The 72089-nt window shown below is 33.4% G+C and overlaps 1 protein-coding gene and 1 long non-coding RNA gene across 2 annotated transcripts; one reads left to right on the forward strand and one right to left on the reverse strand.

The window, feature by feature from the left end:
- Window positions 1-20032: 20032 nt before the first annotated feature.
- Window positions 20033-24643, forward strand: LOC123689494. The gene is made up of 2 exons (XR_006750458.1): window positions 20033-20391; window positions 24493-24643. It is a non-coding gene; the product is annotated as an uncharacterized LOC123689494 (long non-coding RNA).
- Window positions 24644-47034: 22391 nt separating this feature from the next.
- LOC110996807 lies at window positions 47035-54905 on the reverse strand. Its single transcript, XM_022264657.2, has 6 exons — window positions 54536-54905; window positions 51711-51877; window positions 50721-50904; window positions 50400-50539; window positions 48857-49076; window positions 47035-48101 (listed from the first exon to the last, which is right to left on the reverse strand). Exons 1-6 carry the CDS (start codon window positions 54564-54566, stop codon window positions 48034-48036), a joined length of 810 nt encoding a protein of 269 aa, XP_022120349.2. The 5' UTR covers window positions 54567-54905; the 3' UTR covers window positions 47035-48033.
- Window positions 54906-72089: the final 17184 nt, after the last annotated feature.

Raw genomic sequence — 72089 nt, forward strand, 5'->3', positions numbered from 1 at the left:
AAAATGCATACTACTGAACTGTAGAACAAGACAAACCCAACATTTTCATAACGCTTTCTTTTATAACCAAATACCAAATCACGTGACTTCCACGCGAACGTACCTTTGTTATGAATAAAATTGAAAATGGACTTGAAGATATTGGAAATATTTCAATTCAGACAGAAACAATATTAGACGTATGAATAAAATCCTCATGCAAATGAGACAAAGGATCTTCTCTTCAGGCCATCAGTTTTTCAATTTGATTTTATGATTAAAAAAACATTTTATAACGAATACAATATGCAGTTCCTGTGCGCCCAACACATACTTAAAACCCTATAAAACTTGCAGCTACTTTCTATATGAATGTGAATTGATGAGTAATCACTACATAGTATAAAACAAAGTCGCTTTTTCTGTCCCTGTCCCTTTGTATGTATCTTTGAAACTACGCAACGGATTTTGATGCTGTTTATTTTAATAGAAATAAATATATTTAATAGAGTGATTCAAGAGAAAGGTTTATTATGTATAATAATATCCATTAAATAGTGCAGAAGTACTGTTATTTTTGATGTTTCTAATGTGATGTCGTAAATAATTACATTTTTTCCGCTTACATCAAAATAATGTACTAAGTATTGTACACATTGAAAAGGTCTACAGAAAAGTCAATGATGGTATATGTCTATCTCTTATGGATAACCCACATTTTTAAATACAACGTTCACTGATTTTCTATAGTGTATTGAGTATCAGCATTGCATCCGTGCGAAGCCGGGACGGGTCGCTAGTTGAAAATAAAAGGTAGAGATGTCAAAAGCAATGTTGTCGATCTTTAATATCAAAAAAGCTCTCCGCATCTTCTTTGTGGAACCGCGAGAATTTATCAGACGGCCCAATTTAAAGTTATGCCTTCGCACTTCTCTCCGTATCCTAACAAATATATATAAATATTCACAAAGCATGTGATTGACATAGTAGAAACGCACACACAGCTTATTCACCGCCGGAACACACAGCCGCTGCGATCCGTTTTCAAACCGTGAACATTGGACACTCTGTAATCTGTTTTCTAAAGCCGTCTGCCGCATAAACGAGCGGAAGTTAAAAGCACCCTTTTAATGGAAAGGCTAAATGAATGGGCAACGTCGGCCGACAGTTACGCTTTACGAAAATGCCTAGTGCCTAGTGAAATTGTGTGTTTGAAGTAAACTGACCTTCTATATAGGTATAACACAATGGTCAAATTATCAATAAATATATGATAGTAGACGTAGAAATGAAATAAAAAAATCTTATGTACTTTCTGTTTGAAATTTTGTATGCACTTTATGTGTGTTTCCTTCGGCCAAAAACGTGTACGCTTATTCATATCACTGCACAGTCTGTCTATAACCTTTATATGTCTGTAGGAGGCACACGCTAACGCCTTTTATTCCATTATTCCTTGTTTTCGTACATTTTATCTTACTGAAATGTGTTTACATAACCTGTTTGAAGAGCCTTCCAAATAATGACGAGAGAACTTCACCTAAATTCGCCAAGGGCCTCTGATCTCACCCAGGGATTTGAAGAAGCGATCTACCTCATACGTTATTCATCATCTATTTATTGAGACTCGAAACCAATCTCACCACACTATATTCTAGTCAATCAGAGTAATCAGTTTGAGCTCTCAAAATACTGCGTCACAAGTAGTTCTCGACACTTAAAAGGCTTTTTCTAATCGCTCTGTGTTTTAATAATTTTTATTCTTCTTCAAATATTACAAGGTTGTAATGTAGGTAAAGCGTAGACGGCAGACCATAGTGTAGTTGTTTCTATCCAGTACAATGTAACATATAATACACGTGTTATATAGTAACATTTAGTTTAAAATGATATAAAGCAGCACTTCTGTTAGTTATAAAAAAAGTGTTTTATCGTGGGCGTGATGAAATTCTGCTTTTTCATTTCACTTCTGTGGTATATTGTCTGATTTATAAATTCATTAACGTAAACTTTTGCATACAATACTTTTCTATTACATCTTGTAAAGTTATGGAGCGAAATTGAAACAGCGACTTCAAAATATGTAATGAAATTGTCGTTACATTTAAAAACTTATGTAGTTTTTACACCACAATTCACTTAGAATACTTTGTTTTAATATAACTAGGTATTTTGGGTCGCCGCGATAGAATTAAGACATCATTCGTGTCACTATAGAGATAATAAAATTATCGGAGAGGCGGGATATTACTTCCTCTTCGGGGACCCGTCTTTGTAACTCCAACAAATACCTTTTAGTTGATTAGGAGTGACAAGCCTCCTAGAGGGCTTACGGCGTAGACACGCGATGAATGCAGTCACCAAATAATAGCGAATGAACTGCTTAAAATAACTAAAGATCTTATCTCAATAAAAAATATCAATGTTTTTTTACTCATTTAATACTTTATCGCACAAACTAATCTCTTGGATATAGTACGCTAAATAAAAAAAAAATGAATTATTCATAACATTGATTTTTATTTTTGATAAGTGTACGAGGTATTCTGAAATGGCAACTCCAACACAAGAGACTACAGTACAAGGCAATATTTGTTCTGGGGCCTCACTGATTTGGAAGCTTTAATTATATCGGTTCGTCCAGAATCTCTAGAAGATAAATTACATTTGAATACACAACTAAATTACACCTTCATGCGAGAAGGCGTAACTTATAACTTAAAGGGGAAACCATTTCAGAATTCCCCCCTAGCACAAGCAAATTATCATTTAGAGATTGAGATGCTTTTAAGGCATTATTTCCCTGTATAAGTTATATGTAAAAATCAATTGAAGGCTGGTACAGTCGAAAGATTCAGGTGCAAAGAAAAGATAACTTAATAATTGGAACTGGTTTACTGGGAGTTTACAAGTTTAGCCCGCATATTAGAGACGCGACAAACACAAAGTGTATCGACAATAGTCATGTGCGTGGTTTGTTCATTCGAAACTTGGATCTTTGAGGATCTTATGTACTTTCTGTTTGATAAATATCAGGTACTTAAAGCCACTTTTTCGAACAATATTTTTTTAGAGCTTTAATATTTTTAACATGTAAATATATCATATTAGTAATGCTATGAAATTGCTTCATTAGTTGCCTTTTAATTTATAGCAACATTTAATTTAACTACTACAGTACTAACGCGTATAAGCGACGCACCTTGTGTACGGTTAAAAGAGTACAGCTGGGTGGAATGTTGCAGGCTTATAATATTAGGTCCTTATATATGAAATTAGCCACTTTGACCTCTTTGGTTAGGTTGATTATTTGACCATTTGTTTTTTGAAAACATGATTAATTCCATGTTACCGGTTTATTTTTTTTCTTTGCAATGCAAAAAGTTCAACTCTGTTGGGGCAGTCGCAACCGCCTTCAAAGATTTTAGTGATTCCCGTCCGAATGGTATTTTTATTAAAGGGATCAATAAACCATCTATAAGATGGCGTAAATAGCAAAACGATGGCGTAAACAAAAATCAACTTTCTGTTATTCCCATACCTAGTATTACATGTAAATAAACAATAAATATGCATGTTACTTTGACGGATCCTTAGTTAGATGTAAATAAAAGGAATTTAAACCTCTTTAACACACAATTCAAAAATCCATCTTGATTATGCAATTAAAAACTTATTTATGAAATGGTTTTATTTATAAAATAGCTTAGAGTCCCAATCTTACACCACCAAAATAAGGGAATTTTAGGCCAGCCTGCTCCATATCAGTTCTGGAACTACAATTATAATCCTTAAATCAATTAAAAATATACCACAGAGCGCCTTCATTCAGTTAAAACTGTTTAATTTACTGTTCTATTGCCCAATCTGAGGCCCAATTACATTTCATTGTAATTGGGCCTCAGATTTCTGTATCTGTTTCATCAACACTTGTCAATCTAATAGGCAAGTGAGTGTCCTTCTGTGCTTGTCGACTTTTTAGATCTTAATTCCTTTACCGATGGAGCGAATGTTAACTGCAAACAGAAAATTGCAGCACTTTTTAATACAGCCGGGTCTCGAACCTATGACCTCAAGGTTAAGAGTCGTACGCTGAAGTCTCTTGGCACTGTTCACGGTAGAGATGTTTTTCTTTACATATTTGATTAAGAATGAGAAATTTATGTCTGTATTTTGTAAAATAATTAATTATTAATTATCTTCGAGCATATATCGAATATTACATGAATATATTTTTACAGCAATGTACTAATTTAAACTGAACCCTCTATTTACTTATAAGTGCCTGTATCCCGCCCTGTCCCCGTAGTGCAAGTGACATTACGTGTATGGCATTACCGATGGGATTAACGTACCGCTGTGTGTAATCGACCTTAATTCGTTTTTGCGGTGACCTAATTACACTGACCAAACCATGTATAGCCGAAAGTTCTTTCGTATCGTTTGTTTAAACATGTTAATGTGATTGATATTATAACGTCAGTTTTTATTAGCTAAGATGATAATTAATGAATTAAATTTATCTTCTCTTGCACTTGGTGCACTTCATCTAGATGTTCTATCAAATAGCTTAAATGACAATAATCAATTACTTAATTAGATAATATTTATTGTATTTTACAGAAGTATAAAGGAACGCATTAACTCAAAAATTTAAACGTATTTAGTTTGAACGGAATATAGGTATTAATTTTTTTATCCTACTCTAACTTCCACCAACATACTTTTAATTGACACTACACGAACATTAAGCAGGTGCCCAAATACTCAAACATTATTCAAATAATGAATATTATTTTAATAACTAAAATCCTTAAATTTAAATTTGAATGTTACATGAAACCGGCATAACACTATTTACATACATCTGTCTAAAAGCAGAACCGAAAGCGACCGCATATACATGGCAGATATATGTATTTTGTTTTATTAGAATGGAAACTCCATGCAATATCATGCCCATCTTACATGTTGTTTATTGTCAATATGTCAGAGTAAATTTGTAAGTTGTCTGTAGTTGGATTGATCGTTCGGTCGCTCTCTCTGGAGACTGCTCTGGCAACTGAGCGTGGCACTGACATATTCTTTAAGGTTTTAAATTCAAATGTTGGATGACGATATCTTTATCTGGCTAACAATAGTCGCTTCGAACTGCGACTTACATAAATTATATCGGAGCGAGACGTGACAACACCTTGCTTCCTGCGCCACGGGAACCTGTGAAGGTTTTTGGTAGATGGACTTGATGAGTATAAGCGATATCACTTAAAACAATTTACAAAATTATTGCGGTGGCACACTCGTAATATGAAAATAGTCGCCTTCAAATGTTATCTGAGAAAGCAAAAAGTGTAATTGTCGCCGAAGCTGGCTTTCGGCCAATTTCCCAAACAACTTTAGCTTAACTTAGACGTTCGTTCAGGCTGTTATGCCTGACTCAGGGAAGCACCCATAACGTATTCTTTTCGGATACTCAGTGAAGTAATAAATATTCGGTCCTTGAAATGATCTTTTATGGGATCAACTAATGATTTGTTAAATCGTATATATTTATTTATAATAGTCAATATATTATTGCAGTCTATGCACTTTGGCCATGTTATTGATCCCTTTACAAAAAACCATACGGACGGGAATCAATAAAATCTTTGAAACATCAATATCATAATGAGAATTGAAGACCTAATATTTAATTTCTCATTCCCTGAAACGACTATAATATTTTTAAATAACACAGAAAATATTGGAGGACGAGGTAGTCATCGTCATCATTGCGAGATGAAAATTTTCTCACCGAATGTACAGTCGTGTGTTAGTTTTTCCTAAATACTATCTAAATAATTTGTCGAGGATGAAGATTGCATAGGTTCACTTGGAACCTGAAAGGTTATTAGCCGTAGCATCATGAAACGGGTTAATTTCGGAACTGAAATTAATGTAACCTTGTTTCGGCAAAATCATCGTCACAGGTTTATCTTGCTAGGTTAACGAAGTCTTTGTTTTATAAAAATATTAATAAAATTTCATCCATAGATGAAATATTATAAAGCGTGGTTTTTACCGTTTTATATGATGCAGGATGTGTATTAAATGTTAACCTATACCTACATTTAGTAAACTTTATTATATATTATATTTAGACGAAGTTTGATCCAATGCTTCTGTAGCACTGAGGCTTTTAGTTTGACTTCCCGCAAGGGAACAATTGCTTCGGGATGGCATGTATCTTTTTGGACAGACCCCATAGATGATTTAAAGTACTGTAACAAAGTATATGACGGAGTGAGAAGAACAAAAGGAATGACAAAGACAACATGGGCATTTCCCACAATTTGCACAAGGCTGTCCCCTGCAAGAATCGAACCTTAGCTAGAGTCGAGGCGAGGCGAGGTAGTCAACCGCCTGAACAGCGGGATGGAAGTAGTTAACCCTAAACTGAATTTGCATTCAATTGTCAAATGATTGCTTTATCAATCAATCAAAATCAATCAATCAAAATTTATTTATTCAGTTTAGATGCGACTTAAGGCATGCTTATGAATGTCAAAAACGTTTACAAAATTCGCGAAAGAGCAAAACTACGCCATCCGTTCGCAAGACTACCAGGAGGTCTTGTTCTGAGAAGAACGGGCAAGAAACTCAGCAAGTTTTATCCTAATTCTTTTGCTACTTTAATATTGCTTGTCTTGAGGATTCGAAGGTTTAAGTGCTTATAATTTACTGTTAAAATTAAAAATAATGACTATGGACTATGGTATTACTATTACGAACATCAAATCGACATAAAGTTCAACTAATATTGGCAAATAAATTAAAAGCAAGTGTTTACTATTAAGAATCGAATCAAATCATTTATTCCAATTAGACCACCTAAAATTGACACTTTTGAACGTTAAATAAAATTTATTTATTTCCTATTTTTACAGTAACTTAATACTAATACAACAGAAACCTTATCTAAAAAACATAATATAAATATAACAAGTAAAAACTTAAAACCTAAACGATTTTATAACTAATTATAAATAATGCAATTCTTGTCTTGTCTCACACGCAATAATATTTAGGGTGCGTAAGACACGTTACATGTAAATGGTGCTTCTTTGAGAAGGTGTTTACGCGCCCGAGGCACTGCCAGCAATTGAGATCGCTTACCACGCCGAGTTTGGTTTTTTGGCACACGCAGCCTCAGTCTCTCCAACATTTCTGCATTATCAAATTTACCTATAAGGACCTTAAACAAATATAATGAGATAGTAAGGGCCCTCCTCACTTCTAGCTTATTATATCCTACCATACCCAAGACAAACTAAGTTGGATACATTATTGGATAAAATGGGTACACTCAATCAAAACACGACCTCATGTGAATGTATCTCATAAATTTATTTTGAATACGCTAAATAAATAATAAAAATATAAAGATTCTAGTTGCCTTTTTTTATATAGAGCAGGGGGCCAACGGGCAGGAGGCTCACCTGATGTTAAGTGATACCGCCACCCATGGACACTCTCAATGCCAGAGGGCTCGCGAGTGCGTTGCCGGCCTTTTAAGAATTGGTACGCTCTTTTCTTGAAAGACCCTAAGTCGAACTAACTTAAAGGTAGTTTCGTGTGGAGAAGAATTGTATTGTTACATACGTACTTTCAAATATCCAAGCCGTAGAATATTATACATTTAAGAGGAATAAAAAAAATAAAGTAAATAAGGAATTTAAAACTGATTAGACTTTGTCGTTGTTAATTTATAAGCTCTGTGACATATTATAATGACAATGACAGCTGATAGTGCTTTGCATGTTCAATTTATGCATTAATACACATAATATAAATGCATTAATAGAACTTGTCGTGAATTTGATTTTCTAAACCGTACCGCATCTCACGACACAGTGTTTGTGAATACGTTTTTAAAAATACATAAAACTGGCCAACGGTGGTAGTGCTTAATTGCTACATGCATTTTTACATTTTACAAATATCTGATGACTTTATTGATATTTTCTACATAAAAATATTTGATCGCTCTTTGTCTAACTCGCCCTCGGCCGAAAACTGAAGCACTGACTTCTAAGATTTAGGTTACTAGAGGACCGAGTTTGCTGGTTAAATATTAACGTTTCTGTAATGAAACTTGCTGCCAGTCTAAAAGCTCGAGCATCAATATAGCAATTTTATATGAAGCTTATGCGGTCGAAGTTTAACAAAAATATGGTTAAACACAGAGTCGTTAGGCTAAAATACCTAATAATTAGGTGCTTAAGTAATTTTTAAGCGGCCTTATTTTTTTCCTCTCAATGATACCTCTGATGGTTTGTTTTCTTAGAGTTACTTAAATAAATTTCTTTTTTAGGAAACAAAATAGTGAAATTCTAAGTTTTACAAACCATACCATTCCATGCTTAAATAAAATGCGGAATTTCAGAAATCAGAATAAAATAAAATAACATTATTTAGACGACAAGGAATACTATGAAAAATTGTGTTCACTTAATACCAGAAGTCTGATTATGTTTATATTCCGTTTTAGTAAAAACTTCACACAGCATGAAATTAATATATGCCATATTTTAAATTACACAATTGATACATTTATATTGTATAATAAAAAATTTAAATTAATTGATACCAATGAGTACAAATAATAATGACTTTTTCACAAAGGATAGATTTATCTACCTACATATTTTAAATGCCAGGTAGCTGATTCGCTATCATATTTATTGTGTATACATCATACATCAAATAATTTGGCTAGACAACCTTCTTCTATTGAGCAGGTTTTAAATAGTGAGATCTTGGAAGATATTCCAGGAACTAGTATTTCTAATTCAAATTATATACTAAGACAACAGAGGGTCTCACTGGCCTAAAATTAGTAATTAAGAAGAGTAAATTTAGGAACAATACTACCTATCTGGTTTACCAAAATATATAAGAAATGAAGAGTAAACTACTAGATATTCAGTTGTTTTTGAGCTGTGAAAATGTTGACATATTGTTTATTACAGAACATTGGTTTAAAAATATAATTTTGCTTAGAAAAGGAAGGACATAGTGAGACTCTCTGTGGAATGTGTGTTAATGCCTGCTTGACAACTGCTGTTTAAATAAACGTATGCTTAATCTCTTTCAATCATTAATAACTAATTTCATTAATAATTGTAGTGTACCGACTAGGGTACCACGTCAACATATTGTATTGACAATATCTAAAGCGATATCCCCTCAACACCTGTTTTGAACTATCAATCTTACATCTGACCACTCTAGTCCATAATTATTTATTATTATAATTATTATTATTTTCTTATGTCGCCAAGTTCATATTTCTAGGATCGTCACGCTCGCTTAAACGTCATTGCTTGTGGCGACGTCTCTGCGTCGGGTTGTCTATCTCCATAAAATATGGCGAGGGGGCTGATGGGAAGCCATGCGTCATACTCCTGAACTGGTGCTACTTGTGGAGACTGGTCGTACCTGAATTCATGTATGTGGTGTTATTAGTTATTTCAACTATGTATTTGCGTGTTGCTCCACCATGCTGCTGATAGAGGACAAATCTTTGTTTTTAATTTATTTTATTATTATTAATTACTTGCCGCCCGTTCCCTAATAACATGTGAAACCTACTTACTTTTTGTTTTTTTTTATATGTATAAAAACAAAAAAAAATGTGAGCCGTCACGGCACGCCTGGCAGATGTGAAACATCGACATTATTTTGTAAAAGTAATATGTAGAAAATAACAGATTGTGATAGGAACTAAATAATGATTACTATTTATTGAATAAAATATTATATTTTCATTATATATTTTTAATGTGAAATTTACTACTGCATATAGACTGTATATAGGTATATAATATGTAACTACTTTTGCATGCATTTGTCGCGCTCCTAAACAAGACTGCTATGGTTACAATTAATACAAACCACAGCGGTTTTATAATGTAACATATTGTGATATATTATTATATTATTTTGTAATAATAATATCATCAAATAGCGCGGCGACGCGTCGCCACGTTAGAAATCGGTTTTACGTGCGGCTATAGATGTTTCACATCAAAAGTAATAAATAAATACTTAGATGTCATGTGGAACATGGTTAGGTGTTATAGCTGCAGCTCCTTACAAACGTTTTGTAAAACAATGTTTGGCGAATTAAAAGAGTGTTGAAGAGTTTATTGCCCGTTCTTCTCTTCCGTTCTACGCCCTTGATTTGAGAACTGGCAGTAAATGTAAAATTATAAGCATTTCATATATATTTATTTTTGGACGTTCATATTATTCATTATTTTATTACTTATAATAAAATGTACACAACATTGTGTTACCTGTATGACTAATTGATTTTGAATTTTGAAATTCATCATCATAAATTCATTAATTTATACTATATTATAATATACAATACAATTCTAAAAAAAAGCATTGATTGTTAAAGTAAAACTATATTATAATTATGATGATCTCTTGTTTTTGGAACACGTGTGAGTTCAAAACAAACTTTGACATTCTCGCACAATACGACTGTGCAAACTTCATTTAAGACTCTAACATACGCCGATGACTTTGAGGATTTGACCTCTACTACAAACAATAATTTACTAACGCCATCTAGTCTAACAAAATAGTGAATAGTCTAACAAAACTACGTGAATACGAAACCAATTATTAGCTAAATATAAAAATTTATAAATAAATATTGGTCTAGAAAAAATGGTGGCTGCCAATTATTTAACTAGTACATACATGATTTTTTTACATGTTTAATTCGTTCTGAGGTTAAAACTTTTTAATGTCAGTATTGCCAAAATACCGAAACCGAGTCATCATCATCAGCTGACGATGGACTCTGATGGTTGGTACTGGATCTCGAGGATGGTAAGCAGCAGACATACCGTCATTGAGCTCGTTGTAATCAGCTCAGCGAGACGATACAAGAAATGTGACTATATGAACCTGATGATGGACTCCGAAGGTGGGTACTAGGTCTCGAGGATGGTAAGCAGTAGACATACCGTCATTGAGCTCGTTGTAATCAGCTCAGCGAGACGATACTAGAAATGTGACTATATGAACCTGATGATGGACTCCGAAGGTGGATACTGAGTCTCGAGGATGATAAGCATTAGACATACCATCATTGAGCTCGTTGTAATCAGCTTAGCGAAACGATACTAGAAATGTGACTATATGAACCTGATGATGGACTCCGAAGGTGGATACTGAGTCTCGAGGATGGTAAACAGTAGACATACCGTCATTGAGCTCGTTGTAATCAGCTCAGCGAGACGATACAAGAAATTTGACTATATGAACCTGATAATGGACTCCGAAGGTGGATACTGAGTCTCGAGGATGGTAAACAGTAGACATACCGTCATTGAGCTCGTTGTAATCAGCTCAGCGAGACGATACAAGAAATTTGACTATATGAACCTGATAATGGTCTCCGAAGGTGGGGACCGGATCTCGAGGATGGTAAGCAGTAGACATGCCGTCATTGAGCTCGTTGTAATCAGCTCAGCAAGACGATACTAGAAATGTGACTATATGAACCTGATGATGAACTCCGAAGGTGGGTACTGGATCTCGAGGATGGTAAGCAGTAGACATACCGTCATTGAGCTTGTTGTAATCAGCTTAGCGAAACGATACTAGAAATGTGACTATATGAACCTGATGATGGACTCCGAAGGTGGATACTGAGTCTCGAGGATGGTAAACAGTAGACATACCGTCATTGAGCTCGTTGTAATCAGCTCAGCGAGACGATACAAGAAATTTTACTATATGAACCTGATAATGGTCTCCGAAGGTGGGGACCGGATCTCGAGGATGGTAAACAGTAGACATACCGTCATTGAGCTCGTTGTAATCAGCTCAGCGAGACGATACAAGAAATTTGACTATATGAACCTGATAATGGTCTCCGAAGGTGGGGACCGGATCTCGAGGATGGTAAGCAGTAGACATACCATCATTGAGCTCGTTGTAATCAGCTCAGCGAGACGATACTAGAAATGTGACTATATGAACTTATTAATATTTAATATTAAATAAATATTAGGTAATATTTACTATAATACCACTATATTTCTTTGAGTTTATTGAAAAAATAATCAATTTCAACGATTCGTCTTCCAGTTGAAATTTTAAATATTTTTCTTGGTTCTGAAACCTACGAGTGCAGCATGTTATATCTAAGCCCGAAAATGAAATCAGAGTCAATCAGACCCAGTACCCACCTTCGGAGTACACCATCAGGTTCATATAACACATTTCTAGTATCGTCTCGCTGAGCTGATTACAACGAGCTCAATGACGGCATGTCTACTGCTTACCATCCTCGAGATCCGGTCCCCACCTTCGGAGACCATTATCAGGTTCATATAGTCAAATTTCTTGTATCGTCTCGCTGAGCTGATTACAACGAGCTCAATGACGGTATGTCTACTGTTTACCATCCTCGAGATCCGGTCCCCACCTTCGGAGACCATTATCAGGTTCATATAGTAAAATTTCTTGTATCGTCTCGCTGAGCTGATTACAACGAGCTCAATGACGGTATGTCTACTGTTTACCATCCTCGAGACTCAGTATCCACCTTCGGAGTCCATCATCAGGTTCATATAGTCACATTTCTAGTATCGTCTCGCTGAGCTGATTACAACGAGCTCAATGACGGTATGTTTACTGCTTGCCATCCTCGAGAACCAGTACCCACCTTCGGAGTCCATCATCAGGTTCATTTAGTCACATTTCTAGTATCGTCTCGCTGAGCTGATTACAACGAGCTCAATGACGGTATGTCTACTGCTTACCATCCTCGAGATCCAGTACCCACTTTCAGATTCCATCAGGTATCAGGTTCAGCAACTTATTTTACTTGGTTGTACAAGTTGCACTTGAAACTTGACAACTCTAAATTTGAGTTTTGTTTGGGTAGGTACTTATATACATATACTTATAACATACAATAATTTCCGAAGTTCATGTCCTCGCCTCACTTGATATTTCTTTTTATATTTTGGCATTTCTAAAAAAATCCGCGGGTAAAAACTAAAATACGCAAATATTTAATTATTATTGGCTTCGACACACAAGCGTAGTCCTCCCGTCGCAAAGCGTTGAGGTGGACTGAAGACAAGCCGCATGCAGGGCTCGCGGGTGTGAAATTGCGGAGGGAAGCCCATTGCGCTTGAGTTTATTTACCTTTTATTACTTTCCATGCCCAGGAAACGAATTAATACAAATTTTTTTTTATCAAAATAATAATATATGCTATATCTAATAATACGTGTAAGATTAAAATAAATCGCATAAACCGTTTTGGAGCGAATTTGTAATTTATGTCTAATCTACGGTTCGATGGTAAATTTTTTTTGGGAAATTGGTATTGCTTTTATCTTTTTTGATTTTATCAATCGATACAGTAGGCTTCAACCCACAATATATATATTTTTCAAATGCATATGAGCGACAGTTCTTCCAACAATTTAATTTAAACTAGGGCTAGTTGACCGATTTGAGCACTGTTCAAGCCTTAATTAGTTGAAAATAGGTTGAGTGTAGGTTAAACTTTTTGATGGGTTTATTGTTTTATTTTAAAAATATAGTACTCCCAATTATAAAAATAAAATGAAAAAAACTTTAATGGGTAGTTGTTATGATCGATCAAAAAAAATTGTATTCGTAATAATATAATTAGTCTGGCTAAAAATACAGATACATAAAAACTTTTCTTTTTCTTAATTTTTTAAATATTATTAATTTAGAACACGTATATTATTTTAAAAACATCTTTGGAATTTGCGTCATATTATATAGTTTTCGTGTTAATTATCAAATTATAATATGAGTGTTATAGAAAATAGGATTGCAATGATCGCCTTGCACAAAGTGAATAGGTATATAAAAAATGCATCTTCATTTGTAATGGCTGCACTAAGATATTAATACAGGCATAATATGTTAAGTCCATAATAATCAAATACATCAAAAACGTTAAAGTTTTACTTGTTTACGATATGGATGTCGGATACCTACCTTAAAAATTAAGAAAGGTATTAACAGTAGAATCCACAAAATAACTGGTAAAACATATATTTAAAATAAGTTAACACATTAACCATTTTATACTTAGTAGATTATATAAATGATGGGTTCATAATATATAATATTGCAAATATATTATGTTGAATTGTACATAAGTAGTTTCCACGAGCAAACATCGCGAAGTATTTGTTCTCTTTGTTGTCTCAAATTACGGCTTTCAGGAGTAAAAACATTTCGTCTTTTAAGTTCATTTAAAGTTCTGTGCTGCTATCTTATATTTTCTCGAAAGTGTTGATCGAATGTAGAAATTTAATGTAACTAAACTTTTAGTAAAAACAACATTTTCAATACTTTTTTCTGATCTATTCGCAAGACATCACGATTGAATTATCCTTTATAGTTTGGTATTTCACTACCACGAGTTATAAATGTGATCATAAATAAATATCTTTTAAAAATAGCCGCTTCTTAATCTGTGAAAGTGATTCTTTTAGAAATGAGTATTATTTACGAAAAGCCTCATAGTAATTGAAGTGTCCTCGTATCATCACAGATAGAAATTATATGCTACCTTAATGAAAACAATTATAAGTACAGTTATATTAAAAGGGAAGGAAGTTTCCCTCTCGGGATTTTTAGAATCAACTCGAAACTAAGATAGTGGGAATTCGCTTTTTGATACCGAATAATTTTATATTTGTAATGTATTTGATTAGTGAAGTTTGTAAACGAAATAAGCCACGTATTAAATAATAAGAACATTTATCTTAATCAAATTTATGAAATAAATTTCTAAAATGCTTTTTGGAAATTTATGCGATGCTATTAAAATTTAATAAAAGAGAAATAGGCGCATTTTAGGCTTCGGGGAATACCCAGAGTGACCTAATTTATCGACATCCCCACTTCCTCACGCAAATGAAAGCACGTGGTATCGATCGACCGCTTGTCAAGCTAATGTGCTTGCGGAAACCGTAATTAAAACAAAAGGCAAACGTGAAGACGACATGTTAATTAAGCACTGTAATGTATTTAGGTCTAATTAGAAGCTCATCACCGCAAGCGAAATTAGCTTTATAATTGATTTATTTTCCCGGTTCTACCTTATTTAGAAATTAGGGTTTCATGAGAATTGCTAGGTGCGTGATTAGTATTTTTTGTATCAAACAAGAGGACAAAAAAAAGGGAAAGGAGACTCGCGAGTGTGTAGCCCGTAGAGTTGATGAGTGTAAACTTAATCTGAAAACTTTCTCAATTATTAATTGATACTGCATTGAGTAATTATCATCAGCGCGGTTAATGTATGTGTGTGTAAAAGACGCTTAGATAAGACCACCTTTTGATATGTTTCAATGGCTATTAGTTTTAATTTAAATAATAAATATTATTTGTATAAGTAATTAAAGCGTTCTTGTTTTGGGTTTTTATTACCAATATAAATTTTCATATCTTACAGATAGAGATTTTAGATACAATTTTAGAATGGAACTTTCTAAATTATCTATATAAATAAAGCAGTATTTTTTAACGTATTTAAACTAACATTACAAGCATGTACAAATATGTATATACTACACTGTTTTCCAAGTTATAAAAGCGACCACAGTTGCAAAATAATTATTAAACTGAACGTTGAATAACATTTAAACAAGTTTCGTTTGAAATAGTTTGCGGTTGCACTCATGTTTTTGACATTGCGAGAGCGAATGCTACACACATGCATACATGCATCATACTGCGGTCGGCCATACCACACACTGTAGTTTATTCTGTTTTGTTGAGACAGTAGATTACAAAGTTTTGTTCGTAAGCGACCTTCATTCAATATTATCTATATCTATATATATCGGACGTTGGTTATTCTTATCCTCGTTTAGTAAAAATTACTGCGATTGAATAAGATTTAATAAAATACATGACAAGCAATTATTCCCACACCTTGATAGAAAAAGCTTTAATCGAAGCTTACAGATTCTATATATGATTTTTTTTAAATGTTTGTAGTTAATTCGAAGTGGAGTTACATATATTTTATGTTTATACGTAGAGGTAACTTAATTTTGCTTTAAAACTTGATTCGTTGGGTAAATGGTGTCAGTAATTTTTCTCCTACTCAGTATCAAAATTGAAATTTGTAATTCTTTATAATATATGTGAGAATATTTTAATTAAACTTTTACGTGACTTGTCAAAAGTTGGAATAATTAGGATTTATTCAAAATACGTATAAAACAACCTAATTAAGTCTAGACAACTGAGTTGTCTCGTTCAGGTTCATAACTTTAAACTTATTTGCTAGAGTTAAATAAATGAGAAAAAATACATTGAGGTTTTCAATGTTTTATTCTAGACTAAAACTAAAAGATTATTTATTTTATATATCTCCGGTGGAAAAATATGTAAGGAAAACAATGTTAAAAATACATTTTCCAGGCACATTTTACGTAAAAACTCTCCTTGTACGCGATGGCGTGTGTGCACACCAATTTTATAACCACAGTGAATTATTATTATGATATAAAATATTTATCCGGTTTTGGGAAGGAACGCGTATATTCCATTTTATATGATAATACATACCATCTCGCTCACAGTAAATCGCTTTTTATTATAGAATGAAGTTTCGGATGCCGGCGTAACACGCCTAAACTATATTTATTATTTTCTCTCACCTATTACTAAATCAATGCTATCCTATTTTAATTATAATGTTAAACCCTGATACAAATATCAGTAAATTGAAAACAAAGAGATTTAGCTTCAAACTTTTCAGCAAGGGATAATCTGGATCAGCGTAACGTAAAATTAACGAATGAAACCAATTCGATTCAACTTGAATTTCTCTATTTACTGGTTCCTTTGGCTTTATAATTATATTATATATGTTTCATTGACTACTAAGCTATATCCCACAATCAGAATTTACTGGAAAACTGTCTTCCATTCCAACTCTCAGTTATTCTTTATCTTAAGTATCCTCATTGAGCGGAATGAGGTGTACCTAACAGTAATTAAACTACGGGCATTAAGATGTAATATTACTACTGACAAATCAACAGATTCAGTTTTACAAATACTTCATAGTTCACAAAGTTAATTTATGTTACTGATCTACAAGGATAAGCGGCCGTGTACCGTGAAATGTAATGATAAATAAAGAAGACTTGTTCCAAATGACCCCAAATACGGCGAAAGCCAGTCAATTCGGCTGATCTAATTGGCCAACTACATTTTTCTTAGGACACATGTTTGAGTCAGCGGTCACGTTTCGTTCGGTTTAGTCACGAATGACGCGTTTACACCCACTTTCGTATTCTGGGAGCTGCTCTTCTAACAAGAACACGCGATCTGCTTACGAACCTCGGCTTTTACATAAAACTAAACCTGTGATTATTTCAGACGGCTCGGCTTCTTCGTGTTCTTGCCGAATTTATACACAATTCTTATTGAGACAGTCTTTTACTACAAAGGATAAATACCGGAGATTTTATATTGGCAGCTTAAGATTTATTAAAAATTGAAATTTGAAATACGTTGTATCTCGAACGCCCCACTTGACAGCCAATATCCGGGTGATCCATTGTTCGGCTCATTGTGGATTCTGACCGCGATCTTTATCTCTTGCTTTGGACCGCCTCTTTTAACACGATAACTACAATTTCTTGAGTCTGAAGATAATTTCTTCTCATCTTACCATAACAAAATCGTTTAATCGAATTTATAAGTAGCCTAGTAATATATAAATAATTCAATAAATTATGTTTATTATCTCATTTGAATTATTTCCATATTTAGCAAGATATCACTATGTACGTTAAGTATGCTACGTATACTTAAGGTAAAATATGTACCTACTTATATTTAAGTACGACTCTTCTCAATCTCAACGCCCATTTATATACAAATTTCTGACGCAACCCAAAGCTACCAAACAAAGATATTTTAAGAACAAGACAATCCCAAATTCCAAGTAGGTGAAGACGGCATTCATCATAAATTCCTTTTAGAAAATGTTGAAGCGATTTAATTATCCGTTTGGCCCTTTGTAGTGAAAGGGTTCATAGCGTTAATAAGCTTCTTTTGCGGCAAAACGAGCGGAAACCTCGACTGCCTAGTCCTTTAACACTTTATTAAGCCATTTGTTTTTTCAACATTTGTTCATAGTAAAGATTTATCAGAGGTGTTTTTTTCAGCATAAAACAGTGACAAAAGGAGAAAATTATGTCGAAATTGCAGTCCGAAAGACAAAAATGAACTACAGAATCGTATTCATAATCACAGTTTCAGAAGTGATCTTGACTTTGAACGCGTCAGTAATTCACTTTCAAATTAGTTTACGATTGACTCGACACTTCCAATTACTGAATTTATTAAAATGAATTATTTTAAAATATGTTTATTAATTAATAACATCATTTATAAAAAAAGAAGGCTTTTTATCAGTTATTTATTTATCATCCAACAAACCAAGAATATATATATATATATTTATATATTCTTCCAATATATTCTAATATTATTTCCTAACCAAGGTCCTTGTTGTAATAAATTATAACGTGTCACGTGTAAAAGGAATATACATACATAAGGAATGCAATAGAGATTTGAGTTTGAGTTTGAGTTTGAATCATTCAATTCTATTACGTGATTTAAATATTGTCTTAAACTTCCTTGAAATCTATTTTAAACGTTCGTTTTAAACCATCTTCTCGGAATCAAGCATCGCTTCCTTGCTTTGGCACATTAGGAATACGCAAGAAAACAAGTGTAGCTCTTCCAGCGTCTCTGTTTGTCTAGTAGGTTTTATTTTACTAACTAACAGATGCTTGAAATACTATATGCTATAAAGTACTTACTGTTGTTCAAGGTACATGACTTTCACACGTCATTATCAAATCCATGTATACAAAATATTGTAAAAACTATTTTAAAAGAGTTAGAAGTTTTTTTTGAGTTGAAGTTTTCCCATTCTGCTCCATACCTTTTGGAAGGTGCAACTATTATTACTCTTAAATATTTTTTAACTTTTTAATCTTGAGTTTCACAAGTGCCTGTAAATATGTCTAATGAAAATAAATCATTTGATTTTTTTCGCGTGGTAAGTATCTATTCCAGGCTTGTGTTTACATTTCAGCGTCAACTTTCAAATGAACTGGGGTGGTCCTTTTTGTAAATCTGAATTCGAAAATTTATAAGATCACAATTTACAAACCCCGCAAGACTGGTGGCAGTGGGGTCTAAGGAAGACAGTCATTGGCTTAATCCTTCGCCAAACAGCCACAGCTGTTAAGTACATACTACATGGTCTTAGATATCGGTCTCCATTGCGAAAAGAGTGCAGGTATTAAATTCATTAAGCTTTAATAAAACCCATTTATAGGATTGGGAGAATATTAAAATATGCTCGTAGAAGAGCGGTGTAAATTGATATAACATAGATATTGAGCGGTATAACATAGATATTTAAGCCAAATGTGCGGTTTCAATATCAACATTGCATGTGATTTGACGTGGTCTGCGGTGGCCTGAATTAAACTGATGTTTATCTACAGCACTACATGAACATATTACTAGCTTTCAATTTGTAATCAATGCTTCCAGTGTGTGTGGTTCCAAGCTTCTTGGCTAGCGGCGAACTTGTGCTTTGTTTAATATATAGAATTTATTGCTTTAGTATTATATATATATATATATATATTGGTATAGAAGGACGATATTAAAATTACATAAAGTTTAGGCCTACAGTGGCAAAAACGTTTTTAATTTTTTCCCTCTTCAATTTACTTGAAGACCATGTGAGTCTATCTGATCACACATTCATATTATAGATTTAAAGTTATAAAAATTTTAGATGGTATTCGGTCATTAGTAGGTATAGTTATTGAAAGCCGATAACGCTAGTAAATTAACTAAGAGCGGGGAAATCGATTTGCCACGTTTTTGTATTGTAGATTTATCGGCAATTACCTGATACTAATTGTATACAGCAAAAGTAAAATCTACTTCTTATTCTGATTCATTTGTGATTACAACGGGCAAATTTACATAGTATAATGCGGCGTCTTATATTTTGCATTGCTGCCATAACTAATTTGTGTTTTGCTAATGTTGAAGTTAAAAGACCGTTATATGACCTTAATGACGCTCCTCAATTATTCGAAAAATTTACAAGAGAACATAACCGAGTATATGAGAACAGAGAGGATAGAAGGATCCACTACGAAGCATTCAAGAAAACATTACAACATATCAATAAAGCAACTGAGTTTTGCGATTTGAGCCTCTTTGGCATCAATGAGTTCGCTGATCAAATAAAAGATGTTTTTCCTGGTAAGCCCTCTAAAGGTAGGTATATATTTAACACATAAAAATAATTACTATCCCTGTTCGAACAAGTTAGTTTTGAGAAGTAATATCTAAACAATGCTTCTGCTTGGATTCAAATTGTGTATAAAAAAATCGGTTGTCTGTGAAGTCGGTTTACTGACTATAATTGAACGTGACATCGTCATAAGAAAATAGTGTCGGAATGGTTGCATTTTTCAAAAGAAAATTTTAATTGTATTTGTGTTGTTCGATATAGGGAAGAAGGTAATTGGAAATCACAATTGAATTGATCAAGTTACATTTATTTGTATCTATCAACGCATATTGTATAAGCTTTTTTTACCCAGACGATTAGATTAGATTATATTATAACATAGTTAAACAATAATGTCTTCGGTACTAAACCCGTCACGATTACTAAGAAGGGGGACTCTTTAAATCACCAATAAAGTTTGGCAAGGACGTAAATTCTTATGCGATTACAACTCCACTAAAACTTGAAAACTCGTTAATCGAAGTTGTCCAACTCTGTGTACACTCTCCGCGGCGCCTGACACCACTGTCATTGGCAGCCTCGATCTCTGCTCCTTCCCTGTTATTTTCATGATAAATCTTTAAGCCTATTGAATTAGTAGTTGGGTATGTAATGAAAAGACTAATTAATATTTATTTTATAGAACTGCGTTCGTATATTTAATTACATATATAATAATAATAATGGAAGAGTCATTAGACGTCTGGGCACACTAGTTGCAGCATGGCCGACTTCTGACTTTTACTGACACATTTTTTAATATTCAGGAATCTAAAACAATTCAGCTTTAGGGTTAAATTTAGTGTTCCTTCAAACATTGAAAACGTTAACGACTGAAACTTATTTTACCAAGCAAAGACGCTTGATCATAAAACCTATCCCATATTAAACATAAACATAGCCCGGCTAAGCTCTGAGAAAAATTATTTATTAAATTCTCAGCAAAAAACAATATTCTGGTTTGTTTGGTTTCAACCCAAATTATATCACATATAAGCACCGAGCTTCAGGGCTTGTTCAGCGGGAATCTTCATTTATAACATTCAATTCATTGTTTTAACGGTATGCGGCCCGCCCCAATTTTTCTGGTCTTTGACAGACTAAGTGTTTTTGTATGTTGATAGTACGATATATGAACATACGGCTGATACCAAGCTTTTGTGTGTGTGAATATGACCGATGCCTTCACATCCACTTTGTGTAAGGCGCAATGCAATTTTCTATAACACCCCATTCTATATTGATAATTAACACGAAAAAATGGTAATGTGAAATGGCGCAAAATCAAAAGAAAATAATTTACGTTCTTCGAATTCAAAATATTGAAATGGTTTAATAAATGCATTTCATTTGTAACGGAACCTATGGCCAGACTAGTTGTTTAATTTAATTTGGTATGAGTTAGTGTTATCAAGGATTGAATTGATTATATTTACACATTATATTCTTCTATTAGACATGAAGCAGATGCAGCGGTGTGTTATTGTTATTTGATGGCATTTTCTCGTTGTCTTATTTTATTTTAAAATTTGGATACTTTTCTGTTATCTTTCATCACTCCCATAATGCACTATTATACAAAAATAACATATATAAGGGACATGTCTTTAGCCTATCCTGAAGCAGATCTCTCGGTCAGTAATATAGTAGAGCAGTAGAATTATGTGAGTTTGAACACGGCCGGTGGCAGCCGCACTCCTGTGGCGCACATAAATTGGATGGATTCTGGGCTGTCTGTAATTTACGTACTTGTCGTGTAACAACGGGCGAAATCTATAAAGGAAGGAAGGAATCTTTCAGTAAGAAAATATTAATTTGGTTAACAGATTTTATTTTTTGATTAATTATATTAATTACGAGCCCTCTGTCATTGAGAGTGTCCATGGGCGGCGATATCACTTAACATCAGGTGAGCCTCCCGCCCGTTTGCCCCCTGTTCTATAAAAAAAAGGTATAGTTCGTGAAATAGGTAGCATTTCTGACGTGTCAGATTTTCGTCATATATTTCTTTAAAACGACGCCTTTTTTAGTTTCGTTACGCATAATATATTAAATAATTTGAAATAAATTTTACGTCAGAATCTACAATTTGTAGCAATGAGTAACTATCAGTAAGTACAGCTTAAGAGCTTTGTTACTTCGTCAGATGTCATGTAGTAGAAGATGGTCGATAACAGAACCAATGTATGACCCCGTTATAACAAACTTTAAAAACACGTTGTGGTTTCGCGAAACGAAACGCAACGTATTCCATGGACACGTAAATGCTTTGAGCTTAATATTAATTTTGACCCAGTAAATGTTTTTACGTTAAAAATTTGTTAAAATTACGCTTGGACGGTTTAAACCAAACTAACGCAGACGATTTAATGAAATTTATCCGTGGACGGCTTTCATGGATGGAGGGCATTCAAATTCCTGGTACCTGAGCTGGTGTTGACTTCATACTTATAAACTGTTTTGGTTACCGGTATGTTAGTTTTCTATCGACTTGTATATAGAAGTTTATTTATTAACATAAATTTGATAAAAACGTATTAACCTAAATTGACTTTATTGCTAAAATTAAAAACCTCTACTGACTTAATTGAATGACGTTTGACACTATTCTTAAATTTACTTAAAAATAACTTTACTCTCTCTCTCTATCGTAAACCTGAAAATTCCGAAAAAGAGGTTTTGTTGAAATTTTTCCTTCTTATTTTAAGTTTGGAATGTAAGAGATATAGAATATAGATATTATAATCGATGCACTTTTTCTGTCTCGGGCAAGGCGATGAATGATAAATAAAATTATAATAAATATTTATAAAAGACAAAACACATTGTGAAGTGCCAAAGCATGCTTTTTACGGCAGAATATAGTGAAGTGAAAAATCCACAATTTCCAGTGGGCTATTTTCTTTTTATGTCAGCAAATAGATTCGGCGTCTGGAGCGGCTCCAGGCTCCAGGCGAGTCCGGTTATTGCCGCATAAATCCCTATCTAACGTCGAGGTAGGTGTTTATTATCTGGCGAAGATTAAAAATTAATTATGTAGCACATTACGACATACTATTTTCTTTAGGCAACGGTTTTTGAATAATTACCAGAAAACTGAAGTGGTATTTTGTTAAAGGACGTAATTTTGTTCATACGGCTGCAACCATATCTGATAGTGCAGTAGCAAATACAAATTTATCTTCGTCAAAGTATTAAGAATATCTATGAACATTTTCAATTTCCAATATTCTTAAAATATAACTTGTGCCACGTAAAGTATGCGATATTTTATTAAAATATACGTGTAGCGATGAAGTATTGCTTGAGATAAGTCACATTCTTCGCAATATCGATATTCAATGAACTACGATCACTGAGTTGAGAATACGTTTACATCAAAGCTTAGCTTTACTCGTACTTTATAACTAAACAGATCACTATAATCGTAATAAGCCTAAAAAGGAATGCCTAAAAATATACTAATATTAGTATTAGAGTTTTAATATAATATATAAAAATATACTAATATTAGTATTAGAGTTTTAATATAATATATAAAAATATACTAATATTAGTATTAGAGTTTTAATATAATATATAAAAATTATTTAATATGCGCTGTCTATTTACTGATTAAGCCTTGTATAAAGTTTTAATAGTTTGTTTAACTACATTTAGAACCTGAAGTTGCATAAGTTTATTTATTAAAGCGCTTCCCCTTACTATATACTATGTATCTATCTATAATATTTGCTATCCTGGAAACGAAATAATAATCAGGCCACAAATGCCTTAATATACATAATATATATTTACTTACACAAAAGATTACACCTCGAATTGATAATAATTCAAGTCCCAATTTACATCATTTCATTTATTTGTGTAGTCGATAACAAGGAATTAACTAAATAGTGGTCTACTATGTGTCTGTGCTATTCCTTCCTATATACATGACTCCTCCAAAATAAATGTGGCAGGTCATCTCGATGAATGACTGTGTTTGTGCGAACAGAAGTTCTTTATGATGCCTTAGATGTGCCTTCAGATAAATTATTATTTATTCATTATATTTTGTAAAATTATCTTTTTTTCAATTGCAGGTGTCTCGTAAAAACTATATCGAGAATTACTAACGTAGAAAAAAATGCGAAAAAGAAATATCGAGTGAAATGACGTTGGAGCAATTCGTCAAGAAATTCGGCACTTTTATATTGTGAAAAATGTACCTTTCAATATATTGCGATTCATATATTTCGATTTCAATATATTTAGAATAAAAAATCTTTGAATTTATTGAACTCCATATATTCTGCTGTCCGTCAAACCGTCATTATTTTCAATTTCATAAGCATATATGTCAATATCATGCTTAAAGTAATCCTGTCAATGACTTTTGCAAAACAATTATTTGGCAAAAACAAACAAAAACATTTTCGTTGTCGACTTTGATACATTTCACACGTGAGAAGTTTCAAAGCTACACGTTATCGAAATTGGACGCGGACCGATTTGCTTTTTGCGTTCATTGTTCTGAAAAATGTGGCCGATATTGCGTTGTGTATAGTATGAATTTTTGGCAACGTACATGCAAACCTCCTGATGTTGCTGATGCCCATGGGCGGCGGAAAACACTTTACTTAAAGTGAGCCGTAAGTTAGGTTACATGACTGAAGAGAAATTAATAATTATCTGTGAGTGTGGCGATATCTTAACTTGAACTTGGCAACGGGATACTCACGAACATGTGCTATTAGAACCGTCCAACCTCATACATTTTGAGCTTTTTTCACCTCGCAAAATGTCAGATGCAGAATTTGAAATATCTACGGCACGAGCTATCTCTTAACTATTAGCATAGTAAACATTATTTAAAACCAAGCCCTAAGGATTTGGTCACGACCTATGATATAAATTGAAATGACGCTTAAAAATAAAAGTATTTGTGAAGGCCTATTACTTGTAAATAATTAATTTTACATTTAACAATTCTTGCGCGCGGGTAAAACCGCTTTGTGAGTCCTTAACCTTAGTTATAACAGTTAAATTATCTTTTTATCAATTTAATTTAAATAAATAAGTGTAAAAACGTCATTTTTTAGGAAGGGAATAAGGAATCAAAAATCTTTCCTCCGGCTTTAAGGAACTAGTGATGTTGTAAAGGAACGCCACATAAAAGTACAGTTTCAGAATAAACTTAAAACATCCTTAAAAAGTAAAAAAAAAGTAAAAAAGTAAAAAGTATTTTATTGAATCACAAACATTAACATACATGTAAAATTGAGGTAGCCCCAGTAAGTTAAATAATACTTGTGATGGAGCAACCTCGCAACTTCCCTTAAATTATAGATTACAATGTTTGGACCAAAACAACTGAAATATGACTTGACAAACTTAGTTACAAAATATATTATTTTTCTATTTATTTATTTTTGAATTAAAAACTAACTAAATTAAACAAATAATAACGCACGGTCTTTGCGTGCGTGCGTGTGAGTGCGTGCATGTGTGTTTGTGTGTGTGTGTGTGTGTGTGTGTTTGTGTGTTTGTGTGTGCGTGTGTGTGTGTGTGTGTGTGTTTGTGTGCGTGTGTGTGTGTGTGTGTGTGTTTGCGTGCGTGTGTGTGTGTGTTTGTGTGTGTGTGTGTGTGTTTATCTGATTCTCGTCAAAATTAATTCTGTTTCTTCATATGTGATAGTTTTCAACCACCCAGTTACGGTATTCTTACAATTATATAATAACATCGGATATATATTTAATTTCTGATTCAGTTTATTATAGATGTAGGCAGCCTGTGTAGTATATTGACGTTGAGCAAAAACTGTGTGCACGCGTGGGGCGTATGCTACAATATCTTTACGTCTCTTCTTTAGTTTACCTGGACTAAATGGTAGTGTTTTGTGCATACGTAGGGTGATATGCAAAATGTATAATTTTCTAACGCTCAAAAAGCCACTATTTCTGTAAAGGTCATCGGTAGAGTATCTATATGGTTTGTAGTTCATTACTTTAATAAGGGCCCTTTGAGATCTCTCTAAATCTAAAAACTTAGTTTTAGTTGCTCCTCCCCATACGGGAATGCAGTATATTATAATAGATTGAGCCAGGGCTAGATAAACTTTATTAAGCAATGACGCGGGCATGACGTAGCGTAAGTTTTTAAATATCCAAATAAGTTTTCTAACCCGGGCCATAATTGTTTCGATGTGTAAGTGCCATGATAACCTTTGGTCCACTGTAACTCCAAGATATTTGGTAGAGTTGACACGTTCTATGGTCTGACAGCTACAATTCTGGGCAATCGGATCACCACACCTATGAATCCTTGAATATGTTCATGGTATCTTTCTCATGAGATCAAATTATGATATTAACATGATCAATTTTTTGAATGGTTTCAAAACAACTTAATAAATATCTTTTTGATCTTCCAACCGACGATTATTAGGCAGCCAGTGAAACGGTGCTCACAATATAAAGTTCTGCCAAAAGGGGATCGAGGTACAAAATGAAACAACTCGAGGAAAGTAAAATTAAAACCTCATCGCAGAGAAAATTAAACCGCGAATAGTTAATGGATCTTAACTCAATTCCAAAACTAACTTTGTCGACTCGTTGACTTCAAGAAGATCCAGACGAGATCTTCGCAATCTTCGTTTTTGCCACGCATTGATTGTTTCCAGTTCAAAATAAACGAATTTAGTTGGAAAGTTTCACTCTTAACAATCCTCAACATCAGCCAACAATGTAAAAAGTTAAATATCATACAAAAACACAGGCGGGACTCTCACAAAAGAGCACTTATTTAGATCACGGCGTCAAAACAACTAAAACTTATTAAAAAGGTAATATTCCGTATATATCATCATAGCTATTAAACACATATATTTCACTCAGAATATACTTTTATGCCATTTACAATAAGACGATGTACTATCGCAACAGCTTTTTGTTGCTTTAATTTATGGTCTGACTTTTTTATAATCTAGGATCAGTCAATGTGCTATTTCAAGCTTCGTGAGCAGTTTGTTATCAAATCGGTCTCTGTTTATGTTTGGTTTAGAAGTGTTTATTATTCAAACTGGAGCTTAGATATTCAGATTTAGGTATCTTTAATCTATATACCATATTATAGTTCGTGTTTTTATAGATCACATTCTGCTAAAACTAAATTTCTAACAAAATTTATTGCAGAAAAAGGCTTTCTCAAATATTGGTTCTCTAGCTTAGGTAGAAATACGTCTGAACGTTACATTTTGATTAAGCAATATTCATCTTGAAAATTGATTGTACTATTTTTAAATATAAAATATTTTAAAATAGTGGTCCGTATATGTAAAAAATTATATCACAACGCTCATACAAAATAAGACAATTTATAGCAAAATTATGAATAAACAGACAAGGCATTTGTAACATTGGAATTGTTACGTAAGCAAATAATTTATCAAAGTCACGTCAACTCGAGTACGCTAAAAGCAAGGAACACCGCTTTTGATCAGCCAAAAACTTTCGCTGATCGATCCACACGTGTATTATTTGATTGATGTACGGATTAAACAAGTTCACTTATGGCTGGATTCACGTTCGACCATTATTTTCATTTATGTTGCGAATGTATAACATTTGTATTTATACTTAGCGGACTACTAGCCGACCCGACGTTTTCCCGTTTATCGTATGTAAAAAAACATCGAATTGTTAATCTACACTATTCTTTAATTCACTTAACCTTACAAAAAAAATAACCAATATCGGCTAAGGACTAAAAATTAAAGATTTACGATAACAGCCAATAAAAACCTCAACCTCATTTACAATAAATCTTCTATCTATAATATATGTTAATAATAATAATATATATGCTTATGTTTTTGTTTTGTTTGTTTTATTATGCCGTTAAACCTTTGAGCGTCCACAAATATTTAAAGATCATAATTAGCCAGATCAGTCCAGCCATGCTCGAGACAAACTAACTTGAATTGGATATAAGTAATTTAAACATCTTTAATAAGTTCATCTATAGACTATCTATAAGTGCATAATATTATGACAACATAATTTTGTTTTGCATGTATTGTACCAAATGGCTTATGCCACGAAGAAAACATTGATTGCAAAAGATCGTATGATTATTAAAACATCAGCAGTTGTTGTTTGATTATTTATTATACTGATTATTTATATATGAAACTCGGCTCCTTTTGTAATGGATTTAAGTAAATCAACGACAGAAAAAGTATATCTGTATAAGTTGTTACAAATACTTTAGCTACTTGAGTAGTCCTGTGTTAAAACATGCTTTATACAAGTTGTAAATTATCAAAACGTACGAGGCGATTCTATTTAAGACTCTAACATACGCCGATGACTTTGAGGATTTGACCTCTACTACAAACAATAATTTACTAACGCCATCTAGTCTAACAAAATAGTGAATAGTCTAACAAAATAGTGAATAGTCTAACAAAACTACGTGAATACGAAACCAATTATTAGCTAAATATAAAAATTTATGAATAAATATTGGTCTAGAAAAAATGGTGGCTGCCAATTATTTAACTAGTACATACCTACATGATTTTTTTACATGTTTAATTCGTTCTGAGGTTAAAACTTTTTAATGTCAGTATTGCTAAAATACCGAAACCGAGTCATCATCATCAGCTGACGATGGACTCCGAAGGTGAGTAGTGGATCTCGAGGATGGTAAGCAGCAGACATACCGTCATTGAGCTCGTTGTAATCAGCTCAGCGAAACGATACTAGAAATGTGACTATATGAACCTGATGATGGACTCCGAAGGTGAGTAGTGGATCTCGAGGATGGTAAGCAGCAGACATACCGTCATTGAGCTCGTTGTAATCAGCTCAGCGAGACGATACAAGAAATGTGACTATATGAACCTGATGATGGACTCCGAAGGTGAGTAGTGGATCTCGAGGATGGTAAGCAGCAGACATACCGTCATTGAGCTCGTTGTAATCAGCTCAGCGAAACGATACTAGAAATGTGACTATATGAACCTGATGATGGACTCCGAAGGTGAGTAGTGGATCTCGAGGATGGTAAGCAGCAGACATACCGTCATTGAGCTCGTTGTAATCAGCTCAGCGAGACGATACAAGAAATGTGACTATATGAACCTGATGATGGACTCCGAAGGTGAGTAGTGGATCTCGAGGATGGTAAGCAGCAGACATACCGTCATTGAGCTCGTTGTAATCAGCTCAGCGAAACGATACTAGAAATGTGACTATATGAACCTGATGATGGACTCCGAAGGTGAGTAGTGGATCTCGAGGATGGTAAGCAGCAGACATACCGTCATTGAGCTCGTTGTAATCAGCTCAGCGAGACGATACAAGAAATGTGACTATATGAACCTGATGATGGACTCCGAAGGTGAGTAGTGGATCTCGAGGATGGTAAGCAGCAGACATACCGTCATTGAGCTCGTTGTAATCAGCTCAGCGAAACGATACTAGAAATGTGAGTATATGAACCTGATGATGGACTCCGAAGGTGGGTACTCGGTCTCGAGGATGGTAAGCAGTAGACATACCGTCATTGAGCTCGTTGTAATCAGCTCAGCGAGACGATACTAGAAATGTGAGTATATGAACCTGATGATGGACTCCGAAGGTGGGTACTCGGTCTCGAGGATGGTAAGCAGTAGACATACCGTCATTGAGCTCGTTGTAATCAGCTCAGCGAGACGATACAAGAAATGTGACTATATGAACTGATGATGGACTCCGAAGGTGGGTACTAGGTCTCGAGGATGGTAAGCAGTAGACATACCGTCATTGAGCTCCTTGTAATCAGCTCAGCGAGACGATACTAGAAATGTGACTATATGAACCTGATAATGGACTCCGAAGGTGGGTACTGGATCTCGAGGAGGGTTAGCAGTAGACATACCGTCATTGAGCTCGTTGTAATCAGCTCAGCGAGACGATACTAGAAATGTGTTATATGAACCTGATAATGGACTCCGAAGGTGGGTACTGGATCTCGAGGATGGTAAGCAGTAGACATACCATCATTGAGCTCGTTGTAATCAGCTCAGCGAGACGATACTAGAAATGTGACTATATGAAGCTGATGATAGACTCCGAAGGTGGGTACTGGATCTCGAGGATGGTAAGCAGTAGACATACCATCATTGAGCTCGTTGTAATCAGCTTAGCGAGACGATACTAGAAATGTGTTATATGAACCTGATAATGGACTCCGAAGGTGGGTACTGGATCTCGAGGATGGTAAGCAGTAGACATACCATCATTGAGCTCGTTGTAATCAGCTCAGCGAGACGATACTAGAAATGTGACTATATGAACTTATTAATATTTAATATTAAATAAATATTAGGTAATATTTACTATAATACCACTATATTTCTTTGAGTTTATTGAAAAAATAATCAATTTCAACGATTCGTCTTCCAGTTGAAATTTTAAATATTTTTCTTGGTTCTGAAACCTACGAGTGCAGCATGTTATATCTAAGCCCGAAAATGAAATCAGAGTAAATCAGACCCAGTACCCACCTTCGGAGTCCACCATCAGGTTCATATAACACATTTCTAGTATCGTCTCGCTGAGCTGATTACAACGAGCTCAATGACGGCATGTCTACTGCTTACCATCCTCGAGATCCGGTCCCCACCTTCGGAGACCATTATCAGGTTCATATAGTAAAATTTCTTGTATCGTCTCGCTGAGCTGATTACAACGAGCTCAATGACGGTACGTCTACTGTTTACCATCCTCGAGACTCAGTATCCACCTTCGGAGTCCATCATCAGGTTCATATAGTCACATTTCTAGTATCGTTTCGCTAAGCTGATTACAACGAGCTCAATGACGGTATGTCTACTGCTTACCATCCTCGAGATCCAGTACCCACCTTCGGAGTTCATCATCAGGTTCATATAGTCACATTTCTAGTATCGTCTTGCTGAGCTGATTACAACGAGCTCAATGACGGCATGTCTACTGCTTACCATCCTCGAGATCCGGTCCCCACCTTCGGAGACCATTATCAGGTTCATATAGTCAAATTTCTTGTATCGTCTCGCTGAGCTGATTACAACGAGCTCAATGACGGTATGTCTACTGTTTACCATCCTCGAGACTCAGTATCCACCTTCGGAGTCCATCATCAGGTTCATATAGTCACATTTCTAGTATCGTTTCGCTAAGCTGATTACAACGAGCTCAATGATGGTATGTCTAATGCTTATCATCCTCGAGACTCTGTACCCACCTTCGGAGTCCATCATCAGGTTCATATAGTCACATTTCTAGTATCGTCTCGCTGAGCTGATTACAACGAGCTTAATGACGGTATGTTTACTGCTTGCCATCCTCGAGACCCAGTACCCACCTTCGGAGTCCATCATCAGATTAATTTAGTCACATTTCTAGTATCGTCTCGCTGAGCTGATTACAACGAGCTCAATGACGGTATGTCTACTGCTTACCATCCTCGAGATCCAGTACCCACTTTCAGATTCTATCAGGTATCAGGTTCAGCAACTTATTTTACTTGGTTGTACAAGTTGCACTTGAAACTTGACAACTCTAAATTTGAGTTTTGTTTGGGTAGGTACTTATATACATATACTTATAACATACAATAATTTCCGAAGTTCATGTCCTCGCCTCACTTGATATTTCTTTTTATATTTTGGCATTTCTAAAAAAATCCGCGGGTAAAAACTAAAATACGCAAATATTTAATTATTATTGGCTTCGACACACAAGCGTAGTCCTCCCGTCGCAAAGCGTTGAGGTGGACTGAAGAGTGAAGACAGGCCGCATGCAGGGCTCGCGGGTGTGAAATTGCGGGAGGAAGCCCATTGCGCTTGAGTTTATTTACCTTTTATTACTTTCCATGCCCAGGAAACGAATTAATACAAATTTTTTTTTATCAAAATAATAATATATGCTATATCTAATAATACGTGTAAGATTAAAATAAATCGCATAAACCGTTTTGGAGCGAATTTGTAATTTATGTCTAATCTACGGTTCGATGGTAAATTTCTTTTTGGGAAATTGGTATTGCTTTTATCTTTTTTGATTTTATCAATCGATACAGTAGGCTTCAACCCACAATATATATTTTTTTCAAATGCATATGAGCGACAGTTCTTCCAACAATTTAATTTAAACTAGGGCTAGTTGACCGATTTGAGCACTGTTCAAGCCTTAAGTAAAGGTGGCGTAAGGCCTAAGGTAATAACACATAGACAGCACCAGTGTGGATGTAGCGAATAAAATAGGCATGTTTTACAAAATGAACACAAGATTTGGTTTGCAAGCCTTAACAGTTAATTAACTTGGAATTCAAACCGTGACCCAAACTTTCAGGTTCCAACTTTGTAACTTTTCAAAGGATTTGTGTGGCAACTTTGTCTTGAGAGACGTTTTCTTTGGATAAGTTATTAAAAACAAATTTCAGTCCGTTCGAGCACCGCATGGAACCGCATTCTTAATTAAATAAAGAATTGAATTAACAATTTAACTTTGAAATATCTTTCAACTTTTACTTTTAGACCCAAGTCTTACGAAAATCATTTTGTTAAAAGATGACTAGCCTATAAATATAATGTATGAACAAAGTTTTATTTCTCGATGTTTGTGATTTCTTTAAAAAATCTTACCTTAAATTTTATAAAACGTTACACAAACCAATCTTAAGTCCGAAGCTTTCCTCTGAACGATTTAAATGTATGAAAAATGTTCCTTACATTTTCATACGCTGTTCTCAATCAGGTCGCAGAGTAGCAAAGGAATGGTGGATCAAAGGCGTGGCTCGTTAACCTAATATATGCACCGTATACCTGTTTAACTGCACCAAATACTGAATACAAACCGACCGTATGTCTTAAAGAAATGTGTATCGCGTATATTTCATATATACGCAATACACATATACCCCACATATATACCCATATATGTACACACAAATACCTAAATTGTTTAAAAAGATCCCACTTTATCTGGTTCTCAATTCTTACCTACCTCATTCTTACATAATATCTGTTATCAAATTAAAAATAATATATTATTTAAATGTTAGTTTATCCTTTTCCCTTTTACTGAGTGGCAACGCGATTTCTTAGTTAAATTAGAATGCTCATATGACAAGCGTTTAGCCCAGAACACGTCCATACATCAAATAAAATTAGAATGAAAATAATTTAATAATTACTCAATTCGGTATCACAATGTACTTATAAAATTCAAAATTAAATTATAATCATCATCATTCGATTTTTTAATTCGGCTTCAATGAATAAATGTTAAATCGGTTTTAGGATAATGAAAATGAAAATATTCGCAGTCGGCTAATATAACCTAATGAAACCGTTAAGGACGTTTGCACACTCATATTAGGGATGGAAGATTATTCTGAGCCAATGTTTCCTTATATTTCGGGGAATGTAAGAAAAATACGATTATGAGATAGAATAAACATTATCTGTAATTTAACGCAAGATAACGCGGTATCGAGTGTCGAAAATAATCATGAATAAATAAATTAATGTTTCTGAATCACTGGTTCGAGTTCGTATCACAATTATATTCTTATTCTTATCTATATGGGTATATATTATTTAAATGCATACGAAGGAAGGAAATCTTTTTCATTAAAGAGGAGTTTAGAACTGGACGGGTTCCGATTGTAGAGGTAGAAACCAAAACGTTATCAAAGAATGTCAAGTCTGATAAAGGAGCTAAGAGGAGGTCAGGAGGTTCATTCTCCAATGGATGAAGTAAATATTATTTTTAATGCCGTATGTTGTCATGAATATTAACCAACTGCACTGTGTTCTGTACTGTGTGTACAGACAGGACTTCTCATATTTGGGCGTAAAAACTGATCATTTTAACAGCCGATGACGTTATTAAGTTTATACTTCTTATTGAATGTGTGATTAATATACTCATGATTTTTAGAAAGAACACTTTTTAGTAATACAATTACAGCACTAAGATCATCATTCGAGGTTGGTACTGTAAATTGTTCCTCAGTTTCTTCGGGTTCGCCACTTGAACTTCTTGTACAATATCTTCCGCACAACTTGCAATAGAGTTATCCGCATCCATAAACTCCTCTGCTTCAGCAGTAGATCAAGCAGGTCTTCAATTTTGGGCTAATTGAGCCCAAGAAATATTGTCCTCTTCATCATCATCAATACTGGCAGCTTCATCACACATTTTCCCTCCGACGATACAACGTGCCTAGCCCGGAACCGTTGAATCCAAGTAGACGAGCAAACGAAGTCTTCACCAAAACGCTGAGCAAAATCGTTTGCTTGTTGTTGAAGGAATGGTCTCCTCAATTTTCGTATGCTCGTTGCTTTGACTCGTTTCATTTTCATGAATTTTTTCGCTCTTTTTCCAAATGGTTAAAATTGTCGAGAGTGATACAACATATTCCGCGGCCAAACATTGTTTGGAATTCCGCTCTCAAGCTGTGAGAATTCAGCCGGGACCTTTGATTTTGGTTAAAATAATCGGTATGTTGCTCTAAACGATGTCATCATAAATGTCATAATATACGTATTACGCGGTACCGTTTGTAGTCTTATGACAATATGAAAATAGTTCAAATTGACTAGTTGAGAAGGCGAAGCAGATTTTCACATCCACCGAACCAATTACAAAACTTGTTTTTTTGCCATAACATTAAGTAGAATAATACATTAATATTATGTATATGTGCTAAAGATCGATTAGCCCATTGCTTCCATATTAATGCCTATTGCAGTGTTGAATATGTAATTGGCTGGTAATAGCTGAGGGTAAGAGCAGTACTAAAGGTACTTAACCATTTTCAATTATTAATTCGAATCTAGTCTAATGTACCAACACATGCATACATAAACAGTCCTTACAATAATTATAAGGAATCTTTATTTCTTTATGAAATGTTTTGTAATTGTAAATTTAATATTGATCATCTAATTTCGTCAAAATAAAATAATAATCACAATAAATTATTATTTTAGTTGCTATTTACAAAAATTATAAAGTCATTAAAAACATATCGCATAATACATACGCACAAGGGGTTTAAATTATTTTCCTAAAACAACACGAACCATGCCAGAAAAAAGAACATAAAAGATTTAAGTTAATCTGTTAAATAAGTTTAAAGATGTCTTCAAAGAATTGGATTGTTATTTCCCAGAGTGAATTATGTTTTAATGTCGAAAAAATAATATATGTGCCAATAAAACATGATTCGTGAATATATTTGGCTTTCCTCTTGACATTTTGAGGACATTTATTTTCCGTGAGAAGTGTAGTGTGCGTGTTTACGACGTCTATAGTATATTACAAATTGAAAATATTGTCTTTAGACAATACTCCTTATTACAGTTCATTTTATCATAGCTGCGATTATCATATGACATACTAATTTTAATTGGGCTTAAAATGCTCCATTTTTAATGCAACATTTGTTTAGCTCTTCTCTGCAGCACTAGAATTCCCGTTCTAGTAACCGATACAAGACAGCATTGAGGCCACTTTGTGAGTTAACTAAGCGTCTGACTTGATATTTATGGACAGTGGTTTACATAGTTGGATAGATAATCCATGATGGAATGTAAATTTAATGGAATTTCATTTGTTACACAAGATGTACACTAGTAAGGAAGTTGTACACTAATCTTTTTTATATTTCAATCGAAGTCATAAATCTACAAGGCACTGTATTTATAATTTTATTTAGCCGTAGTAGCGTAGTCAATTGTGTATCGATGCTGCTTCTAACTGCAATCTCAAGTTCAAAGTTTCGAGTCATTTAGAACTCTAAAGTCAACTCTCAAGTACTAAGTCTGTATTCCTTTCTCGCGTTCAGAAAATGTAGTACAATTAGTGCTTAGAAGTTTAAAGTTCTAATTTTGTTATCATATACCTCAACGTACGTAGTAATTGAAAAGTAAATAATAACCACTAATTTATTCAAATGCGCCTAATCGCTATTGAAGTCTTCTCAACTCATTATTTTTCTTTAACAGATTTTATTTTTAGGCTTATTTAAATGGAAAAAAAATATCGTCTAGGAGGTAACCTGATCCTTTGACCCATTTAAAGCTAATATAACCGGGAACAGTAGTTATATACTTTTATTCATTGTTATTACATTAGATATAATTATCTAACTCATTACTTATTTAAAAAAAAAGTCTCATCATACACACACACACAAACATATGAACGGCACACGGTAATTGGACATTGTACTCAATTGTTGAGTGATTGCAAGTTATACATCAAGATTTACTCTTAAAACGAATAAAGATTTTTTTTTCAAAACACATCTTTTTACATCAAATTTTATCTGACTGTTGAAATCAAAAAGTCCTAGCTAAATAATAACAAATTAAAAAGCGTTTACTTTTTGTATTGACCCAAATAAATTAAAGTACAATTATTTACTTTAACAAATCTAACAGGCAATTCACTGTAAATTCGACAGGTAAAGATGGTCAGAGAAGAATCCTCTATTGATACGGGTCTGACAGCGCACGCAGTTTTTCTCTGACACAAAGGTGCCTTTGAACTCTGAAATCCTTATATCAATACGCACGGATACTCGAGAACAGTGTTTATTCAAATATCCGAATCAAAGATCTTAGAATTGATCCACTTTGTATTTTATTCTTCAAACAAGTATTTTTCATGTTCATTTGTGCGATTTTGTGTCACTATCTGCCTTTTACTCAGTTTATTTTTTGTGAACTTTTTTATTCACTTGGACAAAAAAAAACGTGCTACCAGCGTAAAAGTGCACGAATTCTTATTTACTTCTAGATTGTTCTACACAAATTATTTAGTTTACTTCTAGAGTTAATTAATTGGATTTTGCAAATGTCTTTTAAAAGGAGTCGCATCAGACAAACAACACCCCATACCTAAGGAAGAGGCGGAGAGAAAGGCTTGAAGGCTGAATGTAGCATGCTTAAGAATCGTATCACTATTAAACATCTGATTGGCATCACATAGCTACCCTACAAAGTGAAGTTTATTAATGAATATATAAATCTCTTTTTAATACGAGCAACGAATATTCTCCCGACACTCTCCCATTAAATATCTTAGGGCTTCTGATAGTTCTGACAAATGAGGCAGTTCTGGAGGATGTAGTAGGTTAAAAGAGCATGATTCTAGCATTACGTTTTCAGAATTAACAATGCCTGTAACACCTACCTACATGCTTGCCTTACACGTTCGCTATATACCAAAAGTTTTGATTTAGCAAAAGCTTTGTATTCACATATCATTTTCTTAAAATACGACGTGTTACGCGAGACCTAAGCAGCATTTTGTAACTCTGATGCCCTTACAGCGTTATCTATAGAGATATATGTGAGGTACTTTTATACAAATCATATTACGTTAGCGAATAAAATGTAAATCTTCTGGCATGTTGTTTCGCAAATCGATAACTCAGCTCTCTTTCTTTTTATAGTTGGATTTTTCAGATTGGATATTCCAAACGTATGACGGGTGTCTGTTATCGCCGTTTGAAATAGAAATATGCCGTGTTTGAATTTTAAAAGGCTTTTCATGGTTAACGTACTCGGTTTACTCGCTGAAAAACCTTATTGATGTGTCGATTTGAAATATTATATTTTTATCACGCGGTTACGTACTAGCACTGAAACTAAAATAATTTCATTTATATTGGAAATAATGAATAGATGGACTATATTTAGCTGTTATCAAGTTAAAAATACCTTAACCGCCATTTTCTCCGCGAGACGTCATTTTCGTATTCTCCTCATACACGTAAACTTTTCGCGTCACGTCTGAGTGATCATCTGAGCTTAGTTACACCTCTAAGTTTCTTATCCTGTATTTCACACGTGGTACTGTGCTCCTACGATAAGACAGAAGGATTTACCTCTGTATTACAAAAGAGAAGTTCTATTTATCAGACAATTTTTACATTTATGTTACATTCGTGTCCAAAGCATAATCACACAGAGTAATAGATAGATAGACGGCCCAAATTCAATCAGTAGCGATTTGTAATTGGAATGTGGTCAGAACTATCAGAAGTATCTGGAATGCAGTATATAGCATTAATTAAAACGTCAATCAAACCGAAACTACAATGGCCGGCTCGAAACATCAATTCGACGAGATCCTTGGCTACGTGGAGCATGAGCACCTGCGCTGATAACATTGTAGCGAAGATTAACCATATGCCAATAAATTGCAAACTGACGTTTAATAAATCCAGTCTGCCGTTGTACACTTACCGATATATACCGAATAGTGCTGTAATTATCGTCTACATTTTCGCCTAGCAAAGCACACGAAGACATAGTTAATTAAAATTACGTTCAAGTCATTAATGCCCATACCCCAAATAGCAACCGAGTGAAAAGTAATTGTGAAAGTTAAAAGTGTGATGTGCTTTACTCTTCGAATTTTTCGAAGGTGATTTACTAGTATAAGCCAAAACGTGCTTCGAAAGACAATTCTCAGTTAAGGGAATGACTCCGTTAAAACTTCTTAGTGATTTTCCAAAGCATTGTAAATAATTACAATTAAAAAAAACTATTTACGAACGTAACTAATTAACGAAAATACTGGTAATAGTTAAACGTAACTAAATCAATTATATGTGAACGTACCTAGACGGGCTTTTGCTAAGTGTATTTTACTCTCAAACTGCAGTTTTGCTAAACCTTGTAAATTTAACGACTAAATGGCCAAAATATTTATATAAAAATACTTTGTCGTGATCCTACCCTTAGAATGTTCCGCACGAGCTCAGAATTCATCTCAAAACTCTTTACACGAGGTGTATAAAGCTGACCACCGCGACCGGTACCTACTTTAAATGGACGGACAGCGTGTGAAACATTTCTCTTCTCAATATTAATTAAGTATTCGACTCTATAATGGTTATTCAACGTAAATAACTAAATAAAAACAGTCTTGCAAACTCCTAATATTAATCATGATAAATGTTAATTAAAAATGAAAATGCGTCGAGAAAGAAGATACTATTCTCTCGTAACAAGTTGGTCCAGTAATACTTTCCTATCTCAAGTTGAAAGTTCCGAATATTCTCACGTGAACTTTCGGGCGAGTGCTCCAATTCGAAGAGTCAACGAGATAGGAAATGCAATAGATAAGTAGTTTATAATAGCAGTTGGGGAATGGCTTTCGAGCGATAGCACTGGGAAAGTCACAGCACTTAGACAATTGATGAAATTTAAGAGCTTTTCACGCCAACTTCAGAAGCGCTGTCATTTTGTTTTCTTTCGTAAAATTATACAAATATTTTTACAGAAATTATTAAACTTAGATTGTAAAATCATCAAATTACCCGGAATATAGATTATTTTTAAGAATTAAGGAGCTCATTTGTCTGTCTTAGATAGATAGCGTTTTGGCACAAAATGTTTTACAAGGCCTCTAAGACAGTTTCCAAGTTATAAAATAACTAGTGACAACTTTAAGTTGATCACTAGTAAAGTTAAACTATAAAAAAGTGAGGAGCCAGCTGGTTAAGTGAAGATGATTGAATTTCGCCAAAATAATTCACCAAGTGCCAGATGTGGCCCGGCGATGATCGGTAATTCGTTTATTTACCCTCGGGTAAAGGAGATCTGTATGTTTATTAAACGGAAAGAACTTCGACTACCTTTTAACCCGGCCTCTTTGTTAGCCTCCTATTGTCCCTATTTGATTATAGTAATAAGTGGAATGTTTTACTCTGATTGGATTTTGAATAATGTAGGTTGGAGACGCTTCGTCGCCCGTTTTAATCATTGATAATATCTGTTTATTAAGTCACAAATACTGACTTAATTTAGACTACACTTATTTGTAATATTGTGAATAAACTACAGTTTGTTTTGAAAATATATACTAAATGTAACGTAAAAAACAATAACCTCCAAACTCTCCAACTTAATATATTTATTTCATCCTCTTAAAGGATGAGGAAATCACCGTCATACGACTAGATAACGTTTGTCTCGGCGTCATGGAGGCTGCGCCGAAACCACGTTTTTCAACCCTCCGGTAGCAGCTAAATAATCCTTACATCCTCCGCCGATGTAATCCTGACATGCAATCTCCGGTACCATCAATCAGGTCGGAGGCTCTATTGTGAGAAGGAGCCGTAATTATTCGCGATATGACAGAACAAACTTTCAAACTCTCTCTCTCAATTTGTTTATTAGATGTAGCTAATTTAACTGTTAATTTTTAATTCTGCCATTTATAATTATTTATTGTGTGATTATTTACACTGAATTTTAATCACTATAACTTATATAATATATTATTCTATTATTTATACCCCACCCCGCCTTCTAATCGAGATTTAAGTGTCCTTAAATCTCGCAATCGGTAATCGGTGAAGATGCCTTTCAACCGAAGCTCACCACAAAGAGGATGAGTTTCCATGGTTTACATTATTTTTAGTTTAAGACCATTAAGCGTCTAAATAATTTTTTTTTACCTTAACATAAGGACAATATGTGTTTGTTCTATAATATATGGACATGATCAGCAAGTAGTAGTACAAAAAGAAATCATAAAAAAACAGAAATTATAAATAGAATTAAATTATTTGAATTAACAGTACTGAGACCTAATAATACTCAAAGCAGAGTCCAGAGAACCGTTAAACACGTCAAAACTCTGTGCAATGCCATTATGGTAGCGACATAATCTATTAAGTGGAGAGTTTCTGCCAACGTTTGTTCGACGATGTGGTGTGGAAGCATCTTCGATTGAACAAACGACTCCCTATCCGTGGAACTTGTGTAAATATAATATGAACTACCGTTTCCGGGAAACCCACAATACCGTTTAATTACATTAAAAAGGAAGTCGGCGTTTGCTCTACGAACGTTTAGAGATTCCAAGTTATAGAAATTTAATCTATTTTTTCACTTATATAAAATTGCTCATTTATTATTTTTGTTTCTTTTTCTCTTGGATTTTGATAAAGCCTGCTTTGATGTTCAAGTTTCTCTTTCGCGCATTAAATTAAGAGTCCACTGTAGATGAATAAAAAAATATTCATTAATTTTAGTCAACTCTGTCAAAGCTTTTTTTGTTATTAGCTTTACCATTAGCGATTAGATGAAGAAATTAATCATGGTCAATTAATTATAAATAAATCATTATATTTTAAAAAAGGTTTTTTTGTACAGTAATCTTCACTTAGATCTAAGAAAGTATCATTTAGGAATAAGTTAAGACAATTTCAAATATCTAAGGATAATTTCTTTAAAAAACATACGAGGTTGTACATTGAATTGAACAAAAGCTGTAATAAGGAAAACCTTTGTATCGGGAAGAACATATAAAGCTCGGCCACCATCAGCCAAAACAAATAAGTATTTTGGAGTTGGACAAACACTTGCAGGTCATTACATAATACATGATTGGATGTCGGCAACTTGTGCAAACAGGTAATCAGCGTTAAATAAATAAAAAACAATAAAAAGCGTTCGTTCTGTATTTTATATAAACAAAACACTTTACCGTAATTGGTATATCTGTCAAGGATTATGACGCTTCATAAAGGAAAAGATACTCGTCATACTCCTTTAAAATGTTATCTAGAGTTAGCCTACTGAAACTGTCGCGTTTATAAGAAAATCTAACATATAGGTGAAACAAACACCCGCTTAGTCTATTCCGCCCGAACGGCACACCGGCCTGTAATCTGTCCTGCAGCGCCGTCTATCGCATAAATTAGCCCCAGTTAAAAGCACCCTTTTAATGGAAAGGCCAAATGAATGGGCAACGTCGGCCGACACTAACGCTTTACTGAATTTCAGGAAATCAAATGTACCTAATAGTGGGACCTCACCGCAGCCGTTTAAAATTGCGCTCAGCCTCGACGCGTCGCTTAATCGGGACCAAATCGGAATCGATTATCGAATCGACAAACGAGTCGATATTTGTTTCTAAAACAAAATACAATGGATCTTTAATGTGTTTAATTCGTTACAGAAATGTTAAAAGACAAAGATGTATTTTTTTCTTTTTATAGCTTAGAAAATTATTCAAAGATAAAAGATATCATTTTTATTTAAGAAAAGCCCCAGATTCTGTCTTGTTTTTGAATTAACAGACATAATTAAAAGTTTTTACATTCATAAAAATTTTCTTTTGATTTAAGTTGAAATTAAGTTTAGCAAGTTACCCTTTTACACAATCAAAAAATCGTTAAATAATTGTGATGGTTGTTTGTATTAAAAACTTAATTATATTATAAGGACTATAAAGAAAGTTTCACTACATAATTATTTAAGATTAATAAATTCAAGATTCTGTTTCCGTGCGAGCGAGACGTGTTAATGCGTATACACTATACAGCAACATTATTCCAGAGTACAGGGGCTATAGGTCCAATTGTCGAAACTGGTTCGCTATACGAAAGTTTCATGATAAATAATAATAATAATGCCTGCTTCTCTGATTCAGTAAGTCCACAGATAACGTATCTGAACAAAACACTATTTAATTACATAAATATTCAATTAAATCGAATACCAGTCGAATGGGCAAAATAATACGAATGTAAGACTTTCTATTAAGCTCTAAACAACGAAGTGAGAGAATATCACACTGTTCAATCTTCCATAATATCTGCGAAGGATAATTTAATACTGAAAACCGGAGAGATCGAGTCCAATTATTTAAGTTTATTAAAAGTTATAACCACTGAATAGACGGGCTGAGATATAATTAAAGGCTGTTATTTAATATCGTCGAATGATGCTTTTGATGATCGTATCTCGTATTAATATTTGTGAAGATTCGATGTTGGATAAACCTTTTGTTGTTTTTCCAATAAGTTGTTGCTTGGAAATAATATAATGCACGGCTTTAAATAAATAGTTAATAGAATAAAGTTTGACATGCTATCTTCAACCTCGATGTCTTGAGGTCGTGCATTCGAACCTCGGCAGTGCACTTATAAATATAACAGTTTCTTTCAGTGTTTTTTTTTCTGAGACTTGTAACTTTTTTACTCTTTTAGGTATTTACGAAACACCATTTTTGCATTTATAATTGATTCTGTTGAATTTATAATGCTTTTGTAAAATTATGTTTGTTTTACCTTTTGGATAAAGAAATATTTTATTACCTTTATCTCTTAGGTACGTAAGTATTTGTTTACCAGTATAATTTAAAAAATATAGAAAAAATTGCTTCCGACGCAAACCTGTCGCTCTTACGCCTCCACTCGCTTTATTCTATTCGTGCCGGAAGTCCGTCCTTAGCCCGATGGTTATGAAAACTAAATAGGTAAAGAACATACTTATGCATTTTAATATCTTCAGTCCGTTTTGGTTAAAGCCTAGAATAGCCTAGAAGAGATCTGCCTAACTGAATTTGCGTGGAAATCGTTTTGTGAAATTTGTAAGTTGATTTGTCCATCATGATCAAGCGTAGGATGGGAGCATTTTTGTAAAACTACTTGTTTTTTTAATGCTATGCAGATATCTTAAGTTTAAAGCCTCATTTAACGAACCGCGGACCTTTAGCTCATTTCTTATGTAGATTGGGTCGAACAAAGTTTCGAAGTATCGGCAGTTGACGTTTAATGTCAGAGACATTTTGCTGAGATTGAAGTAAATAAAAATTGATGTCACCAACCACATTATCAGAGAGTTGAAAGTGACCTTTTGGAGTCGACCGGGGTGTGCAGCAGTATTTGCATTTCCATCTTTCGTCGCTTCGCTCTCGTTTGGATGCTAATATTTTATAGTTGAAGCTCTGCTCCTTTCACTTGTAATTTGTTTTGGAGATGTTTTTCCGCGTTTTATCTCATTTATTCCGTAATTTTTGAATTTGTACGCGAACCGCGAGTTGAAGTTGGAATATTTTCCGTTATAACGACTTTAATAAAATCCCGAGCTCTTTGTTTCAGTCTGGACCGTTATTGGACGATATTAACTTCTTTTTTGAGAAAGAAAAAATAGCATTCTTAATTAAAATAGTGTTATTGAAATTTTTACCAATGATTATTATTTAAGTATATTAATTAGCATTGAAATGTTTGTTACATTACAAGTTTTGTTCTATTAGGATTATTTATAGACATAGACATATTATTTATTACAAACAAAACACGCACACATAATTACACAACATAGCAGTAATCAAAGAGAAAAAATTAAATAAAATATATAATGAGAGGTATATTATTTTTTTTCCTTTTCCCATTCGGTATATATTTTAAATATATACCGAATGGAAAATATATAAATAGTATGTATATATTTTCCTTTTATGGTAGGGGAGCCCACGATGCTAAATGGGGATTTACTCGAGCGTCGTGGAGACCTATTGGGTTGCAAAGCTTAGATGATAAGAAGAAAAAAATGTTAAATGATATATACCTTTTCATCGGTGGGGAAAGCGGCTATAGATGTTTAAATATGTAAAAAAAAACTGTTGCATGGACATACTCGAGCGCGTCAGATATTGATAGCATCAATGTCCTACGTATTTTTAATAATGTACGTATGTTAATCTGATCATTTGCATGATGGGGGTGGTTGTACGTAAGGGTTAAAAATGAAAAAAAAAATATTTAATCGAGCGCGTCAGGTTTTCTAAGGGGGTGTTAAGTGCACCAAAAAAAAAGCTCTCATTCAATAATCTGACGATTTCGAGCTGACGCAAACTCGCAGCCATTATTATAATGTGCAAAAAAAATCGCCATTTTGAAATACTCGAGCGCGTCAGATTAAGATATATATGGTTCAGATTTATATTCTAAACGTACTGTCTCATAATCTGACGATTATCTAGAGGGATTTGCCTGATCTGACAAAAAAAATATTAGAAAAACGGTTCACCCTAAAGGCCATGCCTGCAATTCCATTCCTGGGCGCTTAAAATTGTACTTATGAGCTCGCTGAGTTCAAAGAAATAATATTTCTATGCGTTTGAGTTCTCTAATAGAACACTATTTTTGAAATTTTCAAACCCCAATAACTTTTGAATGGATCAAGCAATTTTCCCGCGGTTGACGGCGATCGACGCATTTTTTAAGCTCTAATTATTTAATTCAAATTCAATTCAAAAACGATAATCCGATATGAAATGTCGAAGTTATGTGATAGAAACACTTTTTTCAGTTTTCTTTCGTTCACGATATCTCTCGAACGAATCAACCGATTTTGACCAGTTTGGTGGCGATCGACGTCGTTTTTCAAGCTTAAAGATGGATTAGTTTTTAGTGTTGATGGATAAAGCCGTTTAAAAGTTATTGCAAAAAAACACTTTCAAAAAAACAAATTGTTATTTTTTTAGATTTTCCAAAATTTCTCAAAATCTATCGGTCCCCATCGGTTCAAATTCACATGAAATCTAATTTTGAGGGAAACGCGGAGAAGGAAATGTAGGCATCACGCAGCTGCACGCGTTTATCGCACGAACTTTATCGACGAAATTTTGTTATTTCGGCTTGCGGAAATCGTCAGATTATATATTTTTCAATATTCTTGAATTATTTCATTCAAAATAAAAGAAAATTAGCTACGCTCGAGAATGTCAAGATGACGTTTTTTTTTACAACTTTGCTGCCCTCCCCTCTCTTTACGTCACTCTCAAATTGTCAGATTAGTGGAATATACACTTTTTAGGATGTGATTAACTCACACTACCTTAATCTGACGCGCTCGAGAATGTCTGATGATCAATTTTTTTTTACTAATCTGATCCTGTATCCTTCACGGGCGGCCTTATATATGGGCCTCATATTTGGTGGAGGTACTTAACCGGGTACAAGGTATCCCCCTGTATATTAATCTGCCGCGCTTGAGTAAATCCCGAAATCCCCTCTTGGGCTCCCCTACTATATATACATACTATTCCATTTAAAGTCGCCAATTACAATATTACTTCCTTCTTACATTATTTTGCAAAGTTTGAGTGCGAAGTATGTAGCTTGGGAAATGTTTGCGAAAAGCGAATTTTTGTTCGTTGACGGACGCAGGGTGTTTGCTGGAAACTCGCCAGATGCAACCTCACACTTGTGGCGCTTTGCGCGCCAAACAAAGATTATAAAATATATACATTTTGAGAGGTGTTTTGTTTTTCGGCCACAGATAAGTTTTTGCCAAATTTCAGGCCAATGCGTGCTGCAGTTCATAACACTGGGCCAAATTGGTTAATTTCCTTGCTTTTAATTATGACATTTAATTGTAATAAAGTTTGAGTAGTCGCTTGCTATTCTCTCATAACATTCTGTTGCATCTGTTAAATCCAATATAAAAGCTGTAGTTTTCAATGAGCCGTAAACGAAGCAAAAATTTGACTCACAATACATCAGTATTTGAAGTAACGTCAAAGCAATCTTGTGAAGCCTTGAGGGCGACACCTCTGAATATGTATGGGTGATGAATGAAAAGTCGGTTTGGACAGATTATTCCCCAGAAAATCTCAGTAGAATGACAGTAATTTAAAGGCCGATAAAGTTCTTTGATGCCTCAAGAGATTACGAAATATTAAACAGGTGTCATTTAGAAAATAAAAAATACACGGAATATTTATATAATATTTATTTACTTTTTATTCAAATTAATTTAACAAAATTTTACATTTTTTATACAGATGAAAGGTTGCAAACAATTTCGTGCAAAGAATTGACATTACCTTAATATGTGAAACACAGCCATACATTAAATTTAATTATTATATGTGCTAATTTATCATATAGAAAAAATCCAGATATTATCATTAAATTTAAAACATAATAAACAAACAAAAAACGGTAAAGTATTCTAAAGTGAGAAGATATATATTAAATTTGTAATAAAAGAGTTAAGGTAATAACAAAAATAATGATTGGCAATCCTATGAGGTCTCAGACCGAGGCTTTATTGCGAAATATTGGTTAAAATAAATCCAGAGTTCTAAAGCTGACGTAGTTGACATTAATTTGTAAATGCAGTTATATAATTCAAGTCCGTGAGTTATGCCAACTACTCAGTATTAATAAGATACTTTTCGAAGAAAAAGCAACGAGCTTTTATTATAAGATATGATTTGACGCAAGCCGTGTTTTTAGCAGTTTACGTATTAAATAGTTCATATAGAAAAAAACATTTTAAACTCTGTTCGATTCATAAAGTAATGGGTTTATATTTTCAATAAGATATTTATTTAATTATTATAAATATAATCATCAATGCATATGACAACTCAATAGTGCACTAATGATACCAATTAATCGCTTCAGCTCCATATACAAAAAATAAATTGTTTCTAAGTCACAACATAATATTACTGTACAATTTATCATAGCACAAATAGTCATACTATACCTTATATTACGTATCTGAAGTCCAAATGCACAAAAGTCAAACAAATATGGGATTGGCTCAGAAAGATTAGTGACGTTATTAATATTTGAGTGGCTTTTGAATATTTGAGCACTAGAGGTGTATTTCATGTTCTCATTTGGCACCTGAAGTTTTATATTGGCTGCTGTTACCTATATATATTTTATTTTGAAATCCATATTGTACTAACAAACGCTAAAGTCGCTCTTTCGTTTGGACAATTAGACCAAAGTTACACTAATATCACCTTTTCTGTTCATTGTGAGCCTCATAAACTTATTTTCAATACAGAATACAAATACGTTAGAAAACTAAATTGAAATCCCAAGCTTGTACCTGAAAAGAAAAGTGCACACTTCACTATTACAAGTTTACCCACTATTACAAATAAATTAAATATATTTCAACTTAAAAACGGTATTCGGGTCAAATTACATTAAGTTTCGTTCAGCAACTCCATAGTGGATCCGCATTTAATTTGTTAAATAAACGTTTGCTGTCACTCACTCTGACTTCAACATACCGCGTAATAAATTAAAGGATGTGAACATTTTTAATTACTTTCGAATGGACTATTAAATTCACTTGTATCAAACTCGTTCTCTGCGCACCGCCCAAACAAAACCCTTTGAATGCGTTCTATTTCCGGTTAAAATTCTTGGCATTGTTTCAAACATGAATTAAAAAGAAACCCGAGATAAATCAAGTCAGGATGAGCATTTCTCAGGGCAAAGGAAAAGTCATTAAACTTCTTGGATAAACGCGCCACTATCGCTTATCTCGAAAACTTGTCCGGCGAACGTGCACAAGCGCAACTCTATGCATCCGCCCTTTTATTGGAGTACCTGGGTTATAAGTGGCTATCAAATCCCGCAAGTGAATCGACGAATGCGGTTCCGAGGACTAAAGATTTCCGCTTTTGAAAATTACAAATGGATTCGTAAGCTATGCTCGCTGTGGATTCCTTTTTAATTAGTTATTTATAAAACAATTAATGTTCACATTGTTAAGCACAATAATACTTATACTATGGCTAATCAAAATAAACTTAATGCGAAGAACGTATGTGACGCAAGATTTTAATGCTATACCTGAACTCGAGACGTATTTGGAGAGTTGTGTACGAGAGTACAGCGTCAGGACAGCATCCGCATCTCGAATGACCGGCGGTTCCACGGGCAGGATCGCTTCGCATCGCACGCTCAATGCCCCGCTTTCTGCTGGAGGAACCGGGACGCGTAGAACTCGCCAAGACGCACGTAGGCCTCCTTGCCGAGGTGAGGTCAACTCGGTGCGGTGCCACGGCTCTTGCTAACAATAATATCATGAGCCTAGATAAATATAAGCCTAGGAAAATGGAAATTTCAGTGAATTACATATCTTTAGTTTTATTCTAAGCAAATGTAGTGGAGTTGACCCAGTTTAATGTTGTTGTTAAAGAAATAATTAAAACTTATAAACACGCATACATAACATTAACAACGAAAGATAAAACTAATTATATAAAGAAAAAAGATAAGCTCTCCACACTCATCAGTATAAAACTATTATCAGACAATGATTTTTTCCTCTGAAAGCTTATGTCACTATTGAACATTTGGTACATATTAAGAATGAAATGATGTCGCTTGCACTACGCAAGTAAAGTTTCTTCACATTATTTCTTAGCCATTTAACGCAATATCGAAGCGCAGCTCAACGATTTAAGCCAATGGGGCGTTCTCGAGTCACATAATAGCACCCAATTTATTTCAACAGACTTCGCTATCAAGATCGCTCCAAATGTCCTAAACTAGAAGCATCCGAGGCTTAAATAGCTATTTAATGTGACGGATATTGCACTGAATGTGTAGTGATAAAACACTACAAATTACCCTATGCTAATATAATAAATAACAAAATAAAAAATTGGACAAAATAGTTTAGGTTTACGCCTGAAATCCTTACAGAGTTATAAGCATTAAAAAAAATGTGAGCCGTCACGGCACGCCTGGCAGATGGAAACATCGACATTATTTTGTAAAAGTAATATGCAGAAAAGAACAAACTGTGATAGGAACTAAATATGTCATAATGATAAAATATAATATTACGATATTTTTCCAGATAACGATGACTATTTGTTGAATAAACATTATTTTCATAATGTTATATAATAATATATAATAATACTAATGAAACATTGTTTTGTATCAATTAGCTCCTAAAACAGGGAAACTCAATCACTGTAATCGATAGCGCCTAATCCAAATAGATTGGATTCCTGATTCCATTAGGGAGCATGAGAGCAAACTGTTAGCTCGGACAGGGCCATCTCTTGAATGGCTTGCAGTCAAGAGGACTATAATTATTGGACAGTAAGAAGAGGCTGAGTAAAGCAAACACTAACTAACATCTACTATACTATCGAAAGTATAGTAAATTATAATACTTTAATAAGAAAAAAAGGTCTCAAATCTTTCTAAAAGTGTTGTGTTGGCCTTGGCGCCATTCCTGAGCGCATTTAACACTCCCTCGTACGGAGGAAAACAAAAAACGAAACCGATGGCCTTATTCCCAACGTCAACGGCGTGTTACAGGCACAGAAGGCTGATCCTTCTTGCCTGTTCTAGACAGTTTTTATTGGTAATTTACCTTCTGGAGATCATTATCAATATACCAATTGATATCAGCAGGTGGCAGCGAGTAATCCGAGGTGCAATTAAGCAGTATTTGTTCTCCAGGCTTCACTAATTTGGGAGCTCCAATAATAGCAGGATCTCTCTCTGGCATCGCTAAAAGAAACATATTTTAATAGGGTTCATTCATTAATTTTTATGCTGAATATTAAATATTTGGATTAGAAGTAAGGTGACACATTAAGACCTAGTTTTATATTCAGCATAAGCAGTAGGCAACCTAGGTTATCTGTTTTATCTAAACTTATTATGATTGTAAAAAATGAAACCAACTAACCGACAACAGTCATATGCTTAGTCTGCCGCGCTATCTGGAACTTCGGTCCCTCAGTGGATATTTCACAGCTGTAAGCGGCTCTTGCAGCGACAGGCGGCGGCATCACCCTCACCATACACCACTCTGCCTGGCACTCTCCGCCTTGCACCATGATACCGGTCACATTGAACAGGCGGATCGGAGGCTACTGAGTTCAATGGCTTGTATTTACATCATATTCAAGGAAACAGAAAACATACGATTTGTCTTTATATATGGAATTGGAAGACGTTCAAAAAAATTCTGTCCGAAAGCCATGTTAATTTTACTTCAAATTCAGTCATTTGTTTTAGATAGTTTTTTGTTTTCGTGTGAAATTATAGTAGATTTTGGGGCCATAGATAAATTTATTTATTGAGGTAGGTATATAGCAGCTATTAGCAGCGACCCATCGAAAATCTGCAGGCTTCACCGACCCATTAACCTACTTTGGATTTATTTTGTAGATGCCTGCTGTATTGTATTGCATTCAATAAGAAGTAATGTTAATGTGCGTAGCTCGGGAAGAGGAACAGAACTTTTTCTGAGAAAAGCGAGTGCGCAGATCATACTGGGCCTTACTCTTCCCTCTGGCTTAACTAAGTTATAATTTTGGTTACGATTTTTTCTACTTGTACATAATATCTACAGTTATTCAGAGTAGCCAAACATATTAATTATACATTTATATAACATTTCAATAGGTCAACAGCCGAGGCACATTTTTAATTAGAATTCATAATTTAATTACTTATTATTTATTTAATACTATGATTTTGTTACCATATATAATATATTATTATAGTTATATATGGTAACAAAATCGCAAAGTTTTATAAATAATATAAACCAGTACTTTTATTATCTGAAATAAAAATATACAAAAAATTACATTTCACAATTTTCATACAAATCTCCAATCTCGTTGATAGACCTAATATTTCCGGCATAATAAAATGTCAATGTACTTGCCTTTTGTGACGGATTATATCGGAAGATCTCGTGCATGTCTCGGTACCATTTGACCGAATGCAACTTCTGGTCATCCATTTGAAAGTGGCAGCTAAGCTCAGCCGCGCGACGCGGGTCTGCGTACAGCGGCACTTTAAGTTGAGTAATCTTGTACGCTGAGGTCAACGCTACAAATCAAATGAGTAGATTGAACACTTTCTAGATGATAAGTATTTCTGCACAAAGCATACGAAAAGAGAGAACCACTTGCATCGCAACCAAGACAATACTCTCTATTTTCCATGACAATTAACATAAACTACGTTCTATCCTCTATTATGAGGAGTAGGTATCAAAATCAAAAATCAAAATCAAAATATCTTTATTCATTTAGGTAAACATGTACACTTATGAACGTCAAGAAAAACTGATTAAATTAATCGTAAATTTACATTTACCACCAGTTCGCTAGTCAAGGGCGTAGTTCCTATATCCTAAATCTCGACATAAAATGTATTCTGATTTAGATTTGTTTAATACAGAGGATGCGCCTAATAATATTAAGTGCTAATAGTTTGTTCTGCCTTAAGTTTAAAACACTATTCTTAGAATAGATATTCTATCTCATATTTGATAAAGACCACTGTATTCAAATCTAATATCTATAGAATTTAACTTTAATTTGTGAAAAGTTGAATATAACAAAACGGTTAACTGTTATTATAATTTAATTAACATTGCCTAGATGAGTTTAAAGAGTTATATTATGAATCCGTTGCGGATCAGGCAAAAGTAATGAGTTAAGTTTTGTACGCATTTTGAATTGAAATTCACTTTTGAGCGATTTTCAGTAACGGTATTTTTTGTTAGATGTATATGTAGCTTATTAATATCTTTAGGAAAGCTGTGAAGAAGCATAGTACTGAAGTCTAAAGCCTCAGTGAGGAAGTACTAAAAGACAACTGTGTTAACATAAAATTTTCTTCAAAAATATTATTAGCAGCGAAAAGTCGTAAAATCTGGATGGAAGCCAATTTCCCTGTGACAAAGGCCATCTTATATGTTATTGTTTCTGCTCGCCGGTCGTAAGGATATGCCAAAACAGATTCTACTGAAGTCGTAAATTCGATTTAGTTTGCATAATGCCTTAAATTTACATATTTGAGATTGTGTAGTACAGCTATTGTAGGAAAATAACTTATATTTTCGTTCCATTTCATATTTAAATTTTTTAAATAACACAAGATTCCTTTTTCGGATTCGTTTCATTAAATCTGTTAGCAACTGACCACAGATAGTAGTTTGTCACTAGTGTCCTGCTTTCTCATATTTCAATATAATATCAATAGAATATCTCACGAAATTCGCCAATAATTTGTTTAATCTGCCATGAGAACAGTAAGAAGTCTCCCGTAGACACCGTATGTTCGAATTGTTAGCTTTTATAATAAATATAAATAATTAATTACTTTAACGTCAATGTAATTAAAATATATATCAGGAGATGGAATACTTAATTAGATATATCACTAAAAGATGATAAATTTACCTGACCTATTTACAAGGCTAAATAATCCGAGTAATCGGCAGACATCGGCATTAATTTTACACTTCTAACCTGCTTAATTAAGTTGACAATATATAATGATCGATAAAAGGATTTATGTAAGGCGTTACCTATATATTCCAGACTTCATGTAGTTGAATTAGTGGTATAATGACAAACATAAATATGTATTATATACTTAAATTTAACTACTCTAGCTTTTTACTTGTGGTGAAAATTAAATGGATTCCTTCTAAATAATAATGAAATGTGAGCAAATAAAATGAATTTTTCGAGATTAAGTCGAAAGTTGGAACAGCTTAAATGGTCAGCAACAAAGCGATCGGCCATCAAAGGTTAAATTGTTAATTCCATTGAACCGTAAGAAATAGGAAACCGCTGCGATCGTCGCAATCGTCGGCGGTTTGGCGAGAAGCCAACTCTCGATTGTGTTATACCGATTGTCGAGAATATCTCTCAGATATAGGTATTATCGGGAATTACAGTGAGAATGGCGGGTAATTTCGCCGATTCAAACGTAACTAAAACTAGTAAAATAAAATCTGTTTCTTTTCTGTAGAGATTAACACAATCTGCGGCTACTATCACTGCGTCATCCCTGAAACGTGCTTACAAAGTTATTCCGGCCACTTAGGTGATACATATATAAATTAAACTCAACCATGTCCACTGGCTAGTCCGTGGTTAGACTAGTCGAGGATCCTTTCGTACAATTCCCTAATCATATCATTATTATTTTAAGCTTAATATTATATATTTTTTTAATTTATTTATATTGCGATCACACATCGTCATATCCATAACGCGAATTCCATTTATCCAACAGGTAACTTTGTGGAAACACATAATTTGTAAAAAAAGGATAATAGAAAAAATAATGGCCGACTGCCAGATAAATTATGGGACGAAAGCAGTTTGTATTTCATCAATAATTAATTTATTTTCTCTTTTTAGTCTACAAACAGATGTAAGTTTAGTTAGTTACTTTAGTGTAAAGTTTTTTTTATTAAAATGAAGTTGTCGTTTTATTACTTGTATTGTGTTTATTTATGTTTAACTTCTATAGTAAATTAACTCCCATAAAACACTGTATTTGAAATATGTTTGTCGATCTGTTTTATCTTAAAAACTACTACTTCCATAGACCTTAAGATGTAGTTATCACTGTTATGTGTATGTTAGTTATGACTAAAATATATATTGTTTAGGTAAATATTCTTACTTAGTTTATAATCAAAAATTTTATTTGTAACAAGCCTGAACAATAACAAATACTCACCGCAAACGGCTAATAAGGTAAACATCTTCATTTTGTCTACGCCTTCACAGCTACATAATAAAACTATAAATTTCACTTTCAAATTCAGTCACAGTTAAAATCAGTTCACTATTAAGGGATATAATTATATCCTTTCCAAAACACTGTCTAATTGTTTGTGTTTTTATAACACCAATGAAGTTGCGTGTCAATTTGTTTCCACAGCCGTTAATTAATATATTTTACAAGTATATCGTATAATGTTATAATATTGTTTTTAAAAGATCCCTATAATTTATCAGTTATTTATAAGACGATACCGAGTCGTTCGCTAAGTCAACGACAGCGGAGACCGCGTACATTCGTTCTACGCGATGGGTGCTACGTCGGCCGCGATTCTACGGCAAATGCCCTTGCTGCTGGTACCATTAGGGCGAAGTCATGCGCAGTGCGATCCGGGTAAAAGGGTCCTTAAGTGGATTAAGTTTTTAAACTTTGACAATATATTAAGTGAAATCGGATTTTATGAAATTAAACTGTTAAGTGAAAAGTTGAAAGGACTTTTTGTTTCAAGTTAACATTTATAGATTTTTAGGATTTTTACATATTAGATTATATATGTATATCAACACTTATTTAATATTGTATAAAAAACCACATTGTACAAATGGCAAATACACAGATTAATTATTAATATATCATCTAAATATACGTAACTGGCACAAATGAACACAATTCAAGCAGATTGCATGAATCTAATTGGCTCCGCCTACGAACTCAACCCTCACCAAACAAAAAGTGCATTGAACTTTGAAACAGTCGTCAAATACTAAGTAATTTATACCTTATGAGTCATAGCAGCGACCCCTTCAAGTTTTCGTACTTCTCACCGGGGAACTTAATTAGGTCATATTAACTTTTTAATAATGAACTACTATTTGCCTGCCGCGCCTTGTTTCATGTAATTAATTAGATTTACGTAACATTATGTTTTTTAGATTACAATTTCTAAAGATAATCGATTATACTTCCTACGTATATAATATATAGATAGATTTCAATAAAGAATCGAGTATATCTGATCAAAATCAGTCTACTACGATGTGTTACTTTATTAGCCATCAAAGCGACACTACCCATTTACGACCACAAAAGGAACAGTTTTAGTGGCCAGCCACAGAATAACATTACAGAATAACATGATATCCTTAACTTTTAAGTAATTAGATTCTATGAACAAATATATTTCCATAAATACTTTCTTAGTCTTTACTGTATTTTGTTGCAAAAATTGTGTTTCTTAGACCTTGAAGCATTGTGTTCTATCTCATCTCCCAATTTACATTTATTTTACATCAACGACCTCATTTCATTAGGATTTCGTATCTAAGCTTCCGAACCTAGTAACACTATGATTTGCATTATTATTCGGTCTGATATGTAACAATAAAGCTTAAATATGGGTCAGCGATGGCCCTCTTAAGGTCTTAAATATCCTCTCTGAGTAGTTTCGCATTATCAACACCTTATTAAAATATTTAGCAGTGAAACCGACAGCACTTGGACAGTACCTGTCCGAATAGTGCCTTTCACGTTAACGTTTCTTACGAATTATATATTTTTTTTATAATATTTAACTTCTTAATACAGCATTTTAATAAATTTTAACTGTGCGTGCTGCTATAAAATTATACCGATGGCCCCAGAGCTGGTGGCCTCCTCGATCGGCAATTAAGTATCGTAAAACAAAGAGGTAATGCTGTCAGCGTTATAAGTATACTGCTACAGCGTTCAGCCTTTTAAATTTGTTTTAATTTTATATTAATTATTTTTTTATAGAACAGGGGGCAAACGGGTGGAAGTCTCACCTGATTTTAAGTGATAACGCTGCCCATGGACAGTCTCAATGCCAAAAAGCACGCGAGTGCGTTGCAAGCCGTAAAAAAAATGGTATGCTCTTTTCTTTGAGAAAAGAACATTGCAAATGATGTATATTTGTATGTAGGAAATGTATGCTTCTATTTTGTTAATATTTATGTCAATTAAAATGCCTTAAAATAAAGATTTTATGTTATTACTTTTTATATACTGAGCATGAGAAATATATTTTAATGAAATCATTGTCATGCATATTCTAAATAAATATATAGGTCAGGAATGCTATAGACAAATTAAAAAACATCGCTAAAATTATGCTCAGCGTTTCTATGTCAAACAGAACTGATTTTTATACATAGTACAGTGACTTATTATTATTAGTTTCGTTATAATCTGTAAGATATATTAGCAAGTATAAAAAAAGCTTTCTTTTCAAATAAAGTAGCTTTGAATAAACAGTTCTAAAAAGCACTGTTTCTTTATTGTATTAACACTATAGCATATTTGTTGTATATACAACCATTATAATTATTTAAAAATTAAATATTCAACACTAACATAGAAAACAAAAGCGAGTTATAAAAGAGTTTTCATAGCAAACTGAAGTACGCAATAAAAATAGTAACTTGCAGAGAATTCCTATTTCATAGAAACATTTTTTTTCGTAGACAATTACGTTCCTATTCGGACGAGTTGAATTTAAAGGGTATTTTTCTGTAATCAAAAAAATAAAACTAATTATTTATTTAAATTTAGGTATGTGTGTGTGATGTAAAACATTCATTTTGCATATTTGATTGAAAATTAATAAGTTAAAAACAAGATACGTAATAACTTATAGCGATTTTGAATGAAACTCATAAAACTGTTGGGTAATTATATATAATAACATAAAAAGTAGTCGTATTTCGAATCAATGCGCTTAAGCATGGTGGACAAACGGACCATTGAAGTATAACAATAAATTCTGCTGTTAATTGCATTCTCTAAAAAAACATAATTAAATCAGGTAAAACATGAGAATAACAAAATTTTAACAGAAATAATATCCAAAACGGACTCCTTCGCGTTTATAAAGACCGCTAAGAATTTATTCGAATCTATATTAAATCTTTGGTTATCCAACATTCAATCTGAACAAAAGGAAAAATTTCCGAAAAGCTCTTCGTCGAAAAAGGAAAATTTACATTACAAAATAAGAAAAGGAAGTCCTAGACATGAAATTACAACCTTTGGGATCGAGTGTGGCTTTAGAGGGCGTGCCTTCTATCGAGTGTTGCGAAGTGAGCTTTATTTATGACGGTGTGTCTACTGTTATTTAACGCCCTTTTAAATTACTTCCTTACGATCAGCCTTCGCCGTTATAAATGAATGGATTCGCTCGAGATCACCTTTACCCTACTATCTAATTTTAGTTCCCTTTGATAAATTACAATATACATATAAATTGCTGGTACAGTGCAGTGCGTTATGAAATTATAAAAAAAAATATTAAATAGCATTCAATATTTTCTGCGTAAAAGTTCAAAATTCAGAACTATTATTCGTATGTACACAATGTAGTCTTATGGAAGTCAAAAACAGAAATATATATTTCAATAATCTTCTATGTTTGTTTATTTTACATTTACTCCGACACTCTTCTTAATCGCTAACTTTTAGTTTTACATAACGCTTATAAGGAGCTGCTACCCATGTTTTACATGCGATCTTAAGTAATTAATAAATATAAAATGAAATAAAAACAAAGATTTGTATATTGATATTTTAGCGAGAGAGACAATCCGACGCATGGACGCCGCCACAAGCAAAGTCATTTATTAAGCGAAGATGACGATCCTTGAAATATGAACGTGGCTATATGAGAAAATTATAATAATAAAACTAATTATACCACCTGGTTCACGGTTTGTTCCCACTTTACATTAAAACAGTCGTGGATGCATTTCCATACTCTGGTGTGACGATCGCCCGACGACGAAGCCAAGAGATACAGTTGCGTTATCTATTTATATTGGAGCAAATTATATCCAAGCACTAGGATCTTTGAATATTAATCTGTATTATGATAGGATCTTTACATTTAAGTGTTTGGAATTTAAACAATTGACTAGGGTGGTCAGATGTAGTTTGCTTATAAAACAGGTATTGAGAGAAGCTATATCACTACAGATATTGCCAATACATGATGCCGTGGTATCTAAAAACGCTAAAATTATTATATGATTTAAAAAGATTAAGCATACGTTTACTTGAACTGCACTTGTCGAGCAAATCAACATTAAAATCCACACACATACGATCAACTTTTCTTGGACTTTAGCAATTTGTATAGGACCTGCTGTAATATTTTTTCTAAGCTATCATATTGAGTTGACGGAGGGCTATACAAACAAATAATAATAAATTGCTCCGGCTCCACATACGATACTTTAATAAGGAGTCTCACTACGACCTTCCTTTATTGAAATTTTAATTTTGTAATAAGCTAAATGAATGAGCCACCGCCTATTGTATTTCCTTTACAGAGCGAACTGCCAATCTGAATTTTACAAAAATTCAAGACAAGTTCACATGTTTTTAACCAGTGTATTAATCATTATACTAAAACTAAACTAAACATACGTCAACATTTTCACAGTTCAAAAGCAACTAAATTTCTAGCAGTTTACTTTTCATTTTTTTTGTATATTTTGGTGAACCAGTATGATATTATTTTTCTTAAATTTACTTATCTTACTTACAAGGCCTTTCTTTTAGGCCCGAGACACTCTTTGTTTAATTTAAATTAGAAATACTTTTTCTAGGAATATCTTTCAAGGTCTCACTATCTAAAACCTGCTCAACAGAAGCAGGTTCTCTAGCCAAAATCTTGGCTTGACAATATGTTCATAGATTATATCTGTCCTTTGTCAAAAATTAATTCGTACAAATAATGTACCTATTGATATCAATTAGCGTAAAGTTTTTATTATACCATGTAAATGTAAAATAATAACACATGAAAATAATGTGTGAAATTTTTAATATAAGGGCATGTAATAATAATCAGATTTTTGCTATAAAAATTCGAAGAAATACACGAGTTGCAATTATAGTGTCGTTTGAATACTCCGAGGCAAACTCGTCCTGCCAAAAAGTAAGAATTACCTATTGAGTTAGCTAGTTTAGTCTATTTGAAAATAGTAACTAAACCTATACATGTCCCGTGTTAACATAACCTAAAATTTACGTTGATATTTATTTAATTTAAGCCCTCGAACATAAGCCAGGTTAACGGTGTAGGTTAAGCTCATCGGATTTAAACAACTTTTGAAGGGTTGAATTATATGAAATTTCATGATTCATAAAGCCACTGCTTAGTCTAGGAAAACTGAATATTAAAAAGTATATGTTGATTTATTTATTTCTCCATTGTAAAGTAAGGAAAGTATATCAAAGTACGTCTGATTGTAAGGACTTTTATTTAATAAACGCTCTCAACGTTCGGTAAGCATGTAATGGTAAGTCCAAGTATCATAACTAATAAACAGTTGTGAATGCTCACACGATTACGGTTCCCATGATCTGCCGGTAAAGCAGAGGCCGCTCTAATATGTCACAAAAATTATTGATTACGAATTTGATATGAGCTTTTCCCATCACAAGGACGTTATCAAATCGCGAATGATTTATTACTGAAATATCCGCAGCAAACGATTGGGGTTGCTAACGATCGTACAACACAATTTGTTACCACGAAAAATCTAAAAATAATAACGAAAGTCACATATTATTTGAATTTGTTTCCTACATTTCCAAATCTCATATTGATCGCTCTGCAATTATTTTTATTTTAAATTTATAAAATTTGTAATATTTTATGCGTTTTAGATTTAATAACGCATTTAGTATGCAAAATCATTGCGCATTGATTATTTGATTTGACGAATATTGCTATTACCTGTACTGATAACAACAAACACTAAAAAAAACATTCGTGAAAATATGGGACTCATTGAAAATTATTTTTTACCAACCTTCACAAAATCTCCATAAGTTTGGAATTTAAATACTTTGAAAATGTATTCAAATTGTTTGTCTCGTTACAAAGTAAAAAGGTTTCATAACCTTAGCCACCATGTACTAGACAAATCTCTTTGAACGTGGTGTGCAATGGGACCACGTCGTTACGTTGGCCCAGATTAAAAGGTATATCGTGAGGTTCAGCTCGCAGCAAACCATGACGTGCACGTTTTTATTAGTCCTTTCGGAAGGCACAAGAAGCTAAGATATTTGAAGAAAAATAACACTAGCAGTGGAATTTAAATTAAATTGTTTGATAAATAAAAGGAGTAATTTTCTCAGTATCACAAATCACACATAACTAGTGGGGTTACGTGATTATCCCATGAATTTCCCTTCGAAATTACCGCACTTTCAAACGTTGAAACTTTTCTTTGGGTGATGAACGCTTTCGCAAATTGGCCACATTTATTCGACCGCACAAAACCGTCGCTAATGTTCTCAGGAGGCATTTATTCTACGGCTTTATATAGCTCCTAATATATCCTCGTAATATGCTCCTTGTAAGTGAATTGAGTAGAAATTGCAGTTAGAAGCACTTTTCGTCTTAACTCGACTGATTGTACAATGTTTCAACTACCTTTTAAACCATGCGCTATTCTTGGTAATGCATAAATCTATCTGCATTAACTACTGGTAATTTTAATGAGTTTAGGACATTGAATCACAAAGGTGACTATTACTTGGGCTGATAAAATAACTAAAATGAGATTTTGAAAACTTTCGCTTTGTATTTAAATAAAAACATTTATCTTTCAAATAATAAAGTACTAATGGCCCTCTAAATGCAGTATAAACGCGGAGAAAGTGGCTCTATACTCCGCGAATGCAGCTTGCGATCCATCCCTCATTCAAATGCAATCTTAAAGAGAGGATGAATAATTCATGTCACTAATCTCTTCGAAGGATTTCCATTTACGTTACAGGGGACGAATACCCGTTGCCGAACCTATAAAGTAACCCTTTGCAAATGAAAGGACACAGTCTCAATTGACCAGAACAACACTGGCAATAAACTGGGATTGGACAATTCAACAGAGTATTTTCACTGAGACTATACGCTAGAGAATAACTAGAAATAGAAGTTCACAAATTCCAATAAATGTACTTTAAGATACTAGCAAATTTATCGTCGCTGTGTTTGTTTATATATTTAAACGACCTCAGAGGGATAACCTGCAGAAGACTATTGTAAGTAGACAATTTAGTACTACTAATATATAAATAAAATATGTACTTATATAGATTTTCTTAGTAATGCGAATAATTGCGATATTATTTAATTTTTTAACCGCAGACAACGAATTCAGAAGATGAAGTGATTTTAGATTTCTCTAAATTGTTTATAGTTCGAATATAAAAGGAATGCCTATTCTCTTATTTTAAGAGACAAATAGCGAAGAAATCAAGAAGTGTAATTGTCGGGGAGAGCTCAATTGGCGTGGAAGTGTCACGAGACGGACACTAATCACGGTACTTATTAGACTTCTCACTTGATTGCAAATTAACTTTCTCCAGTAATTAAACGATTGATTTAGCTTGTTGGTCTACCTAAGAGATTTACTACAGTTATCCATATTCATGAAAATGTAAATAGACATTTATTGTGAAAGCAAAACTCGCGAAACAGGGTAAGCCCAATCGTTCATTTCGTAACTGACGAATATTGTAGCAACTTTCGCATCAACAAAACAGTTTGATGTAGTTCGTTCGAGCGCACCGAAGGCTTCTGATATTTATGACAACTTTGCGACGAGAATATCAAATACCTAACACAGAGTACATCAATGAATTCTCTGGGATCGCTCGTATTAAAACTAATGAGATGAAATTATAAGGCTCAACCTTAACTATGAGGTTACTTCATGTTTTAAATTGTATAGTTAACCAGGGTGAAATGGAAATATTAAATAAGGAATGTAGTAAGTATTTTTTTAAGTTATTTTTTAAATAAAGAGAATATTCACATGACATTTAAATTAATTTTACGAAATTAATCAACTAAGTCCTTAAACAGTGACTCTACCTTCGGCTGGAACTCTTTTACTTGGATTTTGAGATCGGAATCAATCTTCGTTGTCTGTTCAACATTCTCTTGCCATTCTTTTTTCGACCAGTCTGCATATTTATTTGGCTGTACTTTTTCAGAACTTCTCGAATTTATCTGATTTATTTTACGCAACGTGTTCATAAAATTATGATACCTCGTATAGTATTCCTCGTCGTCATATTTTTTCTCGTACTTCTTAACGTAATCTGCGTACAAACGTGGTCCATCCCGTAAGTTATAAATTATAGTCGGTTCCTGGCATTCAAATAACGAAAAGTGAAACACTACGCAGATGATGGCTTTAAAAATTATGTAAAATGACATTATAACGATAAAGACTCGTTTATTTCAGAGATTCATATGTGAATGATGATGCGTGAAATTTTAATCAAGCATAATGTTCGCTTGATTATTACTACACGAGATGACAACGAAATTCAGTTTTGAAATTGAAGTTAAATGTTTAAATTGCTATCAAAATAGAAGGTTAACTATACCACATTTCTTTTTTATACACAAACAAATTTTTCTCTTATCAATTCTACTGATATATAACTGATAGCGCGATTAAAATTTCTTTCCAACGTAAGATGCACAGATATCTGAATAAATATAAAGTCATATTAATTTAAAAATCTTTAACATTAACAAAAAGAAATTGATATGTAGGCTTACTTGCTACGGATCTAATATATTTTTCTTATAAAACTAAATATAGAAAAAATCAAAGGATATATTAATTGCAGCACTATATCTCCGCAGGGTCGACCCTTTCCTTGTCACAGGATACTTGACCATTATGAGACCCTGACACGCCTACGCTCATTGTTTTTAGAACCCTTATCTGGCCTACATCTCTGTTGGTGAACAAAAGATTTTTGCTGGATAACATGTTCTTATTATTTCAGTTGCAAAAAACCACAAAAAAAACACAAGATACAAAGGATGTAACCTGGATTGGTCTACTTAAAAACACAATAAAATACGAGGACATAAATATATAATTACCTAATTACATTTTTATTAATGACGGGGTCATAGGAGGCATTTTGAATGACACAAAACAATTCGGATATTCGAAATGGTGAAAATTTATTCTTCACGATCGGAAGAGTATTTAAAACTAATCAATAGCAAATAATCTAATTTACCTCCGTCGCTTTCATGCACCCAAGTAGAAAAGAAAGCACGTGAGCACGCAACAGCCCTGTCCAGTGAAAGTGACATATTATTTAGGTGCCCCTTTTACATATTCCATTTATTCTTCTGCCATTATACATCAAGTTGAAAAACAACATTATAGATCTTCATGAATTTTGTTTCAAGTACCTACTTGTCTATTATTTGATTTATTGAGCATGTCTTACAAATAAACGGACGGAACAAATATTGGAGTTTCTATAGATAAAAGCTGCTAAATGGCCACTCATTTCATGTTTCCTTTTGTATTCAAGTCTGATAACATCGTAAACGGACTATTGAGACAAAGTAGTTCCACTATAATACAAACCTGCTTTGTTTATAATTCAAAAAAGCGCCGATTAACGCGCTAGTTTCGACTTCTACAACCTCAAAAAAGCTAGGATGAGTACGGCGCTAATGTCGTCTACATTTTTGTGAAATTTAATTAAATGTTTATAAAATGGGCTTTTAATCTGCATCAAATACATTTGATTCAAAAATGTTAGACAATATAACCATAATGTTAATAAATATGAAACTTTCAGTATTCTACGTCAAAGAATATAACGAACATGTGTAGTAAGTATTTACGTTCTGAAATATCTAGGAGTTTAATTAAATTGGGAATACCTGCTTACAATACAATATTGAACATGTTCGAGCTGGCGATTCGAGTTGAATCGCAAATGATAAAGTTAATTTCTAATACAATTGTAACTTATTAACTTGATTCAATTCTATCGAGATCTTTTAAACCGTTAATGGCTAGAAGTGGCGCCCGTGTACAATAGATTCCTCAGAACGCATTTAAAAAACTGTCTACGTAGAAATACGATTAAAATTGTAATCACAGATATCGCAACGGCCAAACAGCTGCAAAAACTAAGTTATTCCTTCCAATTGTTGTGTCGGCGTCTTAGATAATTAAACAAATAAAACCAACGGGATTGATTACCAGATGTTAACAGGTCACGGAGGTTTTTTGTCGTATCTTTACAGGTTCAAAGTTGGGTAAAGAGCTGCCTGTCCTTGTAAAATAATGTTCAAGACTAAGTTAAGAAGCATCTTTTTGGAATTTCCTGTAATGGTCATAGAAAAACTTGGTAAAAGAAATAGGCTGTAGTGTTTAATTAATCGGTTTACCAATAATATTTTCGAAAGTTATTTAATATCTCCGACGACATCATAGTCAGGGAATTATCTAGACAACATAAAAAAATATTAATCAAGTTAATAGGCTGCACCCAAAAAATAGACATAAAAAGGAATAATAATTCAAAAAGTTCCACTTAATGTATTTTCTCACTCTATTTTATCTTCACTTGCAGTAAACCATCAAAGATTTTAAAGACTTCCAAGGTTTAAGCTAAAATTCGTAACTTCGGACGAAATTTGCCCTCAGTAATATTTGTTGGCCACTCAGCGGCTTTCATCGCCTTATCAGATATTTACGATTCCAATATCTCCCCCTAATAATGGTCGCAAGCGAACTCTGCTAGGGATAAACTATGTTTTGAGTATCCTTTATATTTTGAGAATAATATACTATGATACTCTTCCATCTCGTAAAACGTACCGAAATTTTTATCAATTACATTTCTTTAAACATTTCAGAAATAACAGACACAAGCATTATAAATGAGGAAAATTAAATCAATTTGTTTGAGTAGATAATTAAAACTATTAACTAGGAACTACAACCATGAGCTTCGGTTTGATCTTAAATCTTCGTAGTCACCCTATTTGAATTTGTATTGTTCGAACCAAGACCACAATTTACTTAAGGAATTCCTTACACTACATTAATATGGAGAAAAAATATTCATCTTACAGTATTCTTTTTAATTTTTCACTTAAATTACCGTTGCAAATCCTGCATGCAGGAAAAATAAGCTCAAACAATGTCGCCATTAGCTCCGAGCTCTTAGCTGAGAGAATTAATGTAAAAACTACCTCTTCAGCTGTTACACTCGTTATTTCAAAAGATTTTTCAGCTAAATCCTTAAACAGAGATATTTTTTCGTGTAGCATAATATCGCCACAATCTCGCCTCGTTACCACATTGATAAATTCGTTCTTATTACGTTATTTTTGAAACATTTAAATAGTTATACCTCCACACCGCTGCAAGATTTACTGCTATTTTTAATGTAACTATAAAATACATCAATTTAGCTTATAAAGACCTATAAATACTATTTCATTGAGGAGCTAATTTTATCAATAGTAAGATGAATTGAGAATATAATTTAGCACCGGTTTTACCAATACAGTCCTCGATTTTATTTTGATTTCATTAATTCAGATTTATTATACCAATTACGTTTTGTCCTCACGACCAAATCAATCATGCGATCCATATTTTCTTTCGTAATGAAGTTATAACATTCGACATTCATATTGTTATGAAAACGGGTTGATGAGATGTTTCTCGATTTTTCTACAACTTACCGAAGAAAAATAAATATTTTCCGTCTTTTACCCTGATGAATTTCCAATGTCCATACTATTTGGTGGCCTTACAAAAATATCAGTGTACCTGAGCCTTGGAAATACAAACATGGGCGGGAGTACAGAATGCCCTGAGGTATTAAAGTACGAGTACGAGGGTACCCTGACATAGCTTACATACCCGTCCTCAGAGATAGTTTTATGTTTCTTAACATAAAATGATTGAATTAATAAGGTGCTAATTAGTTTTCATGCCATGACGGTGGTAAATTTGTTCATCAATGATATCAGCATACTGGTATGCTTCCCGACTTCCAACGGTTGCAATCTTTTGAAGCAGGTAAGCAAGTACTGAAGTGTTTTAGTTTCTTTACTTTATCTTTTAACATAAGCGTATACATCTAGGCTTTAGGAAGTAAGTAAACTTTTTCTTTATTGCTGTCTTATAAAATACCTAAACTCAATTAAGGTGAACAAAAAGGTAATACATACATACATGAAATGAAGAAATTTCATAGAAATAATATATCTATAAAAGACAAATTGTAAGACTAGGTTTCTTGAAATAACTTCTATACATAAATATATCTCTTATTTGGTGAAAAATTACAGTTAACACAATAAAGCAAATATTTTGTTAAATATGTTAAATAAATAGAACCACTGCTAAACTATTTGAATAATCAATTTTGTATAACCGATCAAAACAAAGTCTATTTATTACCTGGTCTTATTGGATGACACCACATCCGGCGCCATCGAAAGATAGCAAGGTGCAAGTAATAAATTATGTAACATCTTAGGTTAAAAATCAAATGAGTATTCGACCTCAGAAAAGCCTGTAACTACTTGCCTCAACTGCTCCCCATATTTTAGAACAAATTATAGCCAATTTATTACGAACATTTTGTAAATGAGAAAATGAAAAAAGTTAACATTACAGACAATTTCCACTTTGTCGTTACTGAAAGATAAAATGGGTTGCGAGCCTCTGTTAAATGGAGCTTTCATTTAATTCTTCACAATTTTCTGCTTATTGACAGGAAGATGAATTTAATTCGCTTATCACCACGATTGTATTTTATTCTTCAATTATTCCAAATAAGAGAAATCTGAAATAAATGCTTATATTGATTTGATTTTAATATGATATACATTGCATATATAATACCTTATAACGTTGATAATGTATTACTAATAAATGTTTTATGCTATTATTGACATAACTACTTGGTGTTATAATGTGTAAATACCCTCTTTACACGAGTGTTGATTATTATGATGGGGAACAATGATCCTAATATGATCATCGATTTCACTTTCCTTTCAGGCTTAGGGTCTTGATTCTTACGCTAATGTTGTTTTAGGACTAATGAGCTCTTTAAATGTTTGTCTCCATTTTGACTCATGGATATACTTGTTGAATATGCATAATTTTGTGTGTATAAGCTGCTTGAAATTAAAATTATCCTTGCCACCTAAGTGCTGCTTACAACTAATATTTTCGTATCCCTCGCAAAATGGACAAACCGCTTCCATATTATTAGGAACCTAGAAAGTTTTAGTACTGTTTGGTTTACGTGAGTTTTAACTGTAGATATGTATAAACAGAAAGCTTGCAAAAAAGCAGAAAAGAAAGCCTGGGACATTCCCTACAATTACTGCATTTGTGAATGTATAGAGACAGACATAAATCATTCAACACTGACCGACATATTAGTTCTAAGTATGTCAAAGGGTCTTATCAACCGTTTTGCTTAATTGTTTCATAATTTTCATCGTAGAACTATGGAATAAGTTCTAAGTGCAACTACGTGATTATGCACCGAGGCAGCTGCTATTAAACTTTGTAATTAAACTTAGTGAATCGAAATTGCTTATGAGAAGCCGCATTACACTAATTAAGATTGATCACTGATATCATATACCGCAATACCTAATCCCTGAAACGATACCTTCTTTGATTAATGTATGCTAGTGGACAAATCTTTGTTTTTAATTTATTTTATTATTCTTTATTACTCAAGATGTCATATGGTACATGGTGTAATGGTTGCAACTCCTTACAAACATTGTGTAAAAAAACTTGGCCATTAAAAAGAGTGGCGGAGAGTTTATTGCAAGTCCTTCTCTTCCGTTCTTCGCCCTTGATTTGAGTACTGGCAGTAAATGTAAAATTAGAATCATTTAATGTATATTTCTTTTTTTTGACGTTCATAATATACACATTATGTTACCTATATGAATAAATGATTTTTGATTTGTTACATTAGTTACGATTCAGATTTAGATGGGTCATCCGTAACGCGTTCGCGCGAACGCGAATGCGTTATTATTTGAAGAATATGATAATATTTACTCGTCATCGACAACGTCCAATTTTTCTGTAGTAATAAAAACAACCTCTCCTGAAAACCAACGCTGTATTAAATGCAGACGCAGACAGGCGAAAGTAGGTGTCATCTTTGGAACGTACTATCTTATTGACAGCAGTAACAATCCATAGTCTTAAGGCTATCAAATGGCCGAGATCGCAGACGACACTTTAATTACTTAGCAGCCATTATGGTGCTTACATCATCAACAAAGGACTGTATTTTACGAGATAGTAATTATATAGATGAATTCCGTCCGGCCATTAGTAGATTCAACTCCAGCGCAAATTACATGCAATTTGCGAAACTTTCGTGTGACCGAAAGTTTGGTACATTTGATGTTTTTAGTACTTCACGTATTTAATGTTGTGAAACATTATGGTTGTAAATTGTAATAGAAGTTGTTCCAGCGCATTTAACATTGTCAGACTAGAAATATATTATTAGCCTGGCCCATTTGTTTACAGTCATTATTTTAATAATGTACTATCTTATATATTTGAATAATATTCTTATATAGTTATGTATTTGCGTATTGTGATTATTTAATGGACCGTATAAAATATGCATAATTGCTTAAAAATATCGGCCACTGAAAGACAGTGGTTAACAACGAACAAATTAGTAAAAGTTGGTATCGAATTCACAAAAGTGCTTTAATTGGGTTTCAAATGTGGTGAGAAAATTGTTAGATAAAATAGTAAACCATTTGATACGCACATATTGAAACAGTACAGAAACGTACAGATTGTTTTAAGCTAAGAGCGCTAATATGAAAGTTTGCCACTTTCCCGCGATAAGATCGTCCAATCCATTATTCGTCGCCATATTATCTCGAATAGCCTCAATAGGATTAGCTCGTTCCTCCATTAGATACTGTTTTATTGTTCTTTTGTTTTATGCTCGTAAAACTCCGATAATGTTTCTAGGGTGGACAAATTTATGAGTCGCTGCCCGTGTTGCGGTGACTGTTAATAATTATAATTATTATAAAAATAAATATATGTAAAATTATAAATAATTATAATGGCGCGAATGAGTTGGTCTTTACTTGTAATGATAAAACGAACCTTCCTCAAAACTCATTATCACATTTAGCGTTAACTTTCAAATTAGCACTACCGCGTGAAAAAAAATCGGAAACCAATATACGCAATGTTCGCTTGATACTTTTTTAGTCTGTGTAGCCGAATCTTTAAAGATTCGTGATGTCTGTCTGTCTGTCTAACCGTCTATATGTTACAGCTAGCTTTATTTCGAAAATATTGAAACACTATTTAAATTTAAAATAAAAAGTAAAAACAGGAGGCTTCATGGAACTGAAACTATGCCTGACGTAGAGAGTGTTTATTGATGTCTTTTATTATATTGTTATTACTAAATTTATTCGATTGCATCATAACACTGAAATTTAAGAGCCACAATCGAGTACAATAGGAGAATTAAAATTACCATAATTGTACTTTCAAAAAGTTTTATGTGTAATAGTTTGTGGTCGTTAACACTCGTCTCTATGCCGTTTCCAGAGCTAATAAAATAATGTTTTATACCTAATACAAGAGAAATAGTTGTGGGCTTGTATGTGTTTTTGTTATCCATTAACAAACGAATGCAGGTCAAAGATAAATACTAGACCTAGATGTAATAGTCATTTGTTACTTCAGTGACAAAGAATGTCTGTGCTGCGAGCTGATCCTACAAGGACCGATTTGATTAGATTTGCTACTGTTCCGTAAAATATTAAAACTTTTTAAAAATAAATCAATACAATAAATCTTCTAGGAAGTTCACTTCAGTAAATAAACGCCATAAAAGAACCCTAAAGCACTTAGACACCTTTCAAAAGTAAAATAAAATTTACAGGACAAAGGCTTGATAGGCGAATCCGTACTCTCATAACATTGAGGTCCTAGTTTATATTTATGTATGATATCATCTCCTTGATTTAGCATTAGCAGGTTCCAATAATGGTGCTTTTTGCTGGAATCTTGGCTTTTTAACAAGAAAGGTATTGATTTCATTTGTAGTTAGAATTGCAATAAATTATAACATTGTGTATTCAAATCAAGAAACTATTGTGTGTTTCCTTCTTTATAACCCTACTGAATGTTGACATAAAATATTTACCTGCTTTTGAAATATTACGGAAATTTTCTTGAACTTGAATGACAGTAGTTTGGACCTTCCCACTTTTTAATAACCTTGTTTCATATTATTATTATTATATTATAGAATGTAATGGTCGTGTGTAATTCCTATCTAGTGAGGGCTTAAAACTATTTCTGACCTCCAGAGATGAAAACATAGAGATTAGACAGAACTTTTAATGAGAGGTTTATCTGGATTAAACATCGATAAAACGACGAAAGACGACTAACTACTACTTAACATTTCCTTCTGCGTAAAATATTTTAAGCATAAGACAGCACCAAGTCTTATCGCGTTTATTGTAAACTAGCGACCCGCCCCGGCTTCGCACGGGTGCAATGCTGAAACTAAATACACTACAGAAAATCTGTGAACGTTATGTATGTTGAAAATGTGGGTTATCCATAAGAGATAGACATATACCATCATGGACTTTTCTGTAGACCTTTTCAATGTGTACAATACTTAGTACATTATTTTGATAAAACTCGTAGGGTTCAGCCTGCGTTTGCAATGTAAGCGGAAAAAATGTAATTATTTACGACATCACATTAGAAACCTCAAAAATAACAGTACTTCTCCACTATTTAATGGATTTTATTATACATATAAACCTTCCTCTTGAATCACTCTATCTATTTAAAAAAAACCGCATCAAAATCTGTTGCGTAGTTTCAAAGATTTAAGCATACAAAGGGACATAGGGACAGAGAAAGTGACTTTGTTTTATACTATGTAGTGATGTAAAATATTTTCGCACCTAAATCAAATTCAATACAAAATTTGGGTTTTTATTATTTTTATGAGACTTGGCTCTAGACACTCATCGTGACACTTTTGTATATTGTCACGTGATGGAAGTCTTTAACCAACAAGTAGCTAAATGATTATCAGCTATTTTAAGAATATCCAAATTTACTTTAAGGAAACTTAATCCTTCAAAGCCGCTCAAATAACCCTTCACAATTTTCATTTAAAGTAATAATTATTTAGGAGCTCGTTATAACAATTCCCAAAGCTCCTGGGTTTATAATAATTGTAACAAGGGAATTAGTCGCACCAGACAGTTGTGAAGTAAACAGCGGTGACGAACAACTGTCAGAGTGACAGAGTGACAGCAACTTGTAAAATTATTATATTGCGTTAAACAACTCGCGAACAATTCCAGCAAGTTCTCCTATTACTTATTTATCGTGAACTCTCAACTATATTCAACTTTATAGTTATATAATATGTTCAATTTATAACTATGCATTATGTATACATATATTATGATTTCATTAGATTGATAGGAACTTAATTTAAGTTCTTTTGTGTATGGAATTTTGTATCCTTACCTAACCTAACCTGCGTAGGTAGAATGTAACATAGAATCTACAATAATATTTATAGTAATTAACTGGCCAATAAGGTACCTTCCCAATAC

Source organism: Pieris rapae, chromosome 10 (genome assembly GCF_905147795.1).
Source record: "Pieris rapae chromosome 10, ilPieRapa1.1, whole genome shotgun sequence".
NCBI classification, from domain to species: domain Eukaryota; kingdom Metazoa; phylum Arthropoda; class Insecta; order Lepidoptera; family Pieridae; genus Pieris; species Pieris rapae.

What these genes read in the sequence shown, in the direction of transcription:
- LOC110996807 (XM_022264657.2), bottom strand. Translation starts at nt 54,566, where the DNA reads ATGAAGATGTTTACCTTATTAGCCGTTTGCG. An exon ending in TACCTTATTAGCCGTTTGCG is followed by an intron (nt 51,878 to 54,535) that starts GTGAGTATTTGT and finishes TTTGATTTGTAG; the next exon opens with CGTTGACCTCAGCGTACAAG. An exon ending in CAAATACGTCTCGAGTTCAG is followed by an intron (nt 48,102 to 48,856) that starts GTATAGCATTAA and finishes TTTTCTTTTCAG; the next exon opens with GTACAAGCTTGGGATTTCAA.